The sequence below is a fragment of the Falco cherrug genome, chromosome 2 (assembly GCF_023634085.1).
Source record: "Falco cherrug isolate bFalChe1 chromosome 2, bFalChe1.pri, whole genome shotgun sequence".
NCBI lineage: Eukaryota > Metazoa > Chordata > Aves > Falconiformes > Falconidae > Falco > Falco cherrug.
The window spans coordinates 114,092,755-114,153,702 of NC_073698.1; the positions used below are offsets into that span (position 1 = coordinate 114,092,755).

Genomic DNA, 60,948 nt, shown 5'->3' on the forward strand with positions numbered 1-60,948 from the left:
AATTAATTCTCCAAACATAAAACTGCAGCGAGTGAGAATTATTACCAACCAAAGGCTGTTTGGTGGAGTGTGGTAAATGAGTCGTGGAGCACTGTAGTTTAATCCTGGTCCCCATGGATAAGGATTGTTGCAAGAAAGCCTTCCCCCACTGCTGGAGGATTTTTTTTTTTTTTGCTGGGGCTCAGCAGAGGACAAGGGCAGAGAGAAGCACAGAGACCCGCCTGCCCTGGGAGCAGTGCTCCAGGAGCCTCCAAACCTCATCCCTGACAACACAGTGTGGGCATCCTCTTATTTTGTGAAGTGCTGTGTACATTAGGGTTTAATAACAAGTTCAGGATCTGGGACTCCAAGGCCTGAGGACTGCTCTTCTACACTAGCATAAGAGCCAGGCAAAGATATAACAGGCCATTCCTCCCTCCAGAAGCCATCTCTTCCTCACCACACCTTTTCCTCCCCGAGCTGTCAGCTCTCCTGGACCTCACCTTGGCAATAGCTGGGAAGAGCTAAAGCTTCTTCTTTTGCTATTTAGATGTGATTACCTTTTACAGCATAAGGAATCTTCTTCCTACAAATCTACCATTCCCAAAGGCAGACTGTGACAAGCCCTACCCTTAATTCTGGTCTCCTCCAAAAGAAAAGGTGGTGGTGGGGAGGGAAACAGCAACACAAAAAGGATAAGTAGCTGCAGGTGATAAGCAACCCATCTAGCACAAGGAGGAAATTCCCCTGTACTCTGACCTGCTTAGAGCATCCTCTGATTTGCTTGAGCAGCAGGGCAGTGAGAAACATTTATAATATGGTGGGTGACAAATGTAAGAAAACTTTTCCTGTCCTTGCCCTGTTGATATCTGTTGTGTTTAGGGCAGACCCACCTGACCAGCTCAAGCTTTCTTTCTCTTCCTTGAGCATCTTCCTCCCCACTCCAGACCTGCTGGAGTGGGCAAGGCACCTTTCCAGGCACCCACAGCAAGTGTTTGGCACCCACACTGCCTATCAACAAAACTGAGAGAGCCTGAGCTCCAGCACCAGCCAGCCAAACCCTGCTGTCCTTTAACCTCATCCATCCCTTTCCCAAAGCTTTTGTTCTGTGGCTCTTCCACAGCATAACCTCCAGCTGGCAAATATCCCTTTCCCACCATGTAGCCCCACTTCCCAGGGGGATGCTCCCTGCTGTGGTTTGGCACACAAGGCAGTCCCTGAACTAGGAGCCTAGGAGCTGCCTCAGGGCTGCTTTGTTGCTAGTCTGGGGCCAGGTTGCCTATTCCTGTCTCCAAGTTGCATATTCCTGTCTCCAAGTTGCATATTCCTGTCTCCAAGTTGCATATTCCTGTCTCCAAGTTTCCTCCCCAGCTCTACTTTCCCCAGCACCTGGACACCAACAGCCTATAGAGCATCGCCCACATGATTTACCTTGTCACAGCCCCACTTCTGCAGCAGCTCCTGCTTAGGCATTGTCCTGAGAGGGTGGATGCCATGTGAGATGGCCAGCAAGCAAGTCCTTGCACCAGCTCAGGGGTGGTGTTTTAATCATCACGCACACAGGGAGCCCTCCCAGACCGCTACAGGAGGAGGTGTACCTTCTGCCAGGAGGAAGCCACTGCTCTCTCTGTGCACGAGCACATTTAGGATAGGATAGGATAGGATAGGATAGGATAGGATAGGATAGGATAGGATAGGATAGGATAGGATAGGATAGGATAGGATATTTCAGGTGTAAGTGATATACAGCAATCATCTAATCCAACTACTTGACTAATTCAGGGTGACCAAAAGCTAAAGCACGCTATTAAGGGCATTGTCCAAATGCCTCTCACACACTGACAGGCTTGGGGCATCAACCACATCTCTAGGAAACCCATTCCAGTGTTTGACCACCTCTCGGTGCAGAAATGCTTCCTAATGGCCAGTCTAAACCTCCCCCAGCACAGCTGCGAACCATTAGCAGGCACATGTGTTGTCCCCAATCAGGCTACAACCCCAAATACCCTTTAGATTGATTAGAGGCTCCCGGAGAAGTCAGGGCTTTTGAAAAGAGGGCCGGGGTACTGCCACACTCAGCACCCACAAGCGAAGGAGGGATTCATTCACCTAACCCTGAGCAGTCAGCATCTCACAGGAGCAAGGGTTCCCCTCCCCCCCCCCCCCCCCTTTTACCCCAGAAGCAAACACAAAGCACTGCCCGTACCGCGCATCACAGCCCTGCACAGCACCGCAGCACAGCCCGGCCACGCCGCCACTGTGCCACCAGGACACAGCAAAAGGAGACACAACTCCAGAGATTACCAGGCTCCCTGGCCAGTCAGGAGCGGGTACAGCCCCTAAACCCTGTACAAAAAGCTGTGGAAAGACCCTGCCAGCAGGTGAAATTCTCCTCTGGATTTCTACTGCCTGAACACTGCGATTCAGGGGGAAACTGGGCTGACACGTGGCTAGCACGGCACAGGGAGACAGCCACATGTGACAGACCATGCCACATCTGGAAATGGCCCAGTCTTTTGCCCCAAGCCCAGAAGCAGCACGTTTATCCATTTTTATGGCCATTTCTGGGTACCAGCTGTAGTGCAAGGGAAAGGCTGCAGCAGGGCCAGGCAGGTGTCCAGCCTCCAGCATCCCTCACCAGGTGCTCATCTCATGCATCATCTGGAGGGTTTGCAAAGGAGCAGGCTGCAGCAGGGCCAAGCAGGTGTCCAGCCTCCAGCATCCCTCACCAGGTGCTCATCTCATGTGTCAGCTGGCGGGTTTGCACTGGGGAGCTAAGCCACAGAGAGGCTACCTGCTACTAATAGTGTTGCTGCTTCTCATTTGCATTTAGGAGCAAGAAAACTGGTCTGCTGCTGCTTCTGGTCACACGCTTTGGGTTCCTCAGGTGAATATGAGGTGGGCAAGTTTCTCTGGGTCTGCAGAAAAGAAGCCTGTCTGGCAGCTGTGGCTAGGGCACGGCGAAGGGGAGAATTTGCGAGGCATTAAAAACACGTGTTGGATCCTGTCCAACCTGTGGCTATTTGGATCAGCTTGTCACTCGCTGATATCATCCTCCAGCCCCTGCAAGCAAAAGTGGGAGGGGGACGCCAAGCCCCAGAGCCCTGGCAGCCCCCTGTGCCGTGACACTTAGGTGACACAAGCCAGCTCCCAGGCAGAGCCATCAGTTATGTTTCCTACTGGCACCCTGCGCAGCAGTGGGGGGTCCAGCCGAGACCCCCGCCATGTGCACCACCAACAGCTTGCAGATGCAGTCAGCTCTCTCGTGACTTGTGGGGACCCCTTTCCCCCAGGAGAGGGGTGCAGGCACGCTTCAGTGGCCAGCCCAGAGGAGCACAACCCCTGCCAGTGCTGTACGTGCAAGAACCAGGCTTTGCTCTCCTTCCGTGCCTGCGGATAGTGCAGTCACTAAGCTTGCAGACAGAATAGGACAAAACCTGCCTAAAATACCCGCAAACCACACAGACATTCTCCCGTCTCATGGGTTTAACTGTAGCAGCTGCAGCTCAGCTTTTGATACATGGCTCTAGCCAAAGCCAGACCTCTTAGGCGTCCTCCAGGCTTTTTCCTTGCAGGGCACCAAGCAGAAGAACTTGTCAGAATTGCTTTGCGAGTGCTTAGTTCCCCCACCGTTAACTCTGGCGTCCCAGGGACCCCTTTTCTGCAGAGGTTTGAGTGACAACCCAGTGAATTGCTTTCTCATGCGAGGCCAAGCCAGGGCACGGCAGCTGGGGACCTGCCTCTCCTGGGTGCCCCAGAAGCTCTGGGTTCCACCTGCCCCCAGCTGCCAGGGGCTCCCTGCTGCCTGCAGGAGACCTCCTGCCCACCTGGAAGAGGCAGCACACCAAGCCCCCTGCACCACCACGGCAGGACCCTCGACATGCACCGCACACATCCTCGAGCAGAAAGGTGGCAGCTTCCGACTTGGCATCAGTCCAGGGGCTGCTCCGAGTTTGGTGGAATTCAGGAGATTGATGCCAGCCAAGGGAGTGCCCTGTTGGATGTATCGGTGCTAGGGAAGGTGGTGCCTTTCTTTCACTGCCAGATGGATGACCCCTTCCTCAGGCTGTCACAGAGAGGCCGATGCTGGGCAAGACCTCCTCCAGCCAAATAATCCCACTGATCCCTCTTTCAGGAGGGGAGGGAAGGCTGCGAAACGCTTTGGGATGTCAGCCAGGCACCATCATACAGCAAACAGCCAGCTGGCTCTTCCCCAGTGACAAACACGCAGCAGCCTCGGCACAGGGAGCAGGAGGGTGCGGTGTAAGCCAAGCACCAAGCGGTGTTTGGTGTTTGAGAGGAGGAGGACCGTGCTTTTCCAGGTGCTGCTGCACCCCGGAGCAAGAGGTGATCGGAGCCATGCCCAAATGCATCCCTGAGAATGGAGCCACATCACTGGTAACTCCATCACAAGGTAACTCCATCCCTTCCTCCCCCCTCCCCTGCCATGGCACCCGCAAGCCTTGCAGAGAGGCGGGCAGCCCTGGTGAGAATAGCCAGGGGAGACATGGGCAGCACTCCGGGGGACACAAGCCATTTAACGAGAAAATGAGCTGCTGAAATAATCCTGGCATTAACTCCTGTACAAAAAAACAGTGGAAAGACCAGTGATTTCCACACCAATGCGTCCTGCAAGAACACGGGTCTCCAGTTGCATCTGTAGATGTGAAGAAACCAGAAGGCAAGGGGCAAGCACCCATGGGGCAAGCAAGCCCAGCAAGCAATGGGATCGTGCCCTCTAGGACGTGTTGCTGCATTAGGAATGGGGTGGAGGAAAGGTGGACAATCAACCAGCCGCCATCCTTTTGTCTTCCTTCAGGAAGGATCTAACCAGCTGGTTGCCTCCTCACCCTGGAGAGCTCTTCACGTGACTTCGAAGTAAGTGCTTTACTATAACCCAGAAATCAAAGAATCGCTACTTCACAAGGCAAGACAATAGCAAGGCACTCATTTTTCATCAGCCTCTGATCTCCCCCATAGCTCTAATTGCCCTCAGCAAAAACACAGATGTGCTGCACTTCTAGGAAAAAGAAAAAAATCATGCCTCAGTGTTAGCTCAGATACTCCCGGGATGTATAATAGCCAGAGAAATTTTGGTTGTTCACATCTATCCACAGGAGGCTTGTGTCCACAAAGGCATTTCTGTTGGGTTTCTGGCTGATACCAAATGTATCCTCTTTGATGTGCATTTTTGGGTCAATGCACACCAACATCCTCCCTTTTATCCTGTATGAGCCGAAGAACCATTTCTGATGAAGGAACTCATTTAAAAACGACTCCAGAAAGCTGACCTCTCTCTGTACTCTGTTCCCCCAGGGAAACAGGCCCCAGCAGACATCCCAGAAGGTTTGCTGCTGCGGAGGGACAGGAGCAGTGCTGGGGAGCTGGGCAGTGAGAGCACTCAGTGCCTTTTGCATGGAGGAGTGTGCCGGGTTGTCACAGGCTGCTCCTCGCACAGATGCTGTAGTGGTACCTCCTGGCTCTTACTGCCCACTTGGTATTTCTTCCCGTTGCCTAAGGATTTCCTTCCCTGTTGTGGAGGAGGTTACAAGCCTTTCAGCTTTGACAATGCCAGCTGAATATTGAAGCTGGTTTTGTTTATATAGATGCCGTTTTTCTCTCTCTATTAGCGGTCTCTGGAAGCTCCCAGGCCAATTGTTTGAGGGGACATTTTATAGCTGTATGTGACAGTAAGGAGAGAAAATATGCTAATACGCTCCCAACATGGGAAGAGAAATGCCAGGTCAGGCTGTGGGAGAGGCAGCAGCTTCTCAGAGGCAGCACCCCGCGAGGAGCAGCAGCTGTAACCAGGCAAGGAGAGCAGGCCACCAGCAGGCTAGGAAGAGACCAGGCTGGCTGAGCTTTACAAGAGAAGCATGGCTTTCCCTCAAGCAAAGAGTGGATTCAGCAGTGGGGAAAACCCAGGGGAACCACAGACCCTCCTGATGAGCTTGCCTGGTCTCTACCCCCTGTCCCCTCAGCTGCAGGCACCCAGGTGAGGCACAGCTGGTGATGGGACAGCGTGATCACCTCACCTTCACAGCTGGGTATGGTACCTGGCATCATTTCAGACTCAGGGGAGAGAGGTGCTTATTCCCTGCACCTCAAAAAGGCAGCACTAGAGTGGAGGTTAGCTTCTGGGGGAGGATGAAATCAGAGGCAACAGGTTTCTGGACAGCTTTGGGGGTCAGATTACTGTTGGGAGAAGGAAGATTGTAAGCTGAACTTTCCCCACACCTACCGGTTGTACATAACTCAGAGAAGCCTAAATTTTGCATGCTTCCCAAACAGATAACCCCCAGGTTACATGCATGGAGGCACGCCAACTACTTCTGTTTTCAAGAAATTCAGAAGGTAAAATTGATTCTGCATGTGTTAGGGAGTACCGAGAGGAGGATGTCATATTTTCAATCGCTGCTTATGTCTTGTTTATGGTTCCAGCCCTGGGAAGCACACAGCCTCCTCATTGAAAAGCTTTTCTTCCCTCACATCTTCATTCATTAAGCAAGCTGTTGACAGAAGCCTGTAAGGCACAAAGCCCAACCACAGCAGCAAGCTTGGGAGACTGCTTTACTTTTAGAAAGAAAACCCTCAATACTACCATATATTTCTCCAGAGAACGAATTCTAGAACCATTACTAGTAAAAGCTGCCTTGAAATAAAACCATTAATGATAGCGTTTAGCAGCAGTTTCAAGAACCCAGTGCTCTTGCAATTTTATCGGAGGAGGGGAATGCATTTTGGGGAAGGAACCCAGGGCCAGGGAAGGACTGTGGAGTAGGCAACACAACTGGCCTTAGCTTGCCCATCACCGCTTGGAGCAATCTGTGATGCCTTTGCTCACAGGACCCGGCATTTCCCCTCTGCCTTTGCGTAATGCACTGAGATCTCAGATTCCTGAGTGGTTTGCAGCGCACAGTCCTTTTTTCTCAGTAACTCTCTCATTATAGGCCAATTTCAACTTATAAATTCATTTATAAGCCAGTCCATTTGTGCAGACTGTCTTGCTGGAGGCAGACTTCTGCCTTTCTCCATCTCCCTCCTCTGCTGGAGCCCCTAACAAGGACAAGTGCATGTGAATCTGGGATGTCTCTTGCCTATTGCTTGCGTGGGGCAGGGGCTGGCGCCAGGCACAGTTTCATCCAGGAGCTGAGGACAAAATCAGAAATTTTGCATAGCTGCAACAGGGAGCTGGTTTTCCTGCCCAGCTGCCTCATGGTAAAGGCAGTAGAGATGAATGTGGTTTCTGCAAACAGCCGTGCCCTGACCCACGCTGCCAGATTGTGCAGGCAGAGGTGGGTTCCTCCTGCTTGCAAGTGGTGAGCAAGGAAGGGGGTGCTCCCAGAAGCCACGCAGCCAGGGGCCTCGCAGTGTGCTCGCCTCACTGCTGCTCCTTCTCTGCCCTCTCCGAGGGAGTGATGCAAGCCCCAGTACACCCTGGCAGGGGCTCATCTGGAAGAAGCGCTTTGCCCCAGTGCACATCCATCTATCTAGCCCAGAACCCTCCTCCCAGTGGCCCTGGGGTGCTTTCCCATCGCTAGCACAGCCTGGGAGCACAGATCAAGAGCACTTGGGCAGCAAACCAGGTACTGGGGCAGGAGTGACCACCACCTTTGGGCCACCGTGGCTTCACCAGGGCAGACAACCAGCTGAGCTATATTCTGTACGGGATGCTGTCTCAAACACTTTTTCATCTGATCCCACCTGCTCCAATGCACACGAGGAAACCTTTGGGCCCTGGGACAGTGTGACACACTGCAGCCTGCAGAAACACAGCAAATGATGATGGATTTTAAACGTACTGGTCGGAAAAGAATGGTAAACACAAGCTGAGTTGGTATGAGGGAAACTCAGCAGCGAGAACGTTAACCTTGCCCAGCCCAAGAAATGTCAGACATCCTTCTCCAAAGCAAAGGGGCTGCATGTAGCCGGCCCCCAGCCCCTCGGCTAAACCAGTCTAACCAGTGATGGGCTACCAGGTTGGCCTGAGCTGGAAGCTGGCCCTGGCTCTGTAAGCCGTGCCGTCAGTCACCTTTGTCACGACACATCGACTGCAGAGCAGCGCCCAGGGAGGAGGCGAGGTGGCAGCGGGCATGGGCACAGCCCCGGGACCCGCTGCTGCCTCGCTGGCCTCAGGCTGCCGTCCCGGGGCACTGCCGCCTCCCCAAAAGCCGCTTTCTTTCCCGGGAAACCCCAGCAGATGGTGCCAGACTGTCAGAAACCCTCCGGGAGCCCGGCCCTGGCTCAGGCTCCGCCGGGGCCGCGGGAGCCGCCGCTGGCAGCGGGGGGGCACGGAGGGGTGGGACGGGGCGAGGGGCCCGGCAGGAACCGCCAGCGACACCCCAGCGGCTGGGAGGAGGTCAGCATCCACCCCTCTTCGTCCAGCCAACGCTCCTGGCCAGCATCCCATTGTTTCCATTTCATTTTCCAGTGCGGTGTTTGGTCCGCCGAGTGACCGGAGCAAAGGAGTTTCCCCCCTCCCTTCCCTTGGCCGACTTTGCTCTGGGCAATTTATCTCAATCCTCAGTGTAAAATTTTCCTTTGCACCATTTCATCCTATTATTCCAGAATAAATCAGGATCATTTCCATGTCGAATGCCAGCAGAGGAGCACCAGGGCAGGGCAGAAGTTTCAGCGCTGATGGTGGTTCAGCCGGCGAGGAGACTTTCCCTGGGCTGGGGCAGGGGGACAAGGGACCCTTCCAGTGGACCACAGGGCTCCCCAGGCTCTCCACAGATGCCTGGGGCCCCCACAGCAGTGCCCCTCTCCCAAACCGCTCTCTGGGCAGGACTGTGCCAGAGGCTGGTGGAGATGCAGGAGGCTGTGCCATCTGAAGGACCAGCTGCCTGGGAAGCTGCCCCAAGGGCTTCCAGCCACAGCCTGAGAGGGTAACTCAATGGCCAGCACTGCTGGGCTGGCCTGGACAAGCAGCATCCCGAGGTGTGGAGGTGGGCAGAGGAGCAGGTGGCTCAACCATCCTTCCTCCTTGCATGGGCTGGGGTGGGCTCAAAGGGCGGTGGTGACTGCGGGGAAGGCCGTGCAATGGGTAGGAGAGAAGTGTGGCTGACCTGGGAGGGGCCTTCTAAGTGAAAACACTTAGTACAAAGTATTAAAGACTAATTTTACTAAATACTTAGTAGAAAGTAAAAAAACATGTGACCCAGGGTGAGATGGGGTCCATTCTGCACTGAGGGTAGGTCCGTGCCACACAGCAAGCACCAGGCATTTCCCCACTAAGCCAAAGGTTTTCAACCATTTGCAAAGCCCAGAGTGCTTTCCAGTGGAGGAGACGTGCCTGCGTGTCCCCAGGACTGCCAGCAGAGTCACATACCTCAGACCCCGAAGAGCAGGACAGGTGTCCCCAGGGAGCCGAACAGTGAGGACAGAAAACTGCTGACCTAGAAACAGCCACATGGGCTTCGGTACTCTCAGCTGGTGGTGATGCAGTCACAGCTAAACAAAAGTCAGCTTTTAAATTACAGAGCAGAGAGCCCACCCGTTTCTCATTTACACCCAACAGCTGAGCTCACCCACATGTTATTTAAAACCATGATGCCACCGTTCCAGGCACACCACTGTGACCTGGAGCCTGGGAGAGCTGAGTGAACAGGGCCACCCTGGAAAGCAGGGCTGGGACCAACAAGAGGGGACTTACTGCTTAAGCCTGGGCGTGGGAGCTGTCTGGCAGAGAGCTGCCTGCTCAGCTTTGCTTTCCCCCAGCAAGTGCCCTCACCCTCACTCCAGCCCAGGTGCTCACACAGGACATTGCAGCACCGAACCCTGCTCTCTACCCTGAGGGTTTTTCCCCAGCCTGTCAGCCGGACCAGGTGGCTTTGCATACTGGAGACCTTCCCCAGCCTGGCCCCCAAGCTGCTGCTGCTGCCTGAACAGCCATGGAACACACAGCCCCAGCCCTCTCATACACATATGAGCCGTGCCCCTCTCTCGTCCCTATACCCCCTCCCTGAGCAGCCCATCCCAACCTCCTCCTCCTCCAGCAGGTCGCCCAGCCATGTCCTCAGGGTGCAGCTACCTTACCTCCTCCCTGCCGCTGCCTTGCAACCTACAAGTGCAAGCATTGGTAACTCCTGGTTATTTGAGGGTTGCACATGCTTCAGCCTTGCTTTATAAACATTTGTGTCTCTGCTGAGGTTGAGCTGATGGTGCCTCTAGCTGCTGGGGCTCTCTGCCCCATGATGGGGTTTTTTCCTTCCCCTCCAGCATCTCTCAGCTGACACATGTAATCAAGTGCTCAGCAGCTGAAGCATCCTCTCTGCACTGCTCCTTGCAGCCTGCATGTGTGTTATGTGTCAGTGCGATCACTGGCCTATCTGGCAGCAGGCAGGCAGTGCCACCCCAGCAGCACTGCGAGGTGCTAGCAGCCACCCTGCAGCTGCCAACACTAAAAGCACCCCTGGATGACGCCTCACTCCAGCCGAGGTTTATTTCCAGGCTGGTTTCTTCAGTAAAGAGGCCAAAGAGAGTGTTTTGCCCATCCCCATGGCTGAGTATTACTCACTGCCCTCTCTTCAAGTTGCAATGAAATTTGATTGAGAGGGTAGCAGTCTCAGCTATATTAAGGTCTCGTTGACTTATATCCTGTATTTCCACAAATGTAGGTGAGTGGATAGAGGACTGAGATCCCGTCAGCACACTGGCCTTTGCTCAGCTGCCACCAGGCAGTTATGGCTCTCTGGGGCATCGTTAGATATGTCCTCCCCACAGGGGCATTTTTAATCAGAGGCTTCAACTTGTTTGGTTCTCACTGGGTCAGTGCCACCAGTGGGGCCCTCAGCCACAAACCGTGACCTCCGTGTTGCAGCAAGAAAAGATGAGACATCACCCAGCAGGACACACTCGAGTCTGAACATTGCAACAGCGGAGAAATCAGGAGCAGAAAAATTGAGGACACCAGTGTGATTTCATATATTTAACCTTCTGATAATTCCCTCTGTTGGTATTACCTCTCAGTTTCCAGTTCCTCGGGTTTGCTTAGACAGAGGGAGATTTCTCTCAAGGCTTTAATTCTTGGGATTAGACACCTAGGAAACGCCTGTCCGGGACACACTGATGGGCTGTCTAGCCCAGTCTCCCACTGTGGCCATGGGAGAGAGCACGCAGGGCCCACCACTCCTGGGGTCTGTCCCCACCACCCTCCCACAGCACCCAACACCGCAGGGCGTGAGAGGGGACTTCCCATCCCTTGGAGTGGCCTGGTCCCCAGCCTGCTGTCCCCGAACGCCTCTCCCCCTGCCCGAGCCTGCCAGTGCTGCCTGCCTCCCCGGGAGCAGCAAGGGCCAGGCACCCAGACCTGCATGGAGACATGCTTCCCCTTGCAGCTTTTTCCAAAGAGGGGCAGGAGTTTCTGTGAGTGTCGCACGGTGGTTGTGCTGCAGGGCTGGGTGAACAACAACTCCCTGTTCCCTGCCTCTGTGGTTTAGCAAACCTCGTTTGTGTTCCCTGCCAGCCTCCTCCTCTCCAAAACCTGAAGTCTTTGCGCATCCCTCGGACATCAAAGGATGCAGGTAGGGCTATGGGAGCCTAACCTGCATCCCTGAAAGAGCCAATATAAGCACATCTAATTCCATACCTGCCTTGGTATTCAGGTAATTGCCCCAGGCTGAAGCCAAGGACACATCCAAGGAGACTGGTGAGACACATCTGGGGAGCTGTGGGAGGACTCCACTTGAAGACCAGTGTATAAAATGATGCAGATCTGGCATGCGCCCATCAGCTTTAACCAGGTGACAGCTATAGGTCTAGCCCCTGAGTCTTTGATTGTGGGGACATGGAAGGTTTTAAGAGAAGTGAAAGAAAACCATTCGGAAAACTGCTGCAGGACTGGAAGCATCACACAAAGAGCCTGTGCTGGTGCAGTGTGGTTTCAGTTGCTTGCAGTTTGTGTAGCAGTTTCTATCACACTACAGGACTTTCATCATGTGTAGCCTGACATTTCTAGAGCAGGCAAAGGCAGCAGTGAACATCAATGCATACATAACAAGTGCTGGAGATATTATCTGGATCTGCAGACGGGTTTGCATGAGGCAGTTATGAGACTCCAAGCTTGGCTAGACTTCTACAACAATGATGAGCAAGAAAAAAAATTCAGTAGCTTATCGGCTTTTCCACATACCTCAGGCCTTTGAAGGGACAGAGGTCACTTCACAATGATCTTTTCCTGGATGCTCTTCAAAAGTTTTTTTTCCTCCTTGGTGAGTTCAGCCCTGCTGCAACGATGTCCGTGATAAGGAGGCCAACCCCATCACCATCAAACCTCTCTTTCCAGGCTGATATTTAAACAAAGGTGTTTCAGGCATATGCAGGGTATGGAGGAGAGGGGGAAAGGAGACGAGTTTCTGCAGGGCTGATACGAGAGCTTTACCCTGGCAGACAGAATATGAGAGATTTACCCTGGCAGTGAAATTAAATGAGTGTGACACAGCTGAAGGCAAGCATGTGTGTTTACAGACAAATACCCCCAGGAACACAAAACAAGATGAAAAGGGAGCTCAGGAAAGCAGGCACCAAGGAATTCACACCACTCGACGTGGTGTGATCCTATTGCAACTGCTCACCCAGCTGCTCATCTGTGGCCGTGCCGTGCAGGGCCCTTCTGGGACAAAGCCTGCCGTGGCGACAGCATGCTGTGCGGGGTGGGTAGGACAAGGGACAGGACATGGACCAAGCAGTACAGCCATGTTGACTTCTTTACAGGTAGCTGGGGTGAGACATGAATACACAGCGTGACAGTGTCAGCCTCCCGGCTGCAGGCCATGAGCCCTCCCAGCACCGTCCCCAGCCACCGCACTGCATTTAGCCTGCAAGGCTGAAACGTCGCGTGCCCAGGGGTCGGTACCCGCAGCAGAGCTGGTGGGCAGCCTAGGGCATTGCTCCATAGGCCAGCCAGGAGGGAGAGAAACAAAATGCGGTGGCAGCTGCCAACCCCTATCCAAACTGTGGATGGGCCAGCAAGACATCCAGTGGGTTTACTGTGGTGGCTACCAAAGGGTTTATGATAAATCCAAGATTCCTGACTCAAATTTTTGCTGCCTCACTTGCCCTGGTCCTGACCACCCCTTTCTTCACTCTCCAGCTTGAGACACATAGAGAAAGTGTCGGTAGATTGCAGATAACACCACTGCATCAGTTTAGGTTCAATGTATATTCGAGGTACAGGTAAAAATTTTCCCTGTGAAGGGAAAGGCAAGCTGAGGGAGCATCAGACCAACAGCACAAACGTACCCCGGAGTAGCTATGTGCTTGTGCTGAGTCTCCTTGCCCACAGCAGGGAAAGATCAGCTGGCATTACCCTGAGCATGAGATGCCCTTGGAAAAGCCACAAGCTCTAGAGCCTTCTCCCGTCACGCTGCCATTCCCAGGGTGGTCTCACTCGGCCACCTTGGCCATCTTGTCAGCTGCCCTCACGATGTTTGCTTCCTTCCCCCATGGATATAAGATGACCAGGTCCGGACATGGGCACTGCCAAGAACAGAACACCCTCCCCAAGGTGGGGAGTGAGGCTGGGAACCGGGTTCCCACTTCCCTGATCCCTGGCCACCCTGGCTGGACTCTCAGGGCACTGTCACCCCGTGAGAGAGCACATCCCTTCCTCTTCCACCCCCCATGACATGAAGCAACTCTGGTTACTCCTCTGGACAGGTCTGCTTCCCAGCACACATCAGTGAGCCATCATGGTCCTTTCTGAAGGACAGGCAGCTCTGACAGCACTAAACACCCAGGTAGAAGACAACAGAAAGCTTATTCTTCCCCCCCAAGAAATGTCTGCAAAGGTGCCGTGGTGCCCCCTTGCTTCTTGTAGTGCTTTTATCTGCATGACATGAAGGCATTGTGGCAGCTGGGGCTCAGCACCACGTCCCAGGAGTGGAGAGCAGCAGGATCCCCCTACTCCTGCTGGTACCAGCTCGGTGGATTCAGACCTCCCTGGGAACTTGTGAGGGTCTGGCCCCGAGCATCTCAGCTGCTCCAACAGTGAAAGGTTTCTAAAACATTTACAGCCGAAAAAACTGTGGCCAGGATGCTGCACTTGAGAAAGTTTAGGAAAAAAACCATCCTAGAGTCATGTCAAAACTGTATTAAAAAGAACCTGCCGAAACCCAACAAACCTCTGTAATTCATCAAGCTCTAAATTAGCCATCTCTTAGGGCTCCAGCTCCAGTACGTGAAATCCTCTCCCATCCTTGGAAGGGGAGCACCCTAGGGAGAACCAGATCAAGAAATCCTTGGAAACACTAAGGAAGCCTCAGCAGGCTGCCAGCAGCAGAGACCCAGCTTCAAGGGCTTAAAACTTCACCACCTGGGCTAAAACACTAGGTCTCTTAGGCTGGGGGCAAATGACCAAACGCAGTCATCTCCTCCAGTGCCTAGCTGCTAGAGCAGGAGAGGAACATGTATTTACACACAAGCTGCCAGCCTGAGCTGTGCTTGCAGTGGCCAATAACCCACCCAGGATGAGCCCAGGCTCCTCCAAGGTTTTGGACAAAGGGCACCACCGAGCTAAGGAGCTGCCGAGCATCTCATCACTGTCGGCTTAGCTACCTGCATCTTAAATAGAGAGAGATTTTCAGTGCAGATGCACAGCATTCCCAATTCATAATCCTAAAGACATGCACCCCTTCCCTCGAAACAGGTTTGAATCCTGAAGCTGAGGAAATTTGCAAAGCCAAATGAACCAGGCACTTCTGCCTGCCTCTGAACCATGTGCCTGACAGCCAGCAATACATCAGACTGGCAGAGGAGGGAAAACTGTCACTACCTGGTGTTCAAACAGCTCACGATTTAGCCTGCTCGTGCTCACCAGGATTTAGGCTGCTTCAGACTGTAAGCCCACAGCCTCAGCCAAAACCGAGGAACTTGAAGCAACTTGAGAAAAACAGGAGCAGCAGAAAAGCAGGGGCAGAAGCCGAAACATTAAACACAGTTCACCTTGCCCATGTGCAGAATCAACCATAACCCAAGCATCCCTGCTGAAGCCCAGGGGTCCTGAGGAGTAGGTCGAGGGAGGGAGAACCGCTCATTCACGTGAAGATGCAATGCCAAGAGAGACAACAACGCCACAGAGAAGATGGCAGGAATCAGGTGGAAAAACCACTTTTCAGGGCCTTGACAGTGACCCAGAGCACTCCCACCATAAGGAATGTCTGTAAAAGACACTCTCGCTGGGGATTTATGGGTGAGCATGGCTGTATATTTTACAGTACATTCTTATGGCCTCATCAGTCAATAATCTGCATTTAACTCGGTCCCTTCAGAGTGCGATGGGCCATAACGCTGGCGAAGCAGCTGCTACATGCTGAAATAATAATCAAGGAAGCAGAGAGCAGAGCTGATAATTGACTCTGCTAATGTGCAAGTCAGGACTTTGAGTTATCGATCAGATGTGCTTTGGTGGCTCAGCAAGAGCCCAGTCCTCCGTGCCTGGAGGTTATTGACTTGGATGTTACCAAGAAGGAAATCCTCTCTACATACTCTCTTTTTGGATCGTCACCTGTTCTGGATTTCTTTCAACATTTCCCCCAGGACTGGTCTAAGACAGACCCCTGAAATTGCCCAGCAAAGCAGCTTTGTCCCAGCTGCCTGGTGTCCTACACACCTTTCAGTACCAGGGACACAAACATGTAACACTGCGGAGGCAATGACTGCCACCCCTCAGCACCTCCAGGCACCCCTGCCCACCAGTCCTTTTCCTTCTGCCCTCCAAGTGAATCCATCGCTTCCCCCTTCAGGTCTTCAACCCACCACTCCTCCCCATTCTTGAGCTTCGCTGCAGTTTCAGCGCGTTTCCCCCTGTCCCCAGAGGTTTCCGTGCCAGGGCTGATCGAGGTGCTGCTCTGACACCTCATCCCCCCACCACCACTAAAGCACCCGCTTGCCCACCTCCTCGCCGGTGCCGGAGCCGTAGCGATAAGCCATTTCCTCCGCTGTTAGTTGGAAATCTGCAGCCACATCTGAATATGCCCTTGCAAAAAGCTAAATAAATGATATCAGACAGTTCCTCTTTCTCAGCTAATTCACTGGTTTGTTCAAAGACTTGCAAGAGTTCAGGAAACGCAGTTTCCTTTTGCAGAATCTCTGCAGGTTGCATCTCCGAGCAGTCTTACCCATGTAAGCTTCACGGCCAATTCTCCTAATTTGCTAGGTATTGCATTCATTTGCATGCATGTCGAACAGGCCTGTAATTCTCTAGATCATCCCAAGAGCCGTTAAAAATGTGAGTACAACGTTCTCCATCCTTATCAAACACTGCTTTTTCTTCTGAGGCTTTTTTGGGGGTTTTCTTTTTTTTTTTTTTTTTTTTTTTTGTGGTTGGTTGTGGTTTTTTTCCTTCAACAAGAGAAGAAATATTTCTTTTCAAGATGCGGCTCTTTCAGCTTCATCTTGCCTGAAACCTCTTGGCTGGATGCCATTGTGACCTGGCAGCTTACCGATACTTACGCAGTCTGGTTGTTCCAGCTCCTCCTCTCAGTCTCTGATGCTATCTTGTCTTGGTCCAGAAAAGAGCAAGGTCTGCATAAGCACCTCCAGAGCCACCTTAGTAGTGGAAACCAATGTGAAGGAATTATTCAGCCCTTCAAGAACACCTTTAATTTCCTTAATTGCTCTCTTTTAAGTACAGGTGTCTCAACCCTCAAATATTTAAGCAGAGCTCCCAATATGGGTTACTTGGAAAATCAATGCTTTAACACCTCTAGGCTTCTGCGTGCTTAAGCCCATTTTGATCTTCTGCAACTGGGAGGAATGCTGTCCAGTGGAGGGCATGAAGAGCTTAGTCTGGCTTGTCAAAAAACACTCATGAGATGGTTTAAACCAAGTACCTTCACAAGAGTCTTTAATAATTCCGTCGAGAAAGATAAAAGAAGAGTCAGTGGCTGAAAGTTAGAGCCAGACAAGCCCTATCAGGAAAAAAAACAAACAAACAAACCACGTGCTTTCAGCTAGGAAGATAATTATCCACTGTAGTTCACTCCAAGCAGAGGGTTGGAGTGTCTCCATCTTGATGTCATTATCACAGCAACATTATTCAAACCTAAGATGAGGTGGAAAGCTCTGTCCCAACCAAAGTTAGCCAAGATGCTCTGGCAGCCTTCCTGACCCCGAGTGCCGGGCATAGCCCCCTACCCTGCTGCACATGGCTGTGCTGGGCCCCCGCTCCCTCCCCGACACCAGCTGGAGCAGCCGCGGGGAGCAGCCGTGCCATGTCCGTGATGGCCACACAGCATCTAACCGGGGCCTCTCGCTCTCCTGCACCGCCTGAAAGGAGCTGGAGAGGGGCAGGCAAGGTGTCCCCTGCCACCATGCCAGTGCAAGGGGTCCCTCATGGGTCCCTGTCATCACCAGATGATGTGTGGGCACGGCTAACGAAGACCCACAAGCCGCTAGCCCTCTGTAAAAGCTTTTAAGCCCACCTAGATGTGGCAGGATCCTGCTGGTAATGATGTTGGTTTTGACCGCTGAACCAAAAGCCCATGGTGATTTCTTCCAGGTTTGGCAATTCTCAAGATTTTGAAGCAATAAATCATGGTTTTAATTTGACTTTCTTGTAGATCTCCCTGCAGCCTTCTTGTCCACCTCTCAACCAGAAACCCCACAGGGCCATCTCTTCCTTGGATCACTCCTTACTGCTGTGTGGGCCATGGCTCTGGGGCCAGTGAAACAGGTCTCCAAGCCACCCTTCTTCCATTCCTCCTGAACAGGATTCAGAAATAGAGTCTCGTCTTAACCCAGAGTCAGATTTCAAAGAAAAAGATGCGATTCAAGAGCCAACAAAGCTGATAACAGCTAAAGGGCTGTAGGTGGAGGTCTGGCACTCCTCCCTGCCCACCAGCGTACCTTTTTGTGGGAGGATTGGGCAGACTGAACTCCCCCGAATCTAGCTGAAGGGTCCAAGCATTGCTTCCACCAGATGCTAGGTGCCCATCTGGCTCCCCTTCCCCTCTGTCTGTGGAAGAGGAGGACAGCTTCCCACTTAGCTGCAACCTGCCCGGTGCTGCGGGACATGACCGTGTTCCCACAGCTCTGTACAGCCCTTCTCATTTTCCAGGTTGTCTTTCTGACTGGATTCATCTACTGTCAGATGTTGCTCACCTTGCCGAGCCTGTAGCTCATGCAACTGCCAGATTTTTCACAAGCATTCAGAGTTTTTACTAAGAGTAGCGAAAAGTTGATGAGACGCTTGCAGTTTTGCTGTGGCTGATGGAGTGCTGAGTTGCAGGGAGGGGAACAGCAAGGCTTTTGTGCAGCTCACTCCCGTGATGCACGAGAAGCTAAGAAATAGCCAGGCAGGCAGGGGAGAGATGGCTCCATGTGGAGACTCGGCATGCTGGGGGTCTGCTCTGCAGCTCAGAGATGTGGAAGATGGGGATTTTGAAAAGAAAAATGGCATTTTACAGAAATAGACTTAAGCAGTTTCCATACAAGCGTCAGGAAAATACTTTCCAAATGCCCATGCCAGCTTGGCAGAGCCTCGCCTGGAAGATGTGCATGCACAGAGCCTGTGGTGTTGGGCAGCAGATCTGCAAGGCAGGAGCCACAGCACAGGCACTGGTGGCCTCCCCTGGCCCCAGCACTTCCCCATAAGAAAGAAGAAGCTGCTTCTCTGCAGGGATGGGGAGCCCACACGTCACGGCACCCCGCTGTTCTTGTTGCATCAAAGACTTCCCGACCGACACTGCAATTACTCTGTCCACCCTCAGCACACAAACTGCCCCTGCCACCCATGCCTGGTGGTCGTCTCCCCTCTCCCTGGGGGGATGGCAAGGCACTGCAGCATGGCAGCCAGGCAAGTTGCGTGGTACCCACTGAAGAAACGCAAACCCTGCAGACAACCATCTGCCACACCAGGGCTCTCCTGACTTTAGTTGCATGGAAGGACTCAAGGACCAGGGAGTCCTGACGGACGAGCTGAACACAAGTTGGCAGTGCACTGCTCCAGCAACAAAGGCAAGTTGGATCCTGAGCTGCATCCACAAGGACACCACTAGCAGAGATAGAGCTGTGATCATTCCACTCTACTTGGTGCTTGTCAGGTCACATCTAGTCTACTGCATCCAGCTCTGGTCCCCAGGATTCAAAAAAGATGCTGAGACACTGGAGAGGGTCTAAAGGAGAGCCATGAAGATGATCAAAGGGCTGGAAAACCTGCCCTATGAGGAAAGACTGAAGAGTTGGGTCTTTTCTCCCAGAAGGCAGCTCAGGGGAGACCTCACCACAGTTTTCCAGTACCTAAAGGGTGGCTACAAATTAGACAGAAGCTTTCTCTTCACAAGGAGCCACATGGAAGGACAACGGGTGATGAGTACAAGTACCACCAGGAGAGATTTCATCTTGATATATGAAATAAATGTTTTACACTGAGAACAATCACTGGCACAACCTCCTCAGGGCTCTGGTGAAGTCCTCATCACTGGAGGTTTTGAAGACACAACTGGACAGGGTGTCAGATAATCTCATCTAGGCTCCCTTTCCCGTGAAAGGTTGGACCAGATGATCTTTTGATGCCTCCCTCCGGGTCTTTGCACCTACTGGCCCTTGTGCAGCTCCGCTCCCAGCCAAAATTTCCCCTTCTACTCAGGGACACTGCCCCCAGCCACACACACACGCCGCCCCCCCAGCATCCCCTCCCTTGCCTCTTACAAGGGGGAACCATGACTGTGCCACCCCCAGACATCATATGCCTTTGACAGAAGCGTTGTCTCTGCTTGCAGACCCCTCGCTGCTGCTTTTTTTCTGCAGAAGGCTTTGTTCCATTGCTCATCCTCCCATCTCCTCCTGAAAAAGCAGAGAATAAAAAGAGAGACAAGCCTGCCACTTTGTTGCCCCCAATCAGAAGGATGTGGGGAAGGGGAGAGGCTGTATTTAGGAACGTGCCTGAGGGATTTTGGATGTCCCACCCACATACCCATTCAGCCGGTGGATCCAGACTCCTCTGTGTCATTGATCCAAATCCGTCCCCTCGTGCTGCACAGCAATCGCCCTTCACCATGAGACCACACGACTCCTACACCCACGGCAGCACACAAATCACCAGTCCCACCCCTGTCCCAAATAAAACATGGGTAGTCTACCTGTTGTAGAGAACGGGTAACAGATCACCCGCAAACAGAGCCAGGGAGGTGCTTTAGGAAGAGTGCTGCAAAGCACTGGAAACATCGGCTGTGGCTGCAGGGCAGCTCCCAGTGTTGGAGCGGTGGTGCTGGTAGTTACCCAAAGGTTTCACCATACGTGTGTGCACACATCGCTATTGCCCAGGCTGCACTGCTTGAATTCAGAAACAGCTCCCTTTCAGCTCAGCAGGGAGCTTCTAACCTCTGTCATGTCAACAGGGACCAGATCTGGGGACGCTGTTCTGGACCCTTCATCCCCCTCCACGGCATCTGCAAATGAGGTGGAGTTGGAAATGCCTGATCTGAGCCTGAACCAACTGCCTTGGGTTCTGAGCTAGTTTTTGGTACTAATCCATTACTAAACGCTGGAAAGTTCAGAGTGCCTTACAAGCCTGCTAATGAAGCAAGTGCAATAGGGAGAGAAATACGAATTCCATTTCGGTGCCAAAAGTGAATTCAATTTTGTAGTGAAACTGTATATTCAATACTGGCCATCCTGTTCCAGTCTGCGCTTTTCCTTCCCTAACAGGATTTTCCCAGCGCTACTTACCTCATCAGCCTTTCATTGCTACTAAGCCAGGATTCCCAGACAATCTGTCCCACTGCCTCAAAACAACTTTCTGTCTATCACCAACAGGTCTGCAGCACCCATATGTCCTGCAGCCTCCGCTGCTAACAACAGTCTTAATCCTCTTCCTTAACACTAGTTATCAAAGTAACACTCCAAGGCAGGAATAGGTGCTAAATTTCAGATAATTAGCAGAAAAGAGAACCAATTATGAAAAAAAAATAAAATAGGCAAGAGTAAGAGATCTCACACTGGATTAAAAATAGGTTGGTTTTATTCATTCTCATGACTTCAGTTTGGCATGCAAACGGCAGGCTTTGCAAGTGCAGGAGGAAAATGTGCTGGCTGGGAGGCTGGCAGAGATGGCTCACGTGAGGACGTACCCAGCAGGCTCACGCCTGCAGCGTCCAGGAAGGTGTGCACAGCACCGTGGCTTGCTTCGTGGGCACGAGATGCCTCCAGTGGGACCTGGGCAAGACCGACTGGGGAGCAGGCAGGGTTATCTTCTGCCGCTGGGTGGGCATCGCTGCCGGGCAGGGGGGATCAGAGGCCCCGCTCAGACCTGAGGAATCAGCAAAAGGACAATAGAAGTTGCTCTTCCTGTGCAAATCTGTTCAAAGCTTTATGCTTTGACATAGGTCACGGACACCCTCAGGGATCTAAAAGCATCCTGGGAAAAAGACTGTCCATCAGGCACCTGCAGCTCCCCTCATTGGTCCTGCTGGAGGGATGTAGTTTCCTTTGACAGCATCCTTTCCTCGCACTTTGAAAAGCTTGGAGCTGAAAACCACCAACAAAGGAGAGATATAAATGCTGCCGTTGCTTGCATGTGCTTTTGATGGTAACAGCATGGCAGGCACTGACAAAACAAAAATCTCATCCCAAAGCGGGGAGGAGGAGGGGCAAATGCCTGCAAAGCGAGCGTGTCTCTCAGCAAGCACTAAGAAACAACTGGATCTCTGGGACATGAAGACTGTCTTCCATCTCCCTGTCAGAGAACGCGTTGAGAAAGAATAGTTTCCAGCTGTAAGGGCAAACCGAAGCCCAGCAGTGCTGGGGGATCGTTTCAGCTGCTGCCCCTCCGCTACTGACTGGGGCTCCAGCACCAGCACCACCACCAGTGACCATCACCACCCCAGCGCCTGCCCCAGCCTGGTGGGTGACTAGCGGGAGAGATTGTTGATACAGATTCAACAACAAGTCAACAGTTTCTATGTTGAATGTTACATTAAGACGGATTGTTTAAATGCCTTGAGAGTTTAGTTTGTCTGGCACAGGCACAGGGGCTCAGGGGAGGGAATACGAGCACTAGATACAATTTCCATGAGGATTATTCACTCTTCAGCGGCTGAAAAGAGTCCCAAAGCATCAGTAGGCTTAAATACATTATGTGGGACTCTACAGTACCGATGGGAAATGCTTGGGGAGTGTGTGTGGCGTGTGGTGTCTGCAAATAGACACCTCCCCATATCAATAGTTAAAAGGCAATGTGAAATAAAGAGGGAATGAAAACATGGAAAGTTTGCATGAAGAAGAGTAGCTGCAGCTGGGCTACACAAAAGCTTTTTCTATTCCAAGTATAGCAAATGGGAATAAAACTCTGAGTCAGACCTTATTTGTCCTATTAATTTGGCTGAGCATAAAGTCACAACAGAGGAGAAAAAAAAATTACACAAAACAGCTTTAAATAGCTTAAACTAAACCAAATCATTTACCAGCACACAGTCACAATAAAAGCAATTAGCATGCAAGATATTAAGAATCTATCCCGACTTCAAAATGTCTATGGGCCACAAATAGAGGTGCACAAAAGATAGATTAGGAACACATCTCAACCTCTTATGCCATCAATTCTCAAGTTAATTATCTGATAATCACCATGGCGTTCATTTACAGAATAAATATCCCATGTAAATTTAAATCTGCACGTAAATAGGAAAAGTTAATTAACAAAACAATAAAGTACCCAGCAATGTAAACACTCTGCTGACTCCACTCCCCACTAGCAGGAAGAGTCTGCTGGAACTTTGTGCTGAGCTCCCAGTTTGAAGCACTGGGGTCTATGCAGTGGCCTCTCTACTTTTAGCAGCAAAGCAACACGTGCTGTCATAGGAAATAACTTGCAAGTTTGTCAGAGGTGAGGAAGCACATGAAAGCCCAGATCCTAATTCAACACAGCTTATCCTTATTTCTACTTCCATCAAATAAAGCACATAAGCCTCCATGGAAATCACATGCTTGCATCCTGAGCTGAATAGGGATAAGCAAAGAACACACTTAAATATTTTGCAGAATTAGACCCACAATCTTCATTTGACACTGCAGTAATTCATTTTCAGAAAAACCTGTTTCTATGGAAACTTATTTTGGGTCCAGCAGAGAGATTTTTCCCTTTGATTCTCACTTTTAGAGTCAAGTCTTTCGTCTCCTTCTCTAGAGATGTTCTAAAAAAGCAGATTTCTGATTTCTTTGCCTGTTTCACAGCAAACTACTGTGTCTAAGTTCCCTCATTTGTTAAGCAGAGAAAATTCTCAACTATGCTATTGTGATGGTGTGAAGTCCTTGAATGGAAGATGCTGTGCAAAAAGAAAGGATAATCTAAAAACTTTATCTTGCCTACTGGCCTACAAATTAACATGATTTACTCTACCAGAAGAGGATTTCTAATGATTTGAGAAGCATTTTTAGAAAGAAAGAAAAAAAAGCCCTGATAGAGGATATAGAAGGAAGAGAAAATGTGAAAAAGAGTGGGTATGAGCCTTTTTTTTACATCTTATACAGTTATATATACATCTACAAAGTAAACATGGAATAAGAATGTTAAAAAAGTCTACATGGTCAGACAATCTACTTCCTCACCTTGTCTGAGCAATGGCCAAAAGCACAGGCTTAAAGCAGAAGACAAAAGCAGAGCGGTCATGTGTGACATGTCCCCAGACCCCTACCAATGCACAGCTCATGGACCTACCAGGATGCTACTTCATCGTTAGCAATGCTCAGTAGGCTCTTTTCTTGATTGTTTTCTCCTGGAAAACACGAGATTATAGCACAGCATCCCATAGCAAGGAGCTTTCCACCTTCACGTTGTCTGAAAACCCTGCTCCTTTTCATTCCGTTCGTTTTGAGGCTGCTGCCAGCAACCTTCTTCAGCATCCCACTGCTCTCGTGCAGGGATAGCAACCGCTGCCAAGCCTTTCCCGGCCATATGAGACCCCTCTCACAGCTGGGGGTCACCTCCCCCAGACTGCCAGGCCTAGGTGGTTCAGCCATTCCCCCAGCTGAAAGCCACACCATGGCTTTCACCAGTCACTGCCAGCCCTCCCTGTGCCCTTGCCAGGTCTGCTGTCCTCTCTGGGGGTGGAGGAACGTCCCTGCATGGAAGGGGCGGGTGCACTGCAGGGGTACGCAGCAGCAGAATGATGCTGTTTATTTTGGCCTGTATTTTCTGATGAAACACAACGTCTTGTCTGCTGTCTTGGTGGCTCTGAACATCATGCAGACATTACATACACCTGGCTGCTCTCACATCAAGATCTTGCTTCTGAATGATGATGGGCAGCTCAAAGCCCATCGCTTTATCTGTGAAGCTGAGACTGATTATTTTTTTTTGCCACCATGTTTCATTCTGCAGTCACTCATACAGAATGTCACCTACTGTTTCATTACCCAGTCGCTTTCTCATAACGTATTTCATCAGAGCCAGCCCTCCTAACACCTTGACTAACAGAACATTATCTTTCTTTGTTTAGTAGTCATCCTCCTTTCCAGGCCATTTGTGTGCTCATTGAGCAGCACAGGTCTCATCCCCGGTGACCTCCCTTTTTCTGTCAGAACTCTTTACTTTCTTTTCTGCCTTGTATTTTTAACAAATAGTTTATCCATGCCAGTTTTATCCTGTCATTACCTAATTTCCATAAGATCCTGTGACGGTGGCCATTGTGGAGACTTTTGGCTCTGCACAGACCACATCCATGAGACTTTTCTCATCCAGATACTCACTGACACCTTTGAGAACCTGATAGATTTGTGAGCCACACCTGCCTTTTTCACTGGCCAGATCATCTCTCCCCTGCTTGGTGCAGAGGTCCATCTTCCCAGCTGCCTGCAGGTCCCTCAGCCTTCCCGTGTCTGGCTGATCCAGTGTACCACAGCCACCCAAGCCTCTGAACACCCACGTGAGATATCAAAAAACCTCTGGCCTGCTCCTAGGACCCAAGAGCCTTGTGTTAGCAAAGAATGTAATAATTACCCGTTTACCTTTCATTCGTCAAAAGAGGTCAGATCTTTGCCCAAAGCAGTCTCAAGAAGAGGCAGTTAGCCAGTGTGAGCTCCCAGATCACTGCTTCTGGCTTGATGACCCCATTCCCGGGAGCCTCTGGGTCTGCCCCAGAACAGCCTCGTCAGTCGAGTCACAACAGGTTTTTTTCTAGCTTAAGTCCAATTCAGTGCCCAAATGACAGCCCAAAGCGAGCTACCTGGCCTCCCATACCTTTGCCTCACCTGGGGAACGCATCAAATTGATGCTCACACCCGGAGACCCAGGAGCAGGATGACCTTGCGTTGTCTGGTCAGGGTGCGTGCCTTAAAACGTAGACGTGTGACAGTAGGACAGTATGCTCATAGCTTTCTCTCTAGGCACGGAGGGACTAGGGGCTTAGCCACCGGACAGATTCTTGCCCAAGGACAGAAAATGGGGGACTTTGTGCCACACTGACGGCAGTAAGAGTTACCCCGTGACATCCCCATCCTTCCCCCCCATCTCTTTAGACCTTCAGTAATTCCTCTCCGAATTGCCTGCCTCTCCTAACATTATCAGGCAGAAGCCTACGTCCCACTTCATTAAGCCTGTAAGCCACTGCCTGGATGATATCTGACTTGCATCCGTTTGCAATTTAAAACGGGCATTTGCTTCAGATCAAAGCGGCAGTGGCAGCAGGAACAGAAATTAGCATCTCACGGTCTCTCTCTCCCTGGTTTCATTGCCACAGTGTGTCTCCCTCATTACCAGGGAAATGAAACGTCTTTACAGTTCAGGCTGCCTCTGCCTTTTATCCCGTGGCCACCGCGTGAGGCATTACTGCCACATTTAACAGCGATTGGTCATGGCCCTTCTCTTTCAAACGGGACAGTGGGTCTCTCCTCCCTATCAGCATCCCATGAGGGGGCTGTGAGGAACCACAGCCCCTCGTGGTTTGCCATCCTGCTCCCAGCATTCACCGATTCATTCCCTCCCACTTAAAATAATGATAAAACCAATGCTTCCCCCCGCGCCACTGGTTAATTTTCACACTTGGACAACAGTCCCAGAGATGGATGCTCCTTCCACCCCTACAAGGAGCAGGTAACAGCAGGCACAAGGCCAGGGACCAGGTCACCCCCTGCTTTGCAGCCACCCCCGCTGTGCTTTGCGCCTTCGTGATGGTTCCCCAAAGGAGGGGTCCGAGGACAACACCCATCAGGGCAGGCTCCAGTGATGCCAGAGGAGCAGCTCCCTTCCCTCTCCCCTCGCTTGGCCCAGCAGCCCAGGCAACGACCTGTGCCCAGTGCCTGCAGGGGGAACGAGCACCGTGGATTTTTCTTTTTAAATAAAGCTGCTGTGGAGGTGAGTGGTTCGCAATGGCAAGTAGCGAGCTTGTGCCCACGCGTCCCTGGGCCGCTCACTGGCACTGGCTGCAGAGGAGGGCTCAGCTCCCTGCCAGCATCACGTATAAACATACAACTCTCCTCAGAAACATACAGGAAAAAAAATGTAATGAATGAAAGCAAGAGAGCCCAGACGAGCACATGCACGAATTTCTTGTTTGTGGTATTCTGTTTCCGCTCCTAATTGCAGAAGCAAGTGGTATCTGGACCTTGCTTTCCAGTTTGTGTTTCTAAATAGGAGCTGCTATGGAAACACGCTCGTGTTTGGTTTAAACAAAGGCCCTGAACAGATTATTTTATTTTTTTTAAATGCCCAAGTAGGTACGGGACCATTAATATTGTCAGTCCCACACCACCACAACCAGCCTCTTTGTTGGTAAGTGCAGCTGGCTGAAAGGATGCTGCTGAGCTGGTCCCTCTGCTTGCTGCTGTAAGCAAAGCGAACCAGATACCACATTACCTCTCACTCATCCTTCCTACCTCAAGCCCCAGGGTTTGTACTGCTTCTGCCTTGAAAAGCATCTCTCTAGGGCAAGGGCTGCCTTTTCCTGCCCTGTGCAACAGGGCTGTAATCCTGTATTATCTGCTGGAAGAAAAGAGGTAGGAGGCAGAGGACTGGAGGAGAAGGACCCCAAAACCAGAGGTAGGCAGATACAATGCAGCAGTGTCTTAGTGGTTAAGGAAGGTTTAGAGTCCTAGGAGCAGATCTGCTTTGTCTTAGGTGCCAAAGACCAAGGCCAAAGGACATGTGAAACAAGCAGGGGCTGCAGGAACCAGCTGGAATGCAAAATGGCATCAAGTGAGACCAGAGCACATATCAAAAGCGCATCTTTTATTTCCAGTTTTTAAATAGTTTCTCACAGGAAGAAAACAAGATGGCAAATTTCAAACCCAATTCAGAGTTAACAGGAAGGAATGAAGAGACACTGCTTGAGAGGGGACACCCCAGGAGAACTCCAAGTCGTTTGTTTGGAAGCATTTCTGGGAAGTTTGGCAACCTTCCTCAACAACCTTGCCCTGGCAGCACATGACAGCATGCTGCTGCTGTGCCCAGTGCTCCCAGGGAGCAGGGCAGGCCAGGGAACATGGAGCCATCGGCTGCCACAGGGTGCAAAGCATCTCCTTGCTCGCAAGCCACTTCCCACCGCTCCTGCACAGCAATTGCCTCATCACCCGCCCTCCCCTCCTCACAGGACAGAGGAACCTTGAAGCAAAAGGTCCTCAGTGCGCCCAGCTTTAGGTGAGAGAGTCACTGGTTTGATCCTCCGTCCCGCTGCATGTTGGACGAGCTGTCCTGGTGGTCACCCAGTGCTGGCCTTGCTCCTGCCCAAAGGCAGGTGCTATAAAAGTGTCCCAGGAAGGCAATGCAATACAGGGATTATATTCCCACCCATCCCACCCTTACATCATCCATCTTCTGAACAGGGAGGGCCTGCCAAGCTGCAGAGTTGTGCTCGCTTGCCCAGGAGGCAGTGCTGCTCTCCCCTTGCCTTACAGTTTCCATACCTTCCTGCAGCAAACACAAAAGCACAACACAGCTCTTGTGTTTCTATAGCCCCATGCAACTGCTTCCCAGTGGATTAATTCCTCGAGCCCAGCACTGCATTGCCCTCTAGCCCCTTCAAGCTGTTTTAAAGCCTGCGGAAGGACCCTGGAACCTTCCCACCACATGCTGGCCTTGCACAGGACGTTCCCGGGGACAGGGCGCGTCGGGGGGACAGGGTGTGACGGGGGCACTGCTGGGCTGCAGGCACCGTGCTCTTGCACTGTTTTCCCCCACGGGGCTGTAACAGCAAAATACGTATTTTATCAGCTGTTCTAATTTACATTTGAGGCTGGACCTGGAAAAAAAGATGGGGGTGGGTGAAGGTGGCCAAAAGCCCCAGCAACAAAACACCATCCCCTTGACCCACCACACACACACGTCTCTCTCCCTTTCCTACGTTCACTTCAGCTGAGTGAAATGTTCTCTTTAAAAATAGGACTGTTTTGGACCTTTTGCTGTGGTAAGTTACAACTCTTTCTAAGTTCACTCACGGAAAAAAATACATCTTTAAAAAATATAGCCAAAAGGTTTGGCGGTGATCCAGCAAAGCCAGAAAAAAAAAATATAAAGAGAAAAAACCCTGCCACTGCAAAAACACATATTCCTCTTGCAGACCCCTTCATCAAGGCCCTAGGCACACTTTACAAACTGAAATTAAAACCTCGAAACCCATGCGAATAGAAAGCTGCTACTTACACAGGCCTCTGGTTAACTGAGCAAAAACAGGACAGAAGAAAGTGCCCCATTGATGGGGAAACCTCCTGCTCCCTGCCCCCCTCCTCCCCTAGTGCACCAGACACAAACCCCTTGTGTTGCGGTAAGGTCTGCAGCTTTTCACATGAAGATCAGATGGCAGCAAAGATGCCTCCACAGACCTGCAATGGCGCACCAAGGTGGCCGAGGGGCCAGCAAGGGCTTGGGGGATGCACCAAGCCCAGCCAAGTCACTCATAGGGCTCGCACGGCGTACGGAGACTGACCCACACATGCGACTGCTGCGGCAGGGTAAGGGCTGTCCCGTACCACCACCCCAGCGCTCTGAAGTAGCAACCTGAATAAATCAGATTTTGGAGCAGAAGGCTTCCTGATGAGGTTCATCCTAAGACACACAAAGAGTGGGCTGTCAAGTCATCCGTTAGTGGTTTGCTGCAGTAACACCTGAGGAGGTGTGAGACTTCAAGTGACAAGAAAGGGGCTATATTATTTTTAAAAAGAAGGGGAAACTAAACACCTGCATCTTCTTAACTGCAGTCCTCAGGGATATACAAAGTGCTTACAAACACCTAGAAGAATGCAAGAAAAAAAGAAGAGAAACTTTTGTTTGTTTGTTTTAAACAAGAACAGAGCGTGTCAGACCTATCTAATCTCCCCTGCAGGAAGGCTGCAAGCCTTGTGGGAGGGGTAGGCAGAGGGCATCGTATATTCTTGACTCTACCAAGGCTTGTGAAGGAGCATACTCCCAAGGTACTCTTACGGGCAAGCTAAGAAAACAATCCCAATGAAAACATAGAGAGACAGCACAAAGTTGGTAGATAAACTATGCGCACAGATTAATTGTTAATAGTTTGTGGTCAAAAATGGTTCCTTCTTTCCTTTCCCAGGCCCTAACACACCTACAGCTCCTTTCTGTATCCCTTACGAGCTTGGTGCCAGGCAGCCAGCGTACAGCTCGCTCAGGGCTGGCTGTCAGGCAACGCACACTGCAGCCTTCCCGGGCTGGGACAACTCGCCTGCCTCCTCTCCTGCATCCAGCTACCACTTTTCACAAAGCTTGTAGGAGTTTGATGTCCTGGGAGCATCTGCTGCTCTGTCAAAAAGGACTGAAACTGGTCCATGAGTTACAGCGTTATCAAGACAGGACTAAGACAAACAGCAGGATCTTTTGCAAAAGGGTGCAGAAAGTTGTTCAACAGACCCGTGCAAACGGTGCTTCGATGAGATAGGAAAAGTCAACAACCTGAACACACAGTGGAGAAACAACTTGCTAGACAGCCAATCTGCAGGAGAGGAGCCTGCCGATTTCGAGGCAAGCACAAACAGTGCCGCGCTGTCACACACACACAGAAAATCAAACATCCTACTGGGATGTGTAAACGGGACATAAACCACAAGGCAGGGGGGAAACCTCTGCAGAGAGCCCCACGTGCGGCTCTGAGCACTCACACGGCGGGAGAGACAGCTGGGGTCAGGGCTGCAAAGGGAAAAGCTGCGTGAGGTTCAGAAAAAAACCTGCAGGGAAAGGCTAAGCAAGCTGGAGCCAGCCTTTACAGACAGAAGTGGCTGAACAGGTAAACAAGAGCAGGAGTCTTCAAACCAATGCAAAAAGTGCTGTTTCAAGGAGAAAGGGACTGAAGCGCCTCCCAGTTCCGCAGGATGCAGAGCAGACGTTTTTTTCTAATTTTAAGAAAAGCAAAGGATGTGAATAGATCATCTAAATGGGCTGTGGTGACCCCAACCCGCCCTCTGGTCAAAGGAAGCAGGTTCATGAACAACATGCCATGATTTCTATATGTCTGCTTTTGTCTGAGGATGGTGCCTTAGGTGTTGCCCCAACATCTGACCTTACAACTCGCTGGGACCACATCCCACTTGGCACGATTAGGGGCCAAGATCCCTTGGCTTATAGGGGCTGCACTGAAGTCTCCTTTCCCCTAATGCACCAGCCAGCCAGCCTTCAGGTAGCAGAGCTGCTCAGCCCTGAAAAGGTGAGCCTGAGCTGGATCCCAGAGCACAGAGGAACTGCCCTGCGAGCACACACAGATTTTTTTATTACATGGTACAAGCTGGAGGCGTCAAATACTACACCCCAGCCTTGCAGCTTCCTGACCCACAGACAGCCCAGGCATGGGGGGCTGGATGCTGCCTTTTCCTACAGCAGTGTCAGGAAAAGAAGGAGTTGGAAAGTCTTTGTACACCCATCTCCAAGATGGCTTGGTGTCCGCTTCTTCCTTCTGGGATCCAAGACTTCATGCGAGTCCCTTACTGGGTCAACAGGGTTTGGTTTTTGTGGATGGCTGTGGTACCACTGCTATAGACTTTCTTCAGCCCCAGCCAGCCTTGCTCAGTTCGTGTTCCTGTGACAGGTTTGGTGATGAAGACCCGTTTCCTTTCAGAGAAGATGCTCTTTGGGCACAGGCACTCTCAGAACAAGGAGACAGCAGTGTCTGAGAGCTTTCCCAGCAAAGGGTAGGCAAAGGAGAGTGCAATGCCTTAGAAGGGACATCAACGCTCCACTTGCAGCCCTGCCACTGGTTTTTAGCCTGCACACGACATAGATTTTTGTCAAGTCACCTAAAATGAGTAGCAATTTGATCGTTTTGTGTTGCAGTGCAAAAAGAGCTGTTTTTCCCCTTATACCTGTAGAGGAGTAACACCACTTCCACCCACAGTGGGAGACACATACTGCAAGGAGCTCAAATATACCACAACGAACAGAGTGTGAAATGGGTGGGCACCTAACCTACGAGGCAGGAACACCCGTTATCAAAACCCTATTTGCTTAGTAATCCAAAGCCGCTTCATTCCACTGAAAGTAAACACGCAATTTCAAGGATTCATTGCAAGAGCTACTACAAAACAATAAAAGCCCCTCTGAACGTACTCAGTCCTCCTCAGCTGTCCAGCTCCACTCCTGCAAGTTACAGCTGCCATTACAGACCAGCTAAGTCTTCTGGACCCTTCCAGACCCTTGCAGTTCCATCAGCTGGTCACCTGTGAAGTTAGCCTTCTTGCTTTTTCCAAATTTTAAGTACCAGCAGAAGATAGCAAGGACCAGGAGAAGGAACAGAACCAGCGGAAAGTAGAGGATGAAGTTCAGCAGTGATGGGGATGAGCAGATCCTAGACAAAACAGTTGACCCTGGAGGAAAAAAGAAAGGAAAAACGTGAGGCCCCAAGCTGGTTTGATTTTCTCTCTCTTACTGTTTCTATAGGTTATCTTCTGATCTCTTTTCCCTTAATCTTCAACACTACTAACTAATTTTTAAGAATTCATACAGGCTACCTGAGGAGAAGAGGGAGACAAATCAGGTAATTTGCCTCAATTTCTAGTTTTGGGAGGTCAGATAGAGCCCCAGCTCATTCAGCTGAAACATCCCGACAGAAAGAGGACGGTTTTCCAGCTAACCCAGTCCAGGCTGGGCTCAGTAAGGCAAAGCCAACACCCTTCCACCCGCCGTGTCCCTGCCCGACACCAGTGGTGGTGGGGTGAGGGAGAGGGCTGCCAGAGGCTGTGCCACTGAACACGGAGGAGCAAGAGGAAAGTAAAGGAAAACAGATCAAGGAGGTCCCTGTCTCCCCCAGCCACCTGCCCCTCCTTGCTTCTGCCCCTCTGCTCTCCTGTTTCAGCCACGCTGAGCTGCAGGCAGCTGTGAGCCCCATCCCTATCCCTGGCAGCTCCTGTGGAACGGCTCCCCAGTTGAGGTGGAGGATGCCTGTACTTCTGGTGGACCTTCTGGGTACTCCAAACCCCCCACGTTTGATCAGTCCTGTTCCAGCTGAAAAGCTCATCTGCAGCATTTCCATTTTTGTCCAGGGCTCCTTACTGCTACCCATTAAGCCTGGACATCAAAAACTAACACATAGCTTCCACACCACAGACTGACCTCAGGTGCGCCTGGCCTACCATGAAGGGTTAAGCCAACTCCTTTGGGTCTGTTGTATCCATCTCTAAGCGTTGTTCTTCAATTCTCCTGTTTATCCAAGACCCAGGTGCAGATGCTTTGCAGATGTTTTGCTCTGCAGAACTGTGCTGAGCATTGCAGGGCTGCTGATTTGAAGCTGTCCACGGGGGACGCGCACAGCCTGGTGGGCTAGGTGTGACCCTAGGGATGAACTAACCTGGAGGCTACCCCTGGCTGTGAAACTGGCTTTTACCTCTGAAGCTCTGTGCCCCATCCATACAGATGGAAGCAGCATTTACTCCCCTATAGGAAAATGGAGAAGTCTCCACTGCATGAATGTTTCTATAGTATCAGGGAGGCATCCTTAAAGGGCAGCATCAGGGATTAGAGCTGAAATGACTCCTGGTTATGGGAATACTTGCACATGGTTGTGTCATTACCCCTTGGAAAACTCCAGAACATTCAAATCCATGAGCCAGAGGGGCATTTTGAGATACCTGCATCAGTGGAGAAACGTGTATGCACATATACATAAAAAAAAAAAAAAAAAAAAAAAAAGAGAGAGAGAGAGAGAAAGAAAAAACACCCAGCTAATCTCTTGGATTTTGTGAAAACCATGAAAACCACTTGGCAAAAACACTTATACAAAAATTGGAGAGAATTTTCCTGCAGTTACTGAACAATTTTAGCAACGGTTACTCCACCAGTAACGGTTAACAAGAGACAGAGGGAGCTGATGAAGGAGAAATCTCGGTGCTACAGGGAGCCGTGATGGACAACAGCAGGAACATAACAGCAAGGGGATGAAGCGCTGTCAGTCCCTCCCCGTGCAATTAAATCCAGATTAGTTCTGCTGTAGGTGCAGAGTCATGCGAGCAGGCTCTGTGCCTGCCTGTGCCAGCAGCAAGCACAAGGGAGGGCTCACAAGGTCCCCTGAGCTCTTCCATGCTGGTCAGCACTGGGAATTGCTGCAGAAGTTATAACAGAGTGCAGGCACCCAGGCTGGCTTCGGGCATGGCATCTCCAGGGCTGAAGGCACAAGAACAACTGCAGGAGCCCCTCAGCTGGCTGCAACACAATTGATTTCACGGTTCATATTTTTTTCCTCCGCATGGGTCATCCAAGCCTATTTCCCCAAAGAGGCAACAAAAGAGTACTTTTTTCCTGCCTATTACCTCCCTAGAAACACTGTGTGCACCTGACTGGAAACCTTTGCTTTTATTTATTTAAAATTCTGTATGCAGAATCCAGCTCTATTTTTGTACCTGGCCTGCACCCCAAGAGGATGGAGGCTGTTTTTAGCGACCTCACTGGAGATGGACTTGCCAGCAAAATCACACCAAGAATTTTTTCCCTAAAATAGTTAGCGTTCAGGCCCCAATGGCACGACTGAAAGCAGGTGTTTGCACCCACGGTCCCGCAGAGAGCCACAAGCTACAAAGCACCGGAGACACAAGCGCACTCGATACCCTCTGGACTACATGGCTCCACAGTCAGAGCTCTTGGTACCTCACCTGACCACCGCCTCCAATGTTCACAATGCCAAGCACCTGGGTTTCAGCCCTGGCAGATCAACGGGACCAGGCTCTCATTGTCTCCCCCCACCAGGCCCACAGCACAAGTCCGTCAAAGGTCTCCCGTGCCTCCCAACACAACCCTGGTGACGCCCCCAGCACTGAGCCCCTCTGCAATCCCTCAGCAAGTCCTGCCAGCCCCGCTGCATCCTTGCCATTGCAGCCAGCATCACCAGCAGAGAGCTGCCATTATTGCCCCCCCCCCCCGCCACATCCCAGCACACCTAAGGGGGAACCGGTGTGGGGTGAGCAGCCCCTCACGCCCAGCAGCATTACCTGGTGGGATGGTAGTCAGCTGGATGTACCCTGAGCACGCCAAGGCTCGCAGAGCCCAGTCCTTCCCCTTGCTCTGCTGCTGCCACTCCTGCACCCGGCAGTGATACACCCCAGCATCGCCCTCCTCCACGCTGTGCAGTGTCAGGCTGAAGTCGGTGGCGGTGGGGCGGCGGAGGTGCAGCCTCCCCGCCAGGCTCTCGCGGGGGTACTCGATGGCACCGTTGCAGTGGAGGGTGAGGAGGGACCTGATGGAGCCGTTCTCCTCACTCCGAAACCAGGTGGCTGCGAGGTGGGTGGTGGTGGGCTGGCGGGCACCCTGCAGCAGGCAGGGCAGTGTCACCTCCTCGCCCTCCCTGGCTGAGATGCTGCGGTTGGTTTTCTCCAGCTGCAGTTCACGCTCTGAGGCAGGGTGCAAGCAGAAAGAGATGTTACGGTGTTGCACTGCCATAGAAATGCTCCTGCCTGTGCCTGCAGGCTGGTAGAAGCCTGGAGTGAAGTGGGGGGGGATTGGTATGGCCTTTTGCAAGACACACCACCCCCCCACACCTTGCTCCTGTGACTCATTCTCCCAGGGGTTCTTTTCCCCCTACTCTGATCATCATGGGGGTTGTTCAGCCTGGAGAAGAGGAGACTGGAGGGGGACCTTATTACTCTCTACAACTGCCTGACAGGAGGCTGTAGGCAGGTGGGGTCGGTCTCTTCTCCCAGGTAACAAGTGACAGGACAAGATGAAATGGCCTTAAGTTGCGCCAGGGGAGGTTTAGGTTGGGTATTAGGAAAAATTTCTTCACGGTGGCCAAGTGTTGGAACAGGCTGCCCAGGGAGGTGGTGGAATCACTATCCTGGAGGTGTTCAAAAACCATGTAGATGCAGTGCTTAGGGACATGGTTTAGTGGTGTAACTTGGCAGTCCTGGGTTAACGGTTGGACATGATCTTAAAGGTCTTTTCCAATGTAAATGACTCTGCAGTTCTATCTCTGCCCCCTGTCCACAGCCCTCTGCTGTAATACTTCCCACCTCATCCAAGTTAAGCGATAAGGCATCCTTTGGACCAAAAGCTATTCAGGAAGCTGGAATTCTCTGATCCACTTTGTTTAGGGCTGCAATCCATAAACCAGGTGAGGCTGAGAGAGGGAAGAACTGAGCCAGGGATGCCCACCCCCAGCAGTGCAGTGCCCAAGGTGGGAGCAGCTGAGCCTGCAGCTTTGTTCTTAGCAGCAATGTGCCACAGGGTAAGGAAAACTGAGTGTCTTCTTTAAGGATGCTCAGGAGCACCAGGAAAGGGCTTCTTCCCTGTTCACAGCACTGTACAACCAACCAAGAACACCATGTGTTGGAGGGAAAAGAAAATGCCATGATTCACTCTGTTATGAAGCAAACAGCTTGGTTGGTTTGGGAGGATGTGGTAAATCCTCCTAGTTTCCCTATTTCCCTTTGAGAGGCACTGACGCCTCCTTCATCCCTGAGTCTCAGATCCAGCACAGAAGACACTGCTTCTCCTAAGCCCTGCCAGCTTAGGAGAGGCCCGGCAGGGGCCCTGTCATAAACAGATCGAACCTTCTCCAGCAGCATCTGTACAAGAGATAACAACCTGCTCACCTGGGAGCTTGAACTCCAGCGTGGTCCCTCCCGATGCTGCCTCTCCAAGTTTGTACCAGCCGTCCACCAGCCAGAGCCATTCCTCTACCACACAGTAGTACCTGCCCTGGTCCCTGGGTTTTGCAGAGAGTATCTGCAGCCAGAAAATGTTCCTGGACACCCTCTGGCTCAGGAACCTGGACTTTTGTGGAGGAGAGCTGTACTCAGCCCCGTATTCCAGCATGCTGCTGTAGTTGGCCCTTACGATTTGCAGGGGGCTTGCATTTGCCAGAGAAGGAGGTAGGAGGTACCAGGTAATGGTGAACTGAGAATTATTCCGGGCAGATACAATCCTGCACTCAATGGCTGTGTCAGCACCGCCGACGACCTCCAGAGAGCTCTCTTTTGTGGCTACCCGAAGCTTGCTTTCTAAAATGGAGAAATAACATAATCACGCCGGCTGCAGCTGCCAGTACAGGGATGCTGGCAAGGACAGGAATAAGGCTGGTCTGAGACACCAGCTGAAAGAGAAGGGAGGAAGAGGGTGCTCAGAGGACAGAGAGCCATTAGGGGATGCTGGAGCAGGGGGTGGGGGAAGGAACGAAAGAGCAAATCTACACATTTGAACTGTGGCAGGGAGTCACTGGGTGCTGCTGGGCTGGGGAGTAGCAAAGGAGGCACCTGGGGGACCACAGGGCAGGAACGGGGGGGGGATGGAGGCAGCTGCTGTGTCGGAGTTTGGAGGCAAAGCATCTGTCTGAAGCAAACGTGTCTGTCTACCACTGCTTCTCTCGGCAGGCTCACACATTAGCAACACCACTTGCCCACAGCTTTGGAGACTGTGAACAAGTGCCTTATCTCAGAGGAACTACGGAGCCTGCGTGGGTTTCAGTAAGACACCCTCTCGAGTGTTTGCTGTGGTTAATCAACCCGAAACCACGTAACACTGTCCTGAGCACCTGCTGTGATTATACCCAGCAATTGTTCCATGTAGCGCTGCGCAGCGTGGGAGAGGCAAGCTGCGGTGTTGCCTGCAGCTCTGCCCCCCGGCAGGGTACCTGGTCACTCCTAATCCACCTGTGCTGCTCCTGGTTTGAGGGACCCCCCCTTCCTGCCCCACATCACCTGTTGCTGGCACCTCTCCTTCTCCTTTAGCAGCGGAAAGGCTGCAAACCAGTCTCTCTGAAGGGCCTCCAGCCCGCACTTTCCCTCAGCCCTCCCCTCCACGCTGAGACACCACCTCCGTCAGATGGGGCCAGCAGCCAGGGGAAGGAGCACGAACAGATATCTACCCGTGGGTGGGCAGAAATTACTCAGCAGGAGATGCCGTCAGGGTTTTAAAGGACCGCAGGCTGAGTTTCCACTCTCAGCCTTTCCTCGCACGCAAGCTGAGTGGTGGGATGCCCTGTGCTGCTGAGGCTCGGGGCAACCCAGTTCCCCTAAGCTCAGCCCTGGTGCTGGCTCGGGAACGGGCTGAGATGCCTCCACAGAAGATCTCAGCTCCCTGCCTGTGGCTGCAGGGTCAGCAGGGTGCTCTCCTCCACCGCACCCCCCCAGGGGATGTGACAGGGGCAGGTTATGGAGAGGACCCGTGGACCGGCAGAGTGCTGCGGTTTGTGCCTCAGGGGCTGCGGGGAAGAGGGATACTGCAGGAGAAAGCCCACACATTTCCCTTTCCTGCAAGCATTTCTTCTTGAAACTCAAGCAGTCCACTTCAGAGGCCACCACTGTCTCTCTTGAGACCAATTGATGCAAAATATCCCAGCTGATGGCTCTTGACACCCCTGTGCATTGCCTCTGTCTCCATCCCAAATTTCCCAACAAAATCTCCATGCTCGTGCTCACTTATGCTGCTCTTTTCTCCTTGCACCCTATTGCTTTTCCTCCTGCTTCTCTCCATACTGCAGACAGACACATTTTCACCAAAAGGTCAAGAGTTTCCTCCACAGCAGGGCTTGCACCAGCCCTGGTGTCTCCTCACTGCCTCACCTCAGCGGTGAGGATTTCAGCAGCAGCATTCACCGGGAGGTCTGGGAGGTGGCTGCTCCCAAGGGATCAACAAAGTGCTGTCCTGCATTTCACGGTGCACGTTCGCTCTGCTCTGAAGAAACAGGTATGGGCAAGAAGCAGAAGAGACAGGAAAGCAATCACCCTAATTAAGAAACTCTGCAAATTCATCAGAGCCACACATGCAGAGATCAAGCAGACTTGAGCGCACTTAGGAACCAGATGCAAGTTGATGACTTCCAGATTCAGCACTTGGAAGCATACCCAGCCCAGAGCCAAGGAAGGACAAATCTTCAGAGGGGGACACTGGAGATATTGAAAAGCCATCTGGAGATGGTCCTGGGCAACCTGCTCTAGGTGGCCCTGCTTGAGCAGGGAGTCGGACCAGCTGACCTTCAGAAGTCCCTGCCAACCTCAGCCACCCTGTACTTCTGTGACAGGGGAACTGATCACACTGGGAAAAATAAGACACTTGGTTCTTGACTTCAATGGCTGAGTGCAGAGGAGTATCACTCAGCCAGCCTGCTCGAGTCCAGGAGCTTTATTCAGGGACCCACAAGTGAACTCTGCCAAAGAGAAAGCAAAAATACTCCCAGGTATTTCTACTGGAGACTTCGCTTCTGTTTCAAAGGCTACAGGAGAGCAGCAGGCAGGGCAAGGGGAGGTGGTGGACATCAGGGACGGCCTTCTCATGACAGACACATGGATGTGCCTTCCCCAGCTGCAGCTGCCAGCAAGAGCATGCCTGCAAGCAGCCCTGCCACCTCCCCCAGGCAAAAAGAAGCTTCAGGAAAGCCAGCTATGGGGCCATGCTGGACCAAAAACGCCGCCTCCTTCCAAGCGAGCTCCTCCTGGCAGTGCTGCTGCAGTCAGGGGCAGGTGGGTAAAGCCCAGGACCTTGCCCCAAACCCAGAGGTGCTGCCAGCACAGGCAACAGCAACCTGTCCAGGGCTGGGGGGTGGGGGTGGTATCCCCAGGCTATGCCCCACCAGGGCAGAAAACACTCCAGAGAAGCAAAAGCTGCTAGAGCTCAGAGAGGAGCCCCGGGAGCCGCTGCTGCGAGCGCTGGATTTTGATGAGAAAAAAATGCTGTTACGCTCTTGGAGATCACCTCAAGAGGAAGCACAGCGCTTGCAGCAAAGCCCCTTTGTTTCAGCTCTAGGTCTCCTCTGCTAAAGATCAATTACTGAAAAGGCCAGAGCACCTGCCTGCCTGTTCCTTTGGCACAGAAGGCCACGGTGCTGTTTTCCCTTTCATTTTCAATTTAATTAACCGAGCTGAGCCTCTCGCTGTGAACCCTGCTGGCTGACACCTTGCTTTCTGCCCGGCCCAGGAGCAGCAGAGCATGCAGGAGGGCATGGTGGCTGCAGCAGCCCATGCGAGAGGGGTGGCCGGTGCAAAGCCCCTGCCAGCTCGCTCCAGAGCAGGGGGAACCCACCACAGGTGGCTGCACTGACAGGCTGATGCTCCCAATGGTGATGCTGATGCTCAGGAGCATCGCTGATAGAGCTGGGCAACATCAGGGCACTAATTACGGTACCCCACCAAAAGCCAGATGCTGAACTACCTCAGAAGTCAGAAATAGAAAAGACCTGTCCTCTTTCCCCTCCGGTTAAGACCTTTCACGCATGTTGCTCTGGTCTGAAGCTGCAGGCCAGATCCACGGTGGCACTGAAGCTCCTAAAGCACCAACTCGCATCAAGTGGTAAACAAGGTGCCAAAGCAAAAGTCAAGAACCCCAGTATCTCTGCATGTAGCTCCAGCTACACAATTTTATATTTGAAGAAATAGGCTGGGGATTTTCATGATTTGCAGCTTCATTTTCTGCAGCTTCGCCATTGCTGCTAGAGCCGGCTTCTTTCCTAGACTTACTTTACCTTCCCAAATATCCTTTGCTGGCTCATGCTACCTTTGAAAGAGATGGTGCTAGGGCCAGCAGCCACCTCCCACTGTGCATTGCCCCTTCCCAGTTCCCACCATCTTCACAGCATCACAGTACCCACTAACAGCTGCAATATATTTGGGGCATAGCATCTCACTGCTCCACTGCTACCATCTCCTCTACGTAGACGCTCTACAATTACATCTGGTCATCTTTATGCCATTTACACTACCAGCATACACTACCAGACGCTGTCTGTTGTCACCCCTCGTCTCAGTACCACCCTGCAGCAGCCCCCCTGCCCTGCTGACTGCAGCTCAGGGGTAACACTGGGTGGCCCCGCACCCAGCTCCGCAGGGGCAAGGAGAGCAGCAGCGCAGGAGGTGGAAGAGACCATGAAAATGGGCCCCAACAGGGAAGGAATTCTATCAGCTTACACTACAGCAAACCCATGTGTTAAAACCCACAGAAAATGCATAATTTCAGTTCAATGGGTTGTGATCCCAAAAATACAAGCGTTAGAGGAAGGAGCACTTAACGCATGAGAAAAAGAACAAGAACTCTCCTTTGCTGGCAGAACAGACACAAAGGGGGGGGGCGGGGAGGGGGAGGACATGCCTGTATTCTCACGACTGCCTTGACAGGCTCCGAGGTTTTGGCCAGGACAACCACTTGAGCTCCTCCAGCAGTCTCAGCCAGGAGCAAGCCAACAGCGAGCTGCTGCCAGGGGTGGCAGGGAGCAGGCGCGGGGCGGGCTGGCGGGGGGCTGCAGTGTATTTGCAATTATCTCTCTTCCATAAGAGGATGAGACTCCCTGCACGATGCTGGCAGGCACGGTGGCAGCATGGACCCTGCCTGCAGAGGTGGCCATAAAAGGGAACCCTGTGCCGGGCTGCTGGCTGTGCAGCCCCCCTGTGCCTGGGAGGGGGGGTACCTCCACCCAGCGCCCCAGCACCTCACAGCTCAGTGCTGGCTCCCAGCCCAGCAGAGCTCCCCGGTGCTGCCTCAGCACACCTTGAATACACCGCGGGAAGCTCAGAGGGACACAGACTTATCCCAGCACCAGTTTCAGAGGCTGACCTCTCTCCACCACCCTCCAACCCCCCAGAAGCCCACACCATGGGGGGCACCTCGCACCCCCAGCCTTCAACTGGACTCCTTGCAGGGAAGACTACTTCTTCCAAGAAACAAGGCTTAAAATCCTAGTGGCAAGGCTGATTCCTATATGCTTGGCGTAATCTGCAAACAAACAGATGTTGCCACTCCCCAAGACCAAATTTGCCTCCAGGAGTGTTATCTGGAACTGTGGATGCTAAGGAAGAAACAGGACAGGCAGCACCCTCTTGTGCAGCCCTAGGAGGTGACCCCGCTGGGAGACACCCCAACCATCAGTGGTCTTGGTTGCTCCTGGTCACATTTGATGAATTTAAAGCTGCAGAAGGAGACCTTTGCTGAAGAAGCACCCATGGAGCTGCTTACCTGGCAGCACCACCTTTATTCCCACAGCATTGGACCTGGTGGTGGCTGCTGGCTGCCCCAGCGGTAGGGTGTTCCTTCTCCAGACCTCCACTTCACACTGGTACGTCCCCTCATTGGCAGCCATGGCATCATGCATGCACAGGCTGAAGGATGTGGCAGCCTTCATCAGCTGGGCTTTTCCCTGGAAGCTCAGCTGTGCTGCTCCCCAGGCCATGGTGCCGTTGGGAAAGACCCGGACCAGCTCGTAGTGGTGGTAACTGGGTAGGCTGGGCTGGAAAAACCACCCCACGGACATCGGCACATCCTCGAGGGTGTAGCTGGCGCTCACTTGGCAGACAAGTTCCAAATTCTGCCCATATCTGACAATGGCATTTCGGCTTCTCAGCGTGGCATGCAGACCGAGACCTGCCCAGGAGGAGAGAGCCCTTGGCACCGGGAGAGAGGTCCTGCCCCATGCCACCTCACTGCCACCCTTCCCGCACAGCATCGTCCCCCCTGCCCCAGCCACTGCAGCTCCGCGGCAGCCAGCAGCCCTGCCGCTCTCCCCCGAGTCACACTGCGCTCTTCCAGCCCCACGAGGTCCCTGGCCCTCTCCTCCCTTGCCACCCCTGCTCTCCCAGCCCCCCAGGCAACCCTGAGTCCCCTCTCTTCCAAGGTCCCCAGTGTGTGTCCCCCCCCGGCAGGCAGCCAGGGATCCTCTGCTGCTGCCCTGTTTGCTGCTTCTTTCCACCCTCCGCAAAAGCCAAACAGCTCCTGTGGTCCAACCAGTGGTCTAAGGCACATAGCCCAGCAACAAGAAAGAAAAAACACCTTAAGTCACAGCCAAAAGCTGCCTCTCCGTAAACACACCCCTTCCAGCAATCAAAGGAGGAAAGAAGGGGGCATGCCATGGTGGGGAGGTGGGCTGTTCTCAGGCAGAAGGAGCAATCAGGTGCCAGCACCAGTGGTGCATCGCTGACAAAGGTCACCGCAGGACTCAGCAAGTGCCTTTGTTGAGCTTAATTACTGTAAGTATGCTGTGAGAACAGGTATTTTGTATTTCAAGTTAAGGAGAAGGTCAGAAGGACCTGCTGAGCAAGCCACTGACTTTCAGGTCTCTGGGCATTTTAGCCGTTGTGTTCCACTTGTCTCCCCCCAGATATCTCACAGAGGACCAAGCACCCTGCTAGAAATCGGGAAACTGAAGCGCTCCAGGGTCAAGCCATCAGCCCCAGGTCACCCTGCAGCAGCAGCAGAGCTCAGGGCACAGCAGGGCTCTGTCCTACCCATGTATCCTCCTGCTTCTCCAGCCTTGCCTCCAGCATGCCCAGCTTCAAAGCCCACAAACAGGTGGCCCAACTCACCCATGGAGCTGACTGTCACTGCTGTCTCCCCCTCCTCTGTCCAGCTCCGGCCTCGGGACCACTCCGTCGCTTTGCACCCATACCGCCCACCGTCACCCTCGTCCAACGTGTTGGGGATCACCAGGGTGAAAACACCGGAGCTTGCCTTCTCCAGCCGGAGCCTCCCCCGAGTCCTGCCGTCCCGGTAGGTGCTGCCCAGGATCAGGGTGCCGTCCTGCTCCATGGTGGCCACCAGCACCTGGGGACCCGGGTGCTTCGGTGGCAGGTGCCACCACTGCACAGACACAGGGCTGGACGCTCCTTGCACCTCACAAAGGAGGATCAAGGCATCTCCTGCCATGACCTGTGGTGTGCTGGTGGACACGGACAGGTGCATCTGGCTCTCTGCAAACAACAGTTACTGCGTGGGAGGGGACATTGTTGTGCTCCTCAGAGAAACCCAGAGATTTACGGCATTAAAGAGAGAGACTAGATAAAAGCCTTGACACCGGAAAAGGAAAGGAATGGTCTGAAATTTTCAACCAACCTTTTCTTATAACTTTGGAGAGGGCTTTGTGGTTTGGTGGTTTTTGGTTGGTTTTTTTTTGTCTTCTTTAATGTCTTTCCTGGGACATGGTTATATAAAGAAATACTTAAGAAATAGAGCCCCAACAGACAGCTCCTGCTGCATCAGAATAGGCATTATCAAGCTACCACAAGGAAACCAAGGGTCTCCTACACATCTTTGTTAGAGTGGTTTCTCACAAATCATCCCTCCAAAACATGGAGAGCACCCTGATAGAAATGGCAGTGCTCACCCCCTGTCCAGAAGTACCAGTTCTGCTGGGACATGCTGTGATCCTCAGGAACAGCAACAAGCGTTGCTCACAATTTACTGTACCAAAGACACTGGAGTACCCCACCTCCCCAGAACTCTACCTATTTGCCCCAAAATCATTGCAAAGAGACTGAGCTGAAGTTTTACACTGTGTTGACAGTTGCTGCATCTGTCACACTAATATTTGTCAGAGCGAGTGCTTTTCTCAAGATTACGTACCAAAATCTACGGCACATTTGTGCTCTGGCTGCAAACAAGGTGAGGCTGGACTTGCAGCGTTCCCCAGCCAGGTTCACCACAGGCTTTACCCAGAAGAGCAGCCATTAGGATTTACTAACCTATTGGCTTCACATCAACTTGGATGCCTGATGACTGGTTGGTCTGGATGCTGTAAAAGTCTCCAGTCTTCACCTCTGAAACAGAGCAGCGGTATGTACCGTTGTCCTTCAGCCTGACCTCGTAGATGGTGAGGATGTAAACAGCGTTGCTTTCCTTGAATGCTTGCAGCTGCCCCAGCTTGGCTCTCTCCTCGTATTCTTCCTCCCAAAACAATACCCCATGGGGGTCAACCCTGACCACTTCCATGCCGTTGAGGAGCCAAAGCACTTGGAAGTGCCTGCTGCTGCTCTTCTGGGCTCCCACCATGCAATGTAGCTGCAAGGTGTCACCTTCAGAAAGGGAGCTTTCAGCAGCAGCGATGCCCACGGAGAGGTCTCTGCCTGCGGGTAATGAAAAGCAAAGAGGGTGTTGGGTGGCCCTGCCCACGCTTCCCTCCTGCCCGGCAGCACTGATGGCTGTGTGGAGGGAAACGGGAGGGAATCCGCTGCTGAAACTTTTTCTTTCACTGGAAAAGTGATCTGGATGAAAAATTTTGCTCATGGGACATGGTTGTCAGCTCCAGGCAGTAACCAGCAGTCGCAGATGGAGGAAGCAGCAGAGCTGTGAGGAGTTGCACTCCGCACTTCGGGGTGGCTACCCCCCCAAGGCAGAGCACTCGCCGGGATGGCCACGGGCCACAGCCCCCCCCCTCGGCTCAGACATCCGAACCGAGGGCTGCCCTGGCCCAGAGGCATCGGCTTTTGCAGGGGGCTGCTCTGTCTTGCCTCCTGGAGCTGTTCTGCTTCGTATAACAAATATCCCTTAAGGCAGAAAGAGGCACAAAGAGGCTTTATCACTGGGTGGTGTTTTTAGCTCTGCTGTCTGCGGTGGGAGAAAGTGCGTGGAGGGCTGGCGTGCAAGCGGCTTGCCTGAATCTGATGCTGCTGGTCCCACACGCTGCAGCCCTCACTGCCTGCTGCGGGATGTTGGGCAAGAGATGCTCTCCAAGTTGGGCTAGTTCCTACAGAAAGCAGACATTTCAAGACTTGTCACAGCACGGGGAGGTCAGAGGGGAGCTAGAGGAGGTGGAGATCATCTCCTAGTCCCTATCCTGCCCCTTGTACCAACCAGCAGCAGTTGCTGAGCAAAGAGGGTAGCTGCCTGCCACCAAGCACGAAGCCATCTTCCCCGTGGCAGACCCTCTTGGGCGGTCAGCCACACCTGAGGTAAGGACCCTGTCTCTGGGTGCTATGGTATCATTTACCCTCCTTGCAGGGCATTCAAAGCCTCTGCTGCTAATACCCCTGGGTTTTGGCATCAGCCTGGCTGGAGACTGGCTGCAGGCTGCCCCAAAACGCTGAGCCATGACCCCACACGACAGCGGCATGGCCAAAAAACAGGAGGCAGGGCTGAGCCCCAACTCCCTGGACAGGGACCCTGGCTCACCCCACTCCATCTCCTTGGGTCGCCGCGGTGCCCCCCATGTCCAACAACAGAGGCAAGGCTGTGTGCTATAGTTTGGAGGTAAAACAGAGCAGCTCCCAGACTGCCACTGGAAGGGCTTGAATAATTCATCGAAAGCAGAGTACCGTGTGAATTTAAACACAGGTTCATAAACAGTTTGCAAACAGGAATCCCAACCACTGCAGATACGTTTGGCATTCCCAAATACTTGCTGGAGAGTTTATAGAAACTGATGGAGCAGTTAGCCATGGTCAGAGTGGTCGCTGGCTCCCAGTGTGATGGGGTGCTCAGCCCTGCAGCCCAGGCTCTCCCACAGGGGACTGGAAGGAGACCCCAGCCCTGCAGATGTGATGGAGGGTTTGTACACCCGCTGCTGTTTCCCCCTGGCAGTACCAGCAGCTCTAATACAACCACTGTATTATCCTCTTACCACCATCACCCACTTTCTACCCTTAACAGCTACCACAGGGCAAATACTAAACAAGTATTTTTAAATAAATAAATAAACTGACAAGGTTTCTTTATTTCTAAATGATCCTGTGGCACCGGTACCCAAAGTGACAGGTCATGATGAATCCTCTTAAACAAGCAGATGCAGGGAAGCGTGCCTACTGCCGTTGCTCACCAGGCAGCAGTAGACATGGAGAGCCATTGCTGCAAACGGTGCGTAGTAAGAGGAACAAAGCTTTGCCAGTCTGCCAAATTTCAGGAACCAGACTGTGACAGTGGGAGACCACACTTCCCACTATCTCCCCCTGATATCTTGCCCCTCTGAGCCACACATGGGGCGCTTGGTCCTTACCCATCTGTTTCTTTGGTTTTCTGCTCTGACTCAGCACCCTCCCCCGTGAGACACCAGTTCCCCTCACCACCCCAGCTCTGCAGCCTCCTCCATCCACGCTCAGGTGTGCGGACAGGATACACCACCTCCCCAGACGGGCTGTCAGTGACAGACTTGCTCCCATTTTACTGCACACTACTGCATATATTAGAAGGCATCAGCTAGATGCAGCCTTGTCTTGGCTGTTTTGAGGTAAAAGTTACTGGTGGGAAAGAGAGATTTTCCATTCCCTTGGGCATGGCTACCCACACACAGCCGAGGGAAGAGCAGGCCAAGGGACCGCAGCCAGGAAGGGGCTTGTGGCAAGAGAGATGGCAGACAGGGTACTCGGAGGAGTGGCAGCAAATACACAGTTCTACAAGATTCCCAGGGTACTGGGGACAGTGGAGTCTTCCCACCGCTCCTGGGCGAGGTGATGCAGAGCTTGCAGATCCAGGAGCCATGGGAAGCTGCTGGGCAGAGAGGAGGGGAGTAGGCAACTCTGGCAAGGGGCTGGTTTTCAAACTTTCCTATTTTAATCCATCTCGTACATAGCAGTAGGTCTGTCTCCTCCTTCTAAATACCCAATACGATGCTCTGGAAACCATCAGACTGGTGAGAGCATGGACAGATAAGCCACCTCCAGCAGACACTAGAGCTGCTCAGCACATGCAGCACATCCCGGTGGCACCACGATGGGCAGCTGACTGTTGTGTACTTCAGTTTTTGAGGCCACGAGACCCTCGAGGCAGTCTAACAACACAGTTTTCTGTGCACTGGAGTTTAACGCTGCCAAGGAGCCAGGCTGCTGTGGGCACACACTGCTCTCTACGCTAACACCTCGCGTGGGCACACAAGGTTGCACGATCGCCACTGGCACTAGAGGTTCAGCTGTGTGAACCTCAAAAGTGAGAAGCACCACAGGTCCTGAACCAGGAGCTGCCACGGCCCTCAGTGCCCAGTTGGAGGTAGCTGAACCCACCAGTGGGTCCCTGGGCTGCAGCAGATGCAGGTGAAGGCCACTGAAGGCTGCTGCTATAAAGCTTTGAATGCACAAAGGAGCTGGAGCCAACATGTGAGTTTGCAAGGACCTTACCCTGGCTTATGACCACCAGCAACGTCCTCCCTGTTTGCTTGCGGGAGATGACCTCCCACGTTCCATCAGGATCCTCAATCCACTCGGCTGCCTCGCAGTACAGCTGTCCCTGGTCGGATGGCTCCACTCCACCGATGAAAAGCTTGTACGTGGTGTTCCCAGCCTTGTTCAGCCGCACATCCCCTGCCAGAAACCTGCGCGTGTAAGAGGACCCTGGCCTCAAGACGAAGTCCTTGGAGAGCGTGAGGACCTCCTCGGCATGGTGCTCTCCTGCTCCCTGAAGATGGTACCAGCCAACAGAGAGATGCGTGTGCTGGGCAGTGGACTTGGACACCTCACAGGTGAGTTCCACCACATCCCCTTCAGAGCGGGTGAGGACCTGGGCCACCATGGAAGCTGTGAGGGTGTCTGCAATCACTGAGCATGGGGGAGAAACACAGAGAACAGCTGGTCACAGGAAAAAAAAGTCTCTTGGCCTCGATGGGCAGCCTGCTGGCCACTGCAAAACTGTGGCCAGGCCCTAAGGGATCTGACAGCATAGGAGAAATTGCTTTTGTTGCTGATAGACAAGGCTTCCATCAGCCTACGTCAAGGTGTGAAGCAGTGGTTAAAACCTCAGCAGGGGAGAAAGTGCAGTGAATCCCTCTGCAGTACCCTGTTCAGCCAAACTACGGGCAGTATTAATTAGGCAGCCCCGAGGAAGTGCATGTCCAGCGCCTCATGCTCCCAAGTGCAGGCTGGTACAATGCTGAGATAAAGGAGGAAATGGGTGAAATCCAAGTGGAAGTACCATACCAGCATGTAGACTCGGTGGGCTCACAGGAGGGCCTTTCCCTTTGCCTCTCCATCCCATTGCCTTCCCTCTCCCAGTGCTCAGCAGGAGCTGCTACCTCCCTCTGTCTGTGGGTATCCCGCTCGCATCAAGCCCCACATCCTGACCTGAGAGGACACGAAGAGCTAATGCACAGAGCCCCAGAACTCCTGCCCACCTAAGCGCTTAGCTGTGAAATGCTGTGGCTGCATCAGGAGCTGAAGTTACAGTCGGGCCGTGGGACAGCAGGGGCTTCCTCTCCCTTCCCTTGCCCTGGCTGGGAGGCAACCGCCAGAGCAACCTGCAAGGGGACATTTGGGCATCCCCCTACCTTGGCCACCCAGGGGGAGGATAGCAACCCCACAGTGGGGAGAGAGGGATAATTTGTGCTCAGTGGTCCCACTGATCACTCCCTTCCTCAGCTGCCCCTCTGCCAGAGACCCAGAGACATGCACTTCTCCCCAGCGCAAAGGCAGGGGCAGTGGAAACCTGCTTGTGTCTTGCCCGGCGGGGAGCGGGGCTTTCCTTCAGAACCCACCTGAGAGGTTCGTTTTGGCGCTGTAACTCCCAAAGTACCTCTCGTCGGTGTTGGGCGTGTGGCACTCGTACTCCCCGGCATCCCGGTCCTGCAGCTCGGTGATGTGCAGCAGGACGGCGTCCCCCTGCACCCGCTCCACGTAGATCCCCCGGCTGTGCACACGCTGGGTGTAAATGGCGTAGGGGAAGGAGGGGTCGATGGTGCTGACGATCTGCACCTCCCGCTCAGGGGCCGAGGGCAGGTAGATGGACCACTGGAAGTTCTGCTCTGTCGGGCCCTGGTAGCCGCTCACCTTGCACCACAGCGTGACGTGGGACCCCCTCACGCGGTAGAGAGGTCCCTTCTGAACAGCCACCACCCGCTGGCCAGCGCTCCGACCTGCCGGCAAACAGCACGCGTGGCGTTTGCAGGGGTATATGGTACCCAAGGGCTGCACACCCAACGTGGCAGCGGGTCTGGGTGTGCACAGGACTGCAACATAATACTGAAAAGAATTGCTGGGCAGTCTCATTTTTTTGAAGCACAAAGTCCGAGGGACTTCACACCCCTTGCAATCGTAAGAAGAAGTCCTGTAACAACAGATCTGCAAACTTTCTTGTCTCCTAGAACACTAGGGGTCACACGACAGAGACCAGAACATCATAGCCACAGGGCTGTCAAGCCTGTTCATAGCTGGAAATATCTCTCAGCCAGCTGTTCAGAGGCAGCAGCAAGCAGGCTGAGATCACTGGAGGAAGCTTGTGGTGTGCTAAAATTAAGAGGGCCAAGCACTGAGGTCCTGCACAAGCTGGATGGGGAGAGCAGGTGCCAGAGCTGACCACTACCAGAGAAGGAGGTGCAGTGCAGAAGCAAAGGGACAAGGGACCGTGGAGGGAACCGGCAGGCTGGGTGCTGCAGAGGTGCTCCATGGACAGAAACCAGGGAGAGTGTGGGAGAAGGATGCCAGCAAGAGCTCCTCTGAAGGCAGGAGGCACCAGGAGGCATCAAGGACTCCCTCTGTTTCTGCCTGCAGAGGGTTTGGGGAGGTGATGGCCACCTGTGCACCCTCCCCTCACGCAGAGCTCGCAGTGGTGACACTCTGTTCTGGTGCCCAGCATGCACACTGAGCAAAACGCCCAGAGGACATCAGCACTGGGTCAAGAATCAACCATGAAGACCAGGCCAGGGAAAAGAGCTGGTGGCAGCGCAGCCTAAGAAACCCTCAGAAACCCCCTCTCAAGGGAACGGGGGAGGAGGTAACCCTCTCGGCACCCCCAGCAGCCATGCAGCAGGGGTGTGCATGTCCCCTCACTGAAGCCCTGCCAGGGTCCATCTGGGCAAATGCTTTCAAGTGAAACCACGGTGCTGAAAGGAGAACATGCTTCTGCACTTCTTCCCAGGGCCACCAAGCCAGAGCAGCACTGGCGACAGGGGCTACGCCAGGCACCCTGCTGAGCCACCTGCCTGCAAAGGTCCGGTCCGCACCAAGGGGGTGCCTTATTTCCCCCCTCACCTGCCCCAGATAAGCCCCCACGACCAGGCAGGGCACTCACCCAGGAGGAGGAAGAAGAGGAAGGCACCCGCCAGGCAGCGCACCAGGCCCATGGCGAACAGCTCCACTTGCGTCCTCTTCCAGAGAAGTGGTGGAAAGCTCTCGTGGGCGATGGTGACGGCTGTTTTTGAAAGCGGCTGGGAGGAAGCTGCCTGGTGCTGGTGGTTTCCGCTGCTTAGAAATGATGGGGAGAGGCTGGAGAGCGGGGTGCGACAGCAAAGCAGCACGCCTCTGGGAGGTGACAGCCGTCACCCTGGCCCCACACCACCTGGGCAACGGTGATGACCAAGGCCCCTGCTGCCGCTGTGTGCCTGCCAGGTGCCCGGCACTGCCAGCTGTAGTTGTGCTGTCCGACTGCAGCTCACAGGCTAATCCTCCACCTCGCGACTCCCACTCGGGTGCACGGAATGGCTGTTAGCAGGGGGCAAGGAGCCAGACCCCGGGGGGGGATGGAGGCAGATTTCCAGGGCTGAAGCCCCCTCCAGCTATTTGTTTTCCATAGCTGCAGACAGCAGCGTGATGCCTCGGGTACAGGTTGGGATGGCACAATGCTCCCCAAGGACAGCAGACTAAGCTCTGCCTTGGGGTGCAGTGGGGCACCCCAAGTGAGTTGTCTCTCCCACAGTACATCCCCCCCAACCAGCCCATTGGCAACATGGTCAGGAGGCTCTTTTGTGACAACCAGCCCAGCCCAGCCAGCGTATCGGTTCTCAAAGGATCACCACACAGCCAGAAATGGTCCAGGAACGCTCTCCTGTAAGCACATCCCATGGGCTGGCACCTGGGTGCAGGGGATCCCAGATCCGCACCGCTCGCAGGGGTGGTGGGACCCTGGGGAGCTGCTCTGGGGGGGCTGAGGCCAGGAGGCTGCTGGCACAGCCCGAGACAAGTGCTGGGGGGGCATCGGCTGCCACGTGGCATCGCGCCGTCGGCACCGCAGGGCCTGGGGTATGTTGCTGCTCCTGCCCAGCAGGTGCCAGGGGCACGGTGGGAGACTGATGGGCACATCCCAGGCAGGAAAAACCCAGCCTCTCAGGCATGCAGCCAAACATTAGCAAGGGGCTTAAACCAGGGACACTCTTTAAAAGGATTTATTTGGGATTTTCTGGGGGGTTGTTTAGATTGTGGGGGTTTTTTTTAGTTGGTTGATTATATTTTTTTTTTTCCCAGAAAGGATGGCAGCACAAGGCATTTACCCCCGAGTCACGCTGCTCCTGCCATGCTGCTGGGGCATCGACTGAATAACTAAATTAGCTCAGGGATTCACAAGGAAAAACCAACTGTAAAACAAGTCCTTTTGCTTAATCCCATAGGACTCCTAGAGGGAATGAGATTCATGTAACAAACCAAAGCAAACATGAGGTCCCTCCTCTCCCCATTTAATAAACTGATTCACATGAAAGCCTGAGGGGCCGGGAGGTAGAGGCAGAGGCTCCTCATTGCAAAGCTCGTGCCTCCATTACCCAGCTCCTCACCACGCTGTGCGTGCGGCTCCCACGGCACCGCGCAGCTCCCACAGCACCGCGCAGCTCTCCAGAAAGCCAAATCCAACCCAGGGAGATGGGCTGTTGCAGCAGGCAGGGAGGTCCCTGCAGGATCTCACCTGTCCCCTGCCACCCCCCACCTTGCTGCAATGAAATGGAGCAGCGGAGCAGCACCTGTTTTGAGCGAAGAGGGGGCAGCGCAGGGCTGAAACCCATGCGCTGGCTCCTCAAAGGAGGTGAGCAGATACAGCAGAGGCTTGCAAGTGGTGGAGTGCCCCAGCAGAGCCGTTGGTGGGAAGAGCCTGCATCCTATGGCAGCAGGACACAGCCAAGCACACAGCCATAATAACTGTGTGGTCGGCTTCTGTTCCCGGCTGCAAGGAAGGAAAGGGATGAAGAGGATTGCTTTCCAAGAGCAACCCACTGCCAGCAGTGCCCCAGGGATGATCCTGCTGACAGTAAGCTGACCTGCTTACCACTTCGGAGGAGGGAAAAGCATCTCTGCTACAGTGACAGAGCAAATGGAAAGGAGACTTGGAGTTCAAACTCTGTAAGCTTCCGACAGTCAGTGTGCAGATAAACACACACATGGGTACAGTTTAACTCCAAGCTTGCAACTCTAATGATGCATGAGTCGCTGTTCACATTTGCAACAGAGGAGCCGGGGAGAATAGGATTGCCTGGCCCAGCCCCATCACTAGCAATAACGATGTTCTGTGGACAAAACCATCAGCTCCTTCTCCCTGGGACTGCGCAGTCTTAAACTTACTCTTTCCTTCCCTGGGAAATAAGTGCAACAAGACATAAGGCAGGGCTATTAACCACGCAAGGCAGGGTAGAGGAAGAGTATCAGAGAATCCTTTACAAAGACAGCGTTACCATTAGCAATCACACCAGGGAAGCCAAATCCATGGGGAGAAAGATCACCTTAGCCTTCTTTCCTGGAGATGGCACCAGATGGGAAGTGAGGGGGAAATACACTTCTTGGATAGCACAAAGGGTCCCTGTCCATACCTGTAAGGAGCAGAGGACTTGCCTCCTCTAAGCCAGGCAGTACATGTGCCCATGCACCTGACTTGGTGAGCTGAAGTGCTGTACCAGGACCACAGGCATTAAATGCTATTGATCTCTAGCCCTTGGCACAGCCTCACTACTGCCAGCACCTGCGCAGCAGGGTCACCTCAGTGCACCCCAGCAGAGTACCGCTCCAGAGCACAAGGCTAGAGGTCAGGTCACCCACAGCACTGGCTTTGGCTTTCAGGCAGGTGATGACCATCTTTAATTGCACACCTCCATACCCATTCTCCTTGCTCCTGCCTCCCTGGATGTCTTTGCAGGCACCCTTTTTGGATGCTGCTAGCCACTTTGGGCCAAAGCTTTCCAGAAAAGGAGCACCAAAAATGCAGCATGAAAAGTTTTACCAAGCCAAATGCAGCCAGGGTGAAGTTAGATTCTACCTAAAAGAGCACAGCAGCGATCTGCAACATCCATGGTGACTTGGAAACCTCCCAGACAGGCAAGTGCTGACCAGACACTCCCCTTGCACACTGCAAGGAGCATGGGGTGGAATGGGAATCAGGCAAGATCACTCCTGCGGCAGGGTAGAAATGCTGTGGAGGAAGCTGTTGAGGATGAAGGAGGTGGCCCCATGGTCAGTGTTGGTTTTCAGGGGGAACAGAGTGCTGAGACCCAAAAGCAATTAGGCAAGTATAGAGGACAGGCTGCAGCTCAGATCCCCCGTCTGGCTATATGGTTCCCCACGAGCTCCCTCACCCCATTTGGGTGCCTGGGCTTAGGGCAGCTGAAACCAGGACAGGCGGCTGTGCTTTCCTCTGCCTGCAGCCATGGCAATTGCTGCTGGCTTCTACCCACCGCAGCAGGGGGCTCAGCCTACCCCACCTTCTGAAAAGTGGCAACGAACCCCACCTTCCAAAGGAAACCAGACCTCAAACCATGTCTTGGGCAAATCTGGCTTTGCACAGGAAGGGTTTTCAGCCACTGCCAACGTTGCTTGCTCTGGGAGAAAAAAACCCTAGCTATTAAAAAGAAGGGTTCCCCCATGAGCTTTTAGCATTGCTATGCAACATCCCAGGTGAAAACAAACGGCTCTGGAAGACCCACAAGCTCTGGGGCCTCTGCTCAGCCCCGTGGCTCTACCATCACCCCTCACCCCATCTGAGCCAGCCCTGAGTAATGACCTGCCCTCTGCATCTCCACTCACAGACGAGCACCCTGGGGCTCCCCGAGCACCGAAGCGCGGGTGGCAAAGGAGCTAGAGACTAGTTGGAGCAGCAAGGTCCCAGAGGAGAGGCTGAAGGGGGCAAAGCCAACGCAGCCCTCTCCTCCCAGCCCCTCCTCACCCCTCAGTTTGTGCCACCCGTCCTGGAGCAGCGTGGACGGGAGCCTTGCTCCCCAGAGCCTTTTTGGAGGGGAAAGGCACGTGGCGCCTGCTTGGCTGCAAACACCTCGGTGCCTTGCGAAGGGCAGCCGCCCGCAGCTCCCTGCGTTTTGGGCTGCTCTGGAGACCAAACCGGGAGAGGGAACACTGCCCAGGGGTGCCGGCTATAGGCAAGCTCTCCAAAAATGCTTCCTCTGCCTTTGCTCCACAGATCTCAGGAGCCACAGCCCCCACCCAGAAATGCCATTGCCACATACCAACAGTGACCGGGGAGGGGCAGAAGGACAGGGAGGGGTGGGGGATGCAGCCTCGAAAGCAAGGGGCTGGCGCCAGGCAGGGTGGGGGGATGCGGAGAAGAGCACAGCATTAGCCGGGATAATCTGGCAGTCTTGGGGGATGTGCCAGAAGCCTACAGATAATCAGGGGAGCTGGTGCAACAGACTTTGAAGTCTGCCGTCAGGTTTTCTCAGCCCGGCTCAGACATCAAAGGCAGCTGGTTACTTCCCCAATTACAGAGTGGGAGCCAGCCGCTGCCTGGCTTCCCCAAGGCCGGCCGGCTCAGCGGCGATCCCCCGGGCACGCTCTCGTGGGCAGAAACCTCCTGACGGAGCACAAATGCCCAAATCCTCCAGCTCCTGCTGGAGCCAGGCTTGCTTTGCTGGGAGCTTGCCTCGCAGCTACACGGGCTTTTACCTTGGGCTCTTGGAGCCGAGCGAGATCATGGTGGATAAAGATCTCCCCACTGCTGTGCTGCTGAACCAAACCACGTGCCAGTCCCAGGGAAACCAGTCAGTCACGAAAACAGGGGGAAGTTTAACAAAGAAGAAGAAAATAGCAACCTTTTCTCACGGTGGCGGGACGGACTGCTTCTCTTACTCAAATCCTGCGTGTCCTCGGCTCTTGTGGGACATGGCTCCAATGCGTGGCAAGGACAGGGTCTTCATAAGCAACATGCACAGCAGCACGGAAAGGCTGTTGCGATTGTTTTGCACTGGAAAACACAATGTAACTGGTACAGAAACTGAAACAATTTTTAAAAAAGCATAATTGAAATGTAAGAACAGAACAGTCTGGGAAGCTGAGAAACACCCGTCTCACCTGTCCTGAGCAGCTGCAGCTTTCTAGGGCTCTGGCTGCTCTTAGTAGTGAGCTGCTAAGGCCGGCCTAGGAGAACACCCATGGCACTTCTTTGGTGAACTGGTGTTTGCACCATCATTTTTACTGCAAAAATATCAAACAAGAACAAAAATGGCTAGGGCACTGCAGAGACACCAAAGTCCTTCAGGAAAGCAGGATGGGTTATTCCTGCTTGACTGCCATAGCAGTGGGCAGACACAGTGGTTCTGAATCTGTGCTTCCAGTGGAACACAAGCAGAGCCTGAACTACATGCCACGTATCTTTTCCTAATAAAAAGTGCTCAATAGTTGTGGCCAAGCCCTCTTTTAAAAAAAAAAAAATCTTCTACTTACACAAAAGGGCTGAAAAGCCTCGATTCTCTATGGCCATAGCTCCACCAGTGTTTGTAGTTTGCGCCAACAGTGCCTTTCTGACATAAATCTACTGGACACCTCACCTTTACTGCAGGCAGCAGAAAGCTCAGAGGGACAACATGCTGCTGGGGACCAGGAGGGATGCTGCACCAAGAGAGCTAATTCATCTCCTCCCAGCACCCCAGGAAGGAGACAACAGCGCAGGACCTCGGCAAAGAGGCATTGCTCAGCAACTGCCCTTTCCTGCTCCACATCAGGCCACGCTCCGCTGGCTGCAGGGCTTGGCTCCTCCATAAATCCCGGTGATCCCCTTGCAGCAGCACACACAGGGCCCAAACATGTCACCACACCTGCAAGTACAGCCCCTCTGCCCAGCTCTGCTCCTGCACGGCACCAGGAAGGGCTACATGCCATCCCCAAACCTCTCCGTGCCGGTGTTCAAAGCAGCATCAGCATCTTTTAAGCAAGCAGCATCATGAAAGACTGTTTGAAGCAGAGTGGAGGGTTGCATCTGGTCATTCCAGTTCCCCATGGACATGGTAAGGGCAGAGGGTGGGGAAGAGAGGAGGGACGTTAAGAGAGGGAAAGAGGGAGAGCAATCACAGTGGGCTGTTGTTCAGTAGGAACTGTAGGAACTTCTGTTGGGGAATACAGAACAGTATTATGTATTGGGAGAGAAGCTAGGTTTTAATACTAAGCTGCTTATTTAGGTCTCTAAGTTATGGAGATGCTGCACTTCAAAACTAATTAGATTGACAGAGCTTGGATTTGATTACAGGATTTTTCAGAAGCAAGAGGGTTTAAAAAAAAAAATATATAAATTAAATAGCTACCCTGGAAATGTTAGCAAGGGAATTAAACAGCCACTGCTGCAGCCAATTGTTAAATACATCTAAGCTAGGAAAAATGACAACTCCAGCTGCCAAACCCACTGCGCCAGTGGATGCAGTAGGGAGGTACTCTCTTAACAGGCCTGAGTGGAAGATGCACAAAATGTGTGTTTCCCCATCCTAGAGGTGGGTGAGGGTCTCCAAAGCCCTTCAGAAAGCACGTGCCCCCCTCCAATGGCAGTGTGTGACTCAAAGCGCACGGATTTTCCCCCGCCCTGACCCCACTGCAGCGAGCAGAGCATGCAGGAGCTGTAGGCAGGCAACTGCGGGGCTGGAGCTGAAGAGGAAGAGGCTGCAGGTCCCACAGGGCGGCACAAGGGCTACCCAGGGAAAGCCACCTGTGCAGACAGAAAGTCCCATGCTTACCAGCCAGGACACTGGTCTGCACCAGGGGAGTGTGGCATGCCCAGCACTACAAACAACACGGGAGTGATATGCAGCTACGCTCCTGAAGTGATAAAGCAAGGTAGCAGTGGCAGAACTACACTTACAGCTCACCTAGCATGGAAGCCTTCACCCGTCTACCCGAACCAACTCCCTCTTTCCCCCCTCCCTCCGAGATCACAGGAAAAGCAGCAGTTTCACAAGGTCCAACAGCAGAACCAGAGCGGCCCTTTTTAAAATCCCAGAACTGCCAGCTTCTGTTCCTCTTGAAGCTCCTAAAGCATCCTTCACCCGTGAATACGAAGCTTCTCTCCAAGCACACATATGCAGATGTCCAAAGAAACGCAGCCTGGGGACCTTGACTCAAAACAGTTTTAACGTGCTGGTTGGTGGTCTGGATGTGTTTAGCTACCAGTCAGCTGTACCTGGCTGTGCTGTAGATGCTCTGGTGCTATACGCTACCCTCGCACCTTCAGGTTTGGGTAGAGCACTCTGGATAACACCACCCCATGTTGCCCTCATTGCCACAGAAGCATCCCAAGAGCAGAACGCTGTGTAGACACTGTTGATGCTCCTGCTGCTGGTACTCCCCATTCGCACTAAAGGAGGACGTCTTGGCTATAGTCACAGAAAGGCTAAGTGATATTTACGCTAAGCCAAAAAATTTTCCTTCAAACAAAAGGCAGGAGCTGCAGTGAAAGCCTGCAGGGTACACAGCTCTGATTAAACAGAGATGTCAGGAAGAATTGCAAATGTACACATTAGATCTCACTTCTTTGTGCTCAGATTGTCAGCCCCAGTGTGAAAGCAGCCCCTCCCTCAGCATTGCCACTGAAGGGCTTGATAAAGTACGTGCCCATTACTGCAACACAGCAGCAGATACCTTCCACCTAAGAGAGCCTGCAGCACCTCCCCTGCTATTCCCAGGGACCTGGAGAACATCTCACAGCACTGAAATGTGGGACTCTGTCAAGGTGGGAAGAGGTGACACTCAGGTGACATGCTGCTGCCACCACTGACCCAAGGTAAGGGAGGGTTTTAAACACAGCAATGCTGTGCCCAGGGGTTCTGAGAGCCATCTTATTAACACTGTATACAGTCAGGTCGAGGAAGGGGAATTTAATGAATAGGGACTTACCAGAGACCTTTCTGGATGAATGCAGGGGACCGTGGGAGACAAAAGGAAGAGAGAAAGACAAAGATAACAACACCAGGCAAGGACACATGAGCACACACCTGAAAGGCTGCAGGAAAAGCCATCAGCTTCAAAAGGACCTTAACATCTTATTTCTAAAGAAAATGTATACTTTTACCAGGCAGGGCACTCAGAGCTGAAGGGGCTCTCCCTGAATCATCAGAGGTGGACATTTCTGAGCTACAGGAAGAGGCTATGCTTGTCACCCCACAGTGACTTAGTGGCAGGGGGGGAGAGAGTGGGCAGTGACAGAAAACAGCTGGTAAGGTCTGCCCCTGTGGAAGGCGGCCAAACATCTGATAAAGTAGGAAGCTACATTATCCTTTTAATTGCCAGAAGACTCACCTTATGGCAACGATTTTGCTCTAAATACTTCAAGAAGCTCTCTCTGTCTCTCACTGTTGGTACTGCTACTAGGAAAAACACCTTCAGAGGGACTGGACACTGTGGATAACACACCAGGGACCTCAGTATGAGACTTGGTTGACTCCAGAAGTCACATGGCAAGAAAAGGTGCATGGCTGAAGGCTAGGAAGGAGCCTGTGATGGATAAAAATCACAATTAGAGTGGATTGGATCCATCCTCATAGCTGTCATCCAAGGACTATTCTTATGCAAAGGCAGAGATGTTATACAAGTGAAAAAATAGACATTAAAATCCATCCTGGAACTGTTTTCACAAAACCGTAAGTTATGTGAGCATGGTTGTCACAGAGATCTGGAGGACCCATCGTTCTGTCTCTTGGCTGAATGATGCCTGCAGCTATCTGCTGCGGCTTCCTTCCTCCCTCCCTAGCCCATCACTAGAGGGAGTTGCCAGTACCTTGTTTCTCACAGCCCCCACTGGCCTGGCCAGTGTTTTCATCCATTTGTCTTGCCCAGTTCTCAGGTCTCAGGTGAGCTGCACTTTCCTTTACAGCTAATGGTGAGAAATGGGTGTCTTCTGGTTCTTGTTCTAAAACGCATGTGTCAAGTAGGTCAGATAGATACCTAAAGGATGTAATTTATCTCAAAGCCAGGGTGGCTAGCCTGGGTGTTACAGATGAATCCCATCATTGTTATTGTGAGAAATGACTTTGCTTCGTACGAGGTACAATGCTCAGCACAGTGGTTGCCTGTCTGGAACTCAGACACTGAGCAGCATTTGTGTTATGACAGCAAGCAGCCGCTCAGGAGAAAGAAGTCCAAACTCGTCTTATTTAGAAAGAAAATCTCTCCCTTCTGCTTTGGCAAAGGAAATGTGAATCTCTCTTTGGAGTCACTTCCCCACCAGAAACACTGAAGTGTCCTGGCATATTGTCTGGAGACCTTGTGAGGAATGAGACTACAAAACACTTGTGTGCGCCTGTGTGGTGCCAGCCTTGCAGATGATCTGCAGTGGGCACTGGGCTGGAGCTCTGCAGCTTGAGCTCGCAGCAGGTGATTCAAGGATACGCCACAACAGAGCCCCACTCTGTCCCAGGGAGATGAGCACAGAAGAGCACGGTCCCTTAGAGGTGCAGAGAGACAAAGGCAAGGAGAGAGTCCTGAAGGGAAGAACAGGAACCAAAAGAAGGGAGGCAGAGGGAACGAAACAGTAGAGAAATGAACAAACAAGGCTGGGGACAGAAAGGAGGAGGATGTACGTGAACACCAAAGGGGAGGTTATAGCCCTCCACTTGCATTCAGAACCTGCGCTTGGCTGTAGCCACATACAGCTTTCATATATCCAGGCAGATGCTGAGCACCATGAATATTTTCCCCGTTTACTGTAGCCCCAGCATCCCAGCCATTGCACACCATGCCCAGCACCTTTGTCGAGCTAAAGTCAGCACAAAGGCAATAAAAGCCACAAAGCCAACACCAGTCCTGTCCTCTCAGACACCTCTGTGAGCTCTTGGATGCTCAGTAACTGGTACATTCATATTGCTAGCTCTGCTGGAGCAGCTCTGGAGGCATCCTCCTTTCTCTCCAGTCCCACCCTTTAGGAGAATTTTGGGAATTTAGCATCTTCGAGACTCCTTACCATCTGTTGAATATGCCAAACCATTGGCAGGATCATAGAAACAAGGAACCAGACAGAGGACGTAAGCCAGGTTAAGCTGCCAACAGGAAACAGAACTTCATGTCCATCTATCTGCAGCTTCACTGTTCGCTTCTGAAGCCAGCAGAGGTGTACTCAGACTAAGCCTGTGGGCTAGTCTAAGGCCCTGTACATGCTGGAGTTTATAAAATCCCACACGAACAAAGCATGATATAACACTAACTTGCTTTCACAAAGTCTGCTTTGGAAAGTCTTGCCTTTCTACCCCCTTGGCAGAGATGGAAGCAGACATGCACTTACACTTCTGGCACTTTGTGGAATGCAACTCGGCTGCCAGGGAGAGGAGAACAGCATGTCTTTGTGGCAGCTCTTCTGAGGGACCTGGAAATCCGCTGAACCTGGCTTCCTCAATAACCCAGGCATTCCCCTGGAGCTCTCAATCATCTGCTGGCTACAGCCTAATGCCGTTTTCCACAGTAACAGAAGGAGATGCCTGGCAAAGGGCTGACTGATAGAAGGCTACGTGCTGTATTTAAGGTGTATTTACCTTGCACAAGAATGAGTGGTGCCTTTTTCTTCAGTTTGCGTGTCCCACAGCTTCAATCAGTTGCTAAAGGCTCTTCCTTGAAACACCATCTGTCCCGATACCTGCTGGGCAGACCTCAGCCCCCTGCAATGAGAAATGTAGAAGATCCCACTGAAAAGGCAAATGCCATACATTTCCTCGGAAGATTTGCATGACCTGGCTTTACCTTCACATGATAAAGAGCAGGCAGGTCTTTTCATGCATCCTACTCAACACCAGTCAGCTTCAGCCCTGCGGAGGTTTTAGGACTGGCTCTGATCTGAGAGGGCCGTCAGCCAGAGCCATCGCAGCACAGCTAGGCTCTCGTAGAACACGTGCCGCCGAGCACATTGCCTGAGCCTGATGCTACGTAAACCGCTGACCTCTCAGGCTCTGGCACAAAAGCGCTTTTCAGGCTGCCTCTATGGCAGTAGGCAGCTAGATACCCCTATGGGCAGGTAGCTGAGCTGAACCCATAGCACATACAAGGTGATGCTGGAGACTCAGT

The 60,948-nt window shown here is 52.6% G+C and overlaps 1 protein-coding gene across 2 annotated transcripts; it reads right to left on the reverse strand.

The window, feature by feature from the left end:
• Nucleotides 1-27,134: 27,134 nt before the first annotated feature.
• CD101 (CD101 molecule) lies at nucleotides 27,135-54,876 on the reverse strand. Of its 2 annotated transcripts, XM_055703115.1 has the most exons (9): nucleotides 50,012-54,876; nucleotides 48,480-48,857; nucleotides 47,131-47,547; nucleotides 43,771-44,151; nucleotides 42,616-42,999; nucleotides 41,273-41,677; nucleotides 35,926-36,333; nucleotides 34,327-34,725; nucleotides 27,135-31,713 (listed from the first exon to the last, which is right to left on the reverse strand). In XM_055703115.1, exons 1-9 carry the CDS (start codon nucleotides 50,061-50,063, stop codon nucleotides 31,517-31,519), a joined length of 3,021 nt encoding a protein of 1,006 aa, XP_055559090.1. In that variant the 5' UTR covers nucleotides 50,064-54,876; the 3' UTR covers nucleotides 27,135-31,516. The 2 variants fall into 2 exon arrangements, with proteins under 2 accessions (XP_055559090.1, XP_055559089.1); XM_055703114.1 differs by having other exon boundaries at nucleotides 48,480-54,876.
• Nucleotides 54,877-60,948: the final 6,072 nt, after the last annotated feature.

What these genes read in the sequence shown, in the direction of transcription:
- CD101 (XM_055703114.1), bottom strand. Translation starts at nt 48,990, where the DNA reads ATGAGACTGCCCAGCAATTCTTTTCAGTATTATGTTGCAGTCCTGTGC. An exon ending in AGTTGATGTGAAGCCAATAG is followed by an intron (nt 43,000 to 43,770) that starts GTTAGTAAATCC and finishes TGTTGTTTGCAG; the next exon opens with AGAGCCAGATGCACCTGTCC. An exon ending in GCTGACTACCATCCCACCAG is followed by an intron (nt 31,714 to 34,326) that starts GTAATGCTGCTG and finishes TTTTTCCTCCAG; the next exon opens with GGTCAACTGTTTTGTCTAGG.